Source organism: Mytilus galloprovincialis, chromosome 5 (genome assembly GCF_965363235.1).
Source record: "Mytilus galloprovincialis chromosome 5, xbMytGall1.hap1.1, whole genome shotgun sequence".
Taxonomy (NCBI): Eukaryota; Metazoa; Mollusca; class Bivalvia; order Mytilida; family Mytilidae; genus Mytilus; species Mytilus galloprovincialis.
The window spans coordinates 17,058,914-17,131,002 of NC_134842.1; the positions used below are offsets into that span (position 1 = coordinate 17,058,914).

A 72,089-nucleotide genomic window follows, 5' to 3' on the forward strand; every position below is an offset into this window, starting at 1 on the left:
ACTGTGAAGGTCAAGGTGAAATTTCATCATGACCTGACATTGACCTCAAATTGAATGTCTTGAATTACTGATCATCTTTGCAGTTTATAGTAGGTTGATATCTGTTACTTTAAAAAAGGATATACACACAATACAATACTTTTAAAAATTATCCCGTTGTAACTTTTGAACAGACGGTCGGACATTTTTGGGCTTATAATATAAAATGTAGAGCTCGTCGAGAGGAACATTTTATACGCTGTATGTATGCAGCAAAGTCTTATCGTTTTCCTAATATGTAAGCTTGAAATTGCAGCGTAATTTTGCACTCAGTGACCTTCGACCTTGACTGCATATTAAAGGTCACATGAATTTAAGATTATTGGTGAAGGTCCCAAGTCTCTACGACTTCTGGTTCTCGAAAGACAATTTTTCTAAAATTATATTCAATTTTGCAAGTGGAATAACTCCTTATAAGGGTTAATAACAACATGATTGTACATGTTCAATAACATTGCCATCTGTTCCTGTACATGTTGCCGTTTTCAAATCGAATCTATCTCTTATACTTTTTGAGAAAAATGCAAAGGAAAGAAATTGTTTCAAGGGGATATAACTCTCATAGGGGACGATGAAATCCTATTCAGCCTCACATGGTAAGACATCATGATGAGATCTACATTATGTCTGATTAAGGTCATGATATCTTTAAAACCAACGAGGGGGGCCACCATGTTGGAAGAAAAAAAAGAAAAAGAAAAAAAAACATTAGAAAAACAATAAGGTCTTTCCACATGGAGAGGAAAGACCTTTAATATATACAGACTGTTGACTCATAATTTTATATTCACGTTTTTTAAAATACACATGGATAACTTGGTTATCACGTTAACGTTCCACTAAAGTCAAAATATAGGACACTTCATAAACATCTAAACTTTGCCTGTATTTTTCAACCTATAACCTATTAAATATAAGTCCTAAACTATGGGAACATATGTTCATTTAAACATACCTTACATGATTATACACACTGTGTAAATTGTAAATCAATTTGAAATTGTTATGGCGTTGCCAAACCGATTCTTGGGGTGATCAATAAATTTCAAAAAAACCTAGAGGCCTGTAAATACTGTTAGATGAAATGCAGTACAAGTTTATGTTGATTTTTCGGAACATTTTTTGATTTTCGAGTTTTAGTTAATTGCATGTATCTAGGTACGTGACGGTACAATACAAAAACTAGACAAATATTCCATAGAAACATTTGTATGTGACAAATGTACTGCATTACATGTAACAATATTCGTCCATATATGCGACAACAACAATATCGTTGGGTTTCAAACAAAATGATAAGGGTCGATTGTGCGTTGTGATCTTAAAGTGAGGTTCTCTCTCTATCCATGAAACAGTATAGTAGGAGTCGGACTAACAAGAGACCTCATATCTAATATGAATTTAGTTTTAAAGTGAAAATATATCCTTTTTCATATGAATGATGTTGATGCTATTCATTCCTTCCTCATATACCACAAGTAGTTTTCTACGACGATGTAAAGTTTCATCAATTTATATTACATCATTAGAGAAGAATCTTGATCGCAGGCAAGGTTCTTGAATACATTGCGGAGAGTTGCGTCATTAACAATCAATTATCATACCACATCTTCCTTTTATATTGAAACACAAATATTTACACATAAAAACCTGTCAGATATAAAGTCAGAATGAGACTTTTGGATAAAAACTTAGCAGACTGTCAGCTCTCACTTTTCATATGTTGTCATAATCATGGTTTAAGCACAATTAAAACCAGATGATCTGCAGGGCGCAGCTTTATACAACCGCAGAGGTCAAACCCCCTTTATTAGTTGGGAGTAAAGTGAATATTGCATTGTATATTGTATATGTAGCATTCATTTAAATTGATTGAACTACTTTGCATAACAAAGAAAGATAACTCCAATTTTCAAAGATTTCAGAAAGCATCTGTTTCAGGTCATTCAACAACCATTCTGGTCAAAGAAAGATACTTCCAATTTATTGTCTAGAAACTACAAATATGCTTGTTTTTGGACCTTTTTTGTCCTTTATTCCTAGACTATTTGCCCCATGACCCACAAACTATATCCCAACCTTCTACTTATAGTATTAAACATTGTAGTACAATTTCAGAACAATTGAAATACTTATACACAACTTTTTGTACTGACACTAGATAAATGCTTGTTATGGGCCCATTGGGCCACTTATTCCTCAACCCGAGGGACCATAACCAGAGAAATAAATCCAAAGCTTCCTTTTGTTGTTATAAACATTGTGTTAAATATTTATTGATTTCTATTCACTAATACTAAAGTTATTATATGGAAACCATCTGTCTTCTGACACCGACGTGATACCTGAATATAGGACCACAACAATTTTTTGCAGTTGTATAAAAATGTTCGTCATGATTGTATTCTTTGCAGAATATGACTTTTGTCATTTTATTTGCTCTGAAAATTCAATCAAAGGGATTTTCTTCCTGTTTTCTCTATATTTAGCCTATTTGCACTCATTTTCAAAGGTCAAAAAATTTCTCTTGGATGGCTGGTGAACCCCAAATTTCATTTCAATTTTATAAAAGAGAGACATCAACCTGTATAGTATGAAAAAATGGGCAACTTCTGAAATTTATTTTGCTTTGAAAATTCAATCAAAGATGTTCTATGTCTGTTTTCCCTATATTTAGCCTATTTGCACTCATTTCCATAGGTCAAAAAATCTCTTGGATGGCCGGTGACTCCCAAATTTTATTTCATTTGTATAAGGAAGAGACATCAAGCTTTACCGTATAAAAAAATTAGCAATATCTGTCATCTATTTTGCTCTGAAAATTCAATCAAATATATGTTATGTCGGTTTTCCCTATATTTAGCCTATTTGCACTCATTTTCAGAGGTCAAAATATCTTTTGGATGGCTGGTGACCCCCAAATTTTATTTCAAATTCAATTTTATAAAAAAAAAGAAGAGACATCAAGCTTTACAGTATGAAATAATGAGCAATTTCTGTCATCTATTTTGCTCTGAAAATTCAATCAAATATATTTTATGTCTGTTTTTCCCTATATTTAGCCTATTTGCACTCATTTCAGAGGTCAAATTATATCCTGGATGGCCGGTGACCCCAATTTTTATTTCAATTTTATAAAATAGAGACATCAAGCTGTACAGTAGAAAAAAATGAACAACTTCTGTCATTTATTTTGCTTTGAAAATTCAATCAAAGATATTTTATGTCTGTTTTCCCTATATTTAGCCTATTTGCACTCATTTTCAGATATCAAAAAATCTCTTGGATGGCCGATGACCCCCAAATTTTATTTCAATTTTATAAAATAGAGACTTCAATCTTTACAGTGTGAAAAAAATAGCAACTTTTGTTACTTATTGTGCTTTAAAAATTCCATCAAATTGTTTGATAGTCCATTTTCCCTTTATTTCCATATAACCTATTGCACTCATTTTCAGAGGTCAAAATATCTCTTAGATGGCCGGTGACCCCCAATTTGTTTTGCATTTTTTCATTTACAATACTTCAAAGTTAAATTTCACAAAGTATAAGAAAATTCTGTAAATTTTTTTTTCTATACCTCTGAACTACCTTTTAAAATAAAAAAAACATGATTTTTAAATTTTATATTTATATTTTCATTTGAATTTTCATATTTTCAGACACTATTAATCCAAATACGTCAATAGTACTGTATCATTATCTGTGTAAGAATATAGTAGAATCAGAAGATCATGTTAAACAAATCCGATATTTGAATGCGGTCAGGAACAATATGGAAAGAATCAAGGATAGAACAATTATAACAAGCGCTAGTTTTGGGGAAGGACTTGAGATGCGAGGCAGCGACTTAGATATGATGATTGTACAAAACCGGGTTGACGTTAATGAAGAACTAAAATCCCGTTATCATCCCAAAATAACACATTTGTTAATGGAAAGAGACGATGTGAAACCTTGCTTTACTCTGCTGAGACTAGTATATAGTAGAAATCCGGACGCTATTAGATACTGTGATGAACATAATGGTAAACAATATTTTTCTAGTACATTGTATAAAAAAGATTTTTTTAATGATGAACTTGAAATTCATGGTCCGTGTGTATTAGACAAAAAAGGAGATATGGATTTTGCAGTTTGTTTCCATTGTAAAACGTGGATATCACCTGCAATACAATGGATTACTAGATCAAGTAACTCCTGGCCGAGTGATGGTGTCAAAGAAAGCATTATCAAACACGGAGTACTTTTTGTACCAATCTGAGTTAAGGGATCAGCAACAGAGGATATAGAATGGCGAGTATCGTTTACAGTTGGGGAAAAACTTCTAATTAATACATTTACACACACTCAATTACTGTGCTATGTTCTCTTGAAAATTATTTTGAAAGATGTGATAGCTATTTATTCCGAATGTAAAGATTTACTCTGTTCTTATTTCCTGAAAACAATAATGTTTTGGATATCTGAGGAACTGCCACACTCCATATGGACACCTAATAATCTTATACCATGTTTCATGAGATGTTATAAACGGTTGATTTATTGTGTTGAACACTCAGTTTGTTTGCATTACTTCATTCCAGAGAATAACATGTTTGAGAACAAAATAGAGGGTCGCAGTCGTGAAATACTTTTAGAAAAACTATATACGTTGTATAGCTATGGATGGCAATGTGCCTTGTTTTCAGATCAATTATCTAACTTGAATGTAGCAATGTGGAATTTTTAACCCGAACCTCATATATCATATCAAGATGATGTTAAAAAAATACTAAACTCAAAGTTTATGGTAACTGAAAATGTAAGCTTTAAAACTTTATCTGTGGAAAAGGTGTTTGAGAATGGAATATATCAGACCGTATGGTGTCAGCAACCTTCAATAAAAGCCGTATATAAATACTTTATGTCAATGTGTTCTAGTGGACTTGCACAGAGTATATTGCTGGACAGTGTAATCAGTAATAATAATGACCTATACAAACAGTACAAATCATGTCTTAGTACCCTGCTGCAGAATGTGTATCATGATGCTGTGTCTGGATGGTTACTGCTAGCATCGTTTTTCTATAAGACAAAACAATACAGGAAACCTTTATACATTATTAGGTATTCCATATCGAAATGTAATCCGGAAAAATTGTGTCACTATTCGACTATATCAGATTACCAATTGTTAAACCTTAATTCCTGCCAGAAGACGAGTTTTGTTAATATGGAAAAATTAATGTTTGTAGATGATATATGTTTCAAAGGTGATTCTTGGCTAGCACCAGATGAACTTCAATCAAATTTGAAATTTTTAGATTTGTTTCCAGTCACCGCATATGCTTATTTCCTTGAATTTCTTTGTCAGTATCATCTTAATAACGCCAGACAATGTCAGGATGCCATTCAAGGTTTAAAACTAGTTATAGAAGAAAATTATTTAATAACTAGGTTTAATGTGAAGAAATCCTACACTTTGTTGGAAATTGCTTTAAAGTTATTGGGTCATAATGAATCCGCATAACAAACTTTCTTACAACTAGTTGATAATCACAATAATCATGATAATCCACAGTAAATATATGTTTGTTTAAGCGTTAAATAATTCTTTATATAGAGAATAATACATGGCAAAATCAGTATCATATTTCGTATCATCCCGAGACATCAATATCAGCCCAAGGGCCTTTAGGCCCGAGGGATTATATTGGTCGAGGATGATACTGCATGTGATACGGATTTTGCCATGTATTATACGCTTTATCATATATTTCAACAGAAGAGTATTATATTATATGAACTGTTTTCTGATCCATAGTACTAGGTTAACTTTAGTTCTACTTTTGTCTTGTTTCAAATGCCTTAAAAGAACTGATCAATTACTTATCCGAAGCACCTTACAATTTGCGTGCTGTTGTTTTAAAAAAATATTTTGTTTATCATTGTGTTTATTTGTGTGTTTTGTAGTTTTATAGTTGCATTTAGTGTGCCAAAAATATGAAAACTTGACGTTCGTGACGTCACATCCAATACAGAAAAATTGACGTTGGCGACATCACATACCAAACAATGACAATTAGAAAAAAATACCTATTTTGAGGAAAAATTTTCTTGAGCAAATAAAATAAAACTGACTTTATGTATAAAAAAAAGTAGGGGTGTGATAAAGGGTAGGGGTGCGATAAAGGGTATGCGATAAAGGGTAGGGGTGTGATAAAGGGTATGCGATAAAGGGTGCGCATCAAAGTTGCGCGATATGGATTAAACAGCAGGCTATTTATCACATATGCAAAACTACTAAACATATGATAAATGGTTTTAACATTACGTAATCATGTTTCAAAATTTGACAATGTTTCATTACTTTATGTATTTGTTTCATAATTTGATGTGGTCTTTTCATTCTTTGATGTGGTCCTGTCATTCTTGGATTTGGTAATACCATTACTTAATGAAGTAAAACCACGTGACCAATTCGGAAAACATTTTTCTATTTTTAGATAGATTACCATGTTGTATGTGCCTCTAATGCGTTTGGCCATCCATGATCTAATCAATTTTTAAATTAAAGTTCGGGTTACTGTTTAAGTTGAACTTTGAGTAAGTTTTCGAATGAAAGTCATACTTATAATTAAAGTTCTAGTTAGAATGGATTTTTGAGTTGGACTTCGATTTTGAGTCACATTTAAAGGCAAAGTTCTAGTAACAACCTTGAATTAGAGTCACTTCTTGGGGTAAAGTTTGAGTAAGATTCGAATATAAGTCGTATTTAGATTTATCTAAAAGATTTCAAGTTGAAATTCGAGTTATTTTATTTGCCTTTTTGAATTTGTAATTAAGTTTTTCTATAGCGGAACAAGGGCTTTTGATCGGGCTTCAGAAAAGAGGGATCCGGGATATGCGTTCTAAAAACAATGTCGCAGTATACAAAACGGAACATAGAAGTTGAAATAAAGTAATATGTGGTGGGATTGCCAATGAGATAAAAATATCCACCAGAGTTTAAATGCAGTGGATGTAAGAAATCTTATAAAGGCAACCGTACAGCCTTCAACACTTCGTATATAAAAAAAAAGAATATGTGGTATGATTGCCAATGAGACAACTATCCACAAAAGACCAAAATGACACAAACATTAACAACCATAGGTCACCGTACGGCCTTCAACATTGGGAACTGTGGCTATAAATGTATTTGAAGTTACTGCAATCTGATGACGTAGGTATATTGTCACTGATATTAACATCTTTACACACTTTCGCTATAATCAAACACATATTCCCGGGAAGATTTTTTGTAAACATAACATATAAGAGGGATTACAGTATTATCCGAATAGCCAGGACTCTGTTTTTTAACAGAATGGTCATATTTACAAACTCAAAACCTTTATTGATATATTTGATTTTGATAAAATGTTTTTATGATCTGCAGGGCGATCAATTTCGGGAAACGGTTTAGAATAACAATATGCAATTATAATTTGGACGATTTCGTACTTAGAACTGCAATATGGAATTGTGTTGCAATCCTCTAAAATTTGATGTATTTTTTTAACAGGTAAGGAACAGAGCTTGATTAACAGATAATGTTTTCCGTTGGTTTTTTTTAAAAGTAATTAAGTCCGAAATATTTGTACTGTCGGTACAAAACTTTCTCTGATTGCGATATTTATAGGAATGGTTTGATATTTGATAACATTAATTTATCTGAAAATTTTATATTTTTATATTTGTTATATGAATTCCATAGTGCAGGCACTATAAATCCAAATATATTAATAACATTGTATGGTTATCTATGTCAAAATATAGTAGGAACAGAACATTACGTAAAAAAAATCTGATATATGAACCCTGTCAGGTACAATATAGCAAGTAACAGTGATGAAAAATTATAACAAGTGGTAGCGTTGAGGAAGTACTTGAGATGCGAGGCAGGGACTTAGATATAATGATTGCATATACACATTTAGAGGTTTTTAAAGATTTGAACACCCATTTAAGGTAGTATGGGTGTCTTCCTCCATCTTGGATTGTAAAAAACAGAGAATCAAAGGTCCAGATTTTCAATCAAGTAAGCAAAATTTGATGCAGGAATGCAGATGTTTAATTTAAATTTTCATTTATAAGAACCAATTTATAAGAAGATAACTTATAAATATTATTTTTTTTGCAAATGTTAATCATTTTTGGTTGTTTAAAAAAAAATTAAATTGGCATTTTAAGGGGAGGTAACTCTAAAACGAGGCATTTTCTGAAGGATTCTACATGGAATTTTCCTATTTTATATTTTAGCCGGAAAAAACGTACGCTGACCCTATCTTTTCTTTTGATATTCTCAAAGCATTCTCTGAAAGCTATCTTTTCCTGAAGTATTTAACAATTCTATCATTTTGTTAAGCTTCTAATCACAAAATGGTGTTTTTTCCTGTATAATCCATACAAAATGTGTCATTTTGTCTCGTCGTGTAGCTTTGGAAAATGCGCGGTGACCTATCATTTTTATAATACTTTTCAACAGATATCAATAGATACTACGTTTTGGCAAAGTTTGAACAAATTCTATCATTTTTATTTCAGACTCCCATACCACCTTAAATCCCAAAATGGTAACGGAAAGAGACTATGTAAAACCTTGTTATACTCTGGTGAGACTTGAATATAGCAGCATTCCGGAAGATTTTAACTACTGTGAAGAGCAGAGTGTTAAACAATATTTGTTAAGTGCATTGCAGAAACAATTGGTTTTGAATGATGACAGTAAGACTATTCATGGTCCGTGTATATCAGACAAAGATGGACAATTTGACTATGCTATTTGTTTACATTGTAAAACGTGCACTTCAGTGGATAACAAGATCAAGTAACTCGTGGCCGAGTCATGATGTCAAACAAAGTATTTTAAATCATGGAGTACCTTTTGTACCGATCGGAGTAGTTAAAGGATCACAAAACGAAGATATGGAACGGCGAGTATCTTTTTCAGTTGGGGAAAAACTTCTGATTAATACCTTTACACACACTCGATTAGTTTGCTATGCTCTATTTAAAATCATTTTGAAAGATGTAATATCTCCTTATTCCGAATGTAAAGATTTACTCTGTTCATATTTCCTCAAAAGAGTAAGTTTGCAGATATTTGAAGAACTGCCACAATTCATATGGAAACCTGATAATATTATACCTTGTTTCATGAGATGTAATAAACGGATAAGGTATTGTGTTCAACACTAAGTTTGTTCGCATTACTTCATTCCAGAGAATAACATGTGTAAGAACAAAATAGAGGGTCGTGCACGTAAAATACCTTTGAAAAAACTATATACACTTTTCTACCTCAGGTATAGATTACCTTAGCTGTATTTGGTAAAACTTTTAGGAATTGGTTCTCAATGCTCTTCAACTTCGTTCTTTATTTTGCCTTTTTAACTTTTTTTGATCCGAGCGTCACTGATGAGTCTTTTGTACACAAAACGCGCGTCTGGCGTATATACTAAATTTAGTCCTGGTATATATGATGAGTTTATTTGTATAGCTATGGATGCTTTCTGTTTTAAGATCAAATATCTAACGTTTGTGTATCAATGTGGAATTTCTACATCGAACCACATACTGTATATGCAGATGACGTTAAGAAAATACTAAACTCAAGTTTTTTTTGTTTTTTTTTTCAAATAATAACTTTACATCTCGTTCTGTAGACATGGAATCGATGCTCAACAATTGATTATTACAGACCGTGTTGTGCCAACAATCTTCAATAGAAGACATTTTTGCAACTTATATCACTGGACAGTACAAAGAATAATAATAAATACCGATACAAACAATACAAATCCTGTCTTAATACCTTGCTACAGAATGTGTATCATGACGCTGTAACGAGATGGCTGATGGAAGCATCGCTTTTCTATATGACAGAACAATACAGTTAAGCTTTATACATCGTAAGGTATTCTATATCGAAACGTACTCCAGATAAATTGTGCCAGTTCATGACTATGTTAGATTACCATTTCAGAAGAAGAGTTTTGTTCATCTGGCAAAAATAATGCTAGCAGATGATATATACATTTCATGAGAAATTCTTGTTTAACACCCAATGAACTTGGTAAATTAAATTTCGAATTATTCACTTTGGTCTCCATCTACTGCGTATGCTGATGTCCTCGATTTACTTTATCACTATCATCTCAATAATGTCAGACACTGTCAGACACTGTCAGGTTTCCCTTTAAGGTTCACAACTGGTTAAAGAAGAAAATTATTTAACTTATTGGTTAAAAAAAAAACCATACACTTTGTTGGGAGTAGCTTAACAGTTATTAGGTCTCAACGAATCCGCACTACAAGCATCCTTACATCTGTTGAAGTATTCCTACACCAAGCATTGAGACCACTTACAATGCAAATTTCTATATAATTGACGATTCCGCGGGGGATTTTTCTTGTAAACAAAATTGACCATCTCTGACTTTCGAACTCGTTCGAGACATTGTTAAAATAAACCTTTGATATGAATTACAAAGCCATCATTCGAGCGAGAAATGGACGATTACAAAGCAATTTTCCATATGATTGATATTATTAAGCGGTATATATCCTTTAAAAATAATTCATCGGCATTGATTTGCAAACTTGCCTAACATATTGTTAAACATTTGACAAGAATTGCACACGTGAGCGCGCTTACAAGATCGGAAAGACGGGTGCCCGGTATTTATATGTCCACATTGCGTTACACGGGGACAATAAATACAAGTATCAGTTTCATCATAGAATACAACAGATCACAGTTGCTAAATAAATTCTGATACTTGTTACATACAAACGTGAAGTGATGTTTGATTGTCATGAAATATGACTGAACAACTATCTTGATAACTTTTTATAAAATGTTAATGTTACATAAATAATATATGCATAGATCAAAAATGGACAAAAAACAAGTAAGACAAATAACTGTTTAAAGTAGACAACACTGTTAATTGGAGACTATTAATAATTATAATGGTTAAACTGCCAATTTTGTGTGACCACCTGGTTGTTACATGCTCGCATTATTGGACCTTGACCATCATGATCTAGACACAATCCACTTTTGATATGTTTGAGATATCCACTCTAAAAAACAATTAAAAACATAAAAGTAGGATTTAAAGCTTTATTATGTGTACTCTTATATATATATACCCCCCTCTTTCCCGCTGTACTAAAATATTCAGTAAACACGAAGCTAATAAGCGATGGATGTAAAAACACCATGCGCACTCCCAGTCAGACAAAATATCACAATCGGGAACAGGATACTACAAACAAGGACTACAGTTCTATCTAAAGGTCCTAGACCGTAATAACATGTCGCTTGTGCACGAGTCCATCCCCCAAACATCGTATCGGTCACGTGATGGTGTCAAATAATTATAACCACTCCTTTCTACGAAGCTAGGCATACATATTGAGATACAAATATAAGGACTGTTTGAGCTCTAAAAAACATACATAACACGCCACATTCTATGTATGGCTGCCCTAAGCCAGGAGCATGTAGTCCAGGGGTTGTCGCTTGTTGCCGTTTGTCATAATTGTTTCCGTTTTATTCGTTAAGCTTAAATAATGCTATTATATTAGTTGTTTGTATATGATACATAAACGTATTAACAATCGTATAAACCCGGTAATGCTAAAGAGTGTATGGTGACCCGAGGTAGATGCTTACATCTACGTCATTCGGTCTCTACTGGATAGTTGTCTAATCACTAATCATACTTTTATATTTAACATTTGCTCATAAACACACAAGTTTGGCATTTCGTCGTATACAACAAAGAAACTAGTTAATTCATTTTTATACTATACAATTTAAGACCTTGTAATCATCGTCATTTTGGGAAATGTATCTAAAGGACGTTTCTAAAATACGTATTTTACATTGCAGTTAGTCCTGTTAATTACAAACAAGGTAAAGCAAGTGATGCATACCATGTAGGTAATTTTTTATCTATTTTTTGCACCTCATTTTTCTCTATTCTTTCCATTTTTGTCAATTATTCTCTATTTGGTAAACCCCATCCACACCCTCATGCATCAAATCTAATGCCAGAATGACAAAGCAGAGCAAAATGCATCAACAAGGTCAATGAAATGATCAAACTATATATTTCTTTGTCATTTGGTCTCTTGTGGAGAGTTGTCTCATTGGCAATCATACCACATCTTATGATTTTTATATATAACCTTTCGCCTGATAGGTGCCTCGAGCTCTGGAAACCAGGCAAACCATGATTATACATATAGCACAGTCTTTTAACATTAAAACACAGACCTTTTTATGGTCCCATTTATCACGAGGACCTATAATACAGCCTTCTAACACCGGTCTGGTACCTTCATGCATGTCTTTCACAACCACACACTGTAAAGTTGTTCGAAGTAGCTTCTCTTTGGTCCATGAAAAACCCTTAATTTAAAGAGGAGGACGTATTTAATATATATATATATATTAAACAGTAACCTAACGACAAAAAAAATTAACTCAGAAGGTCAATGTATGGGTTTAAACAACAGGAAAGGGTCTTATAACAGTTTTAACACTTGACACATAAGTAACAAAATTATATATCCCGTAGCCATATGTGACATATATATAGATATTCCATCAATGTCAATCAAACGGACGGCATGAAAAATTTTATCCTGCATTTTTTTAGCTGTAATCTCTGTCCTGCCTTTTTATTTTTCACTCTGTTCGGTCCTGCCTTCTTTTTTTTAGTTTTCCTGACTTTTTTTTACCTAAATTGTCGTCCTGACTTTTTTTTTTCCAAGTGTCTCATCCTGACTTTTTTTTTGCTTAAAACTCCTCACCCCCCCCCTTTCCCCCCTAAATATCAAATGGTAATCCAATTATTCTCTATATTCTTAATGTTATTGTCCTATTTTCCTCTATTCGTTATAGTTCATGTCTGTAATTCTCTATTCTATAAAACCCGTTCAGAACTTCATATAAGTTAATATATTTTTTTTTGATCTGGTATTGTCAAATCAAAACGTTAAGAAAACATTACATTGGAACCAAATTATTGATAACCTGCATTTACTGCATATAATAGTTTGTTCTGATAAAACACGATTCAGGAATATCTCTGCAAGTTAAAGGATGAATTAGGAAAATATCAACATGATTACCTGAGTTTCCAGTTTGTAATGACATATTTCCAGATAAAGTGCTTCTGGTGCTGGATATAGATAACTATGATTGTCTAAACATTGATTGTTTTGTATATTCCGTGCCTACAAAAGAAGTAAGTGACACTAACTAATTATAGTTATATATTTATTTAAACAAAATCATTAATAACATTGTACACTACGCCATACAAATGTTTTTTTGTTTTTTTTTAATTTCAATTTTAAAATATGAATCAGATCATATTATAACTAATGTAATGTTTTTGACTTTTTTGTTTTACAAAATTTAATTTATTTTCTAAGAAGAACGAAAATATTTAAGGTAGATGGGGTGTCTAAATTATAGTCCATACATTTTTTTTAATAATTTGCCAAAATGTAGTTTTTATAATGCTTTTTTAAAAATAATAATAAAAAGAATGGGTTACCGTGCTTATTTTCACGCTACACGGTGTTCAAAATTGACAGATATTTTGGCCACGAGCATCACTGAAGAGACATGTATTGTCGAAATGCGCATCTGGTGCAAGAAAATTGGTACCGTTAACTTTATTCGACCATAAGTGCCTTTTTAGTGATAGAGGCAACATATATAACACAAGTCCAATTTTTTTTATAAGCGATGAAGGGCTGATAAAACAAAAAAGAACCAAAAGTAAAGTACAACCCGGTCAAGGAATCTGATCTATTCATAAGGGAGAAACATTCCTTGAATATCGCCCTGAACATTCATGAAATATTTGCCACTGAACGTTAAAACCCAACAATCAATCAATTAATTTATAATGATTTCGGAATTTTATAATATTCGGCAAATTTGAATAGAACAATACAGGTATTTTCATGCTTGGTTAGACAAGGGCACTACAGTTTGTTTGTTTGGGTTATTTATGGGGGGGAGGGGTTGCGTTCATCAATCTTTTCTGTGTAATGTTTTGCTGTTTTCGTTTGTCTTTTAATTTTTGTGTCATTGCAAAAGATTCGTATTTCTTTCTGAAGTGTTCTGATTGTTTAAAAAATTGTCTGCCATCTGGCTAATACTTACTGATCCCCAAGCAAAAACATTATCATCAAAGATGAATAATTCCGGCCAGATAGTTGTCAAAAACCAAGTAAAATTTTTACACTGTGATTTCTCCTTCAGCTTGAATCGTTCTGATAAATCCCCAGCGTCAATAGTCTAGCGATAAATAAAGAAATACTTAAGGTCAAGATACTGTAAACGGGCTGTGAATGCACAGATTTTGGCTCGTTTACAGAAATTCATGTATCAACATATTTTTTGTAAGAAAAATCCATATATGGACTTGAAATTGGAGATTTGATGATTTTCGACAAATTTAAGGTAGCACAATACAAAGATTTTTTTACTTCCAATCACTAACCTTTGAAATTCTGTAACTTTCTTATGAATGCATAGGAAATAAAAAAAGAGGTATATATAGATAGATAAAAGATTACTCTTTTAAGTGAATGAAATATTTGTATTATGCAATCATTATGTAATCAATTATTATGTAATTAACGGCAAAATCTGGGTAAGTTCACTCGAATGAATTTAGCTCTATCATCTCTTTAACTATACAGAAAATTTTAACAAAATCTTAACCAACACATCATGGGCTTCAAAAGGGTGTCTCAGATTGTCTATATGGTGTTCCATTCTCTCATAAATCTCTAATTAGTGTAAACATCCTAACCACATGGAAGAAGATAATGTTTAATTAGGTGTAAAATTTGTTCTTTACATTCTATCTGAAATCTGAGACACCATTTTGTAGATAATGGCCATAGGAACAACATATAGTAAAATCAACCCTCTAGGGATACCTATGCAGAAGCTAATTTCATTTGAAAGTGGAAATTTGGTGAAAAATATTTTAGACACAGTTAACATTCTAATTGGTTACATAATTGTTGCATAATACTAACATTGCATTAATTAGAAAGAGTAATCTGTTAGCTATTCAAAACTACCACTAATCTAAATTTTCAAGCATTATTAAGAAAGTTACAGCATTTTAAAACTTGGGAGTTGGAGTTATAAAATCTTTGTATTGTGCTACCTTAAGAACGTTTTACGCCGATTTTATGTGCTTTCTATACAAATGTTCACCAATTTTGAAAGAATTCAATTAGTTATATTTCAGAGAATAAAAACAATAATTGCATATTGTTTTCGATTTTCAGTTACAGTTCAACGAACCGACTTTGTATGCAAAGTTTTACCAAAATGTGCGGCAAAGCTCATTTACTATTCCTTGACCTTAAAGAATACAAAAAAAATCAATAAAAATGGAAGAAAGAAGTTTCATAATAAACGCAACATTTCGTGTTTCACCGAGCAATGTTAAGTAAGGACTGATTTTACCTTAACAGAATGCGGTATGTCTAATTTCAACATTAGCCTCTTTTTTGTGTTGTAAAACACAATGTAATATCTTTGTATGTAGATAAGAGTAAATAAAATAATTCTAATATGAATCGTTGATTTTTAGATCGTATATTGATTTTGTAAATATTTTGTGGATCTGTAATTTTACCGTCAACTTATACGAATTATAGAAATATATGTGCACGATTAGTTAACTATATAGCTGCAATAGTTTAAACTGTATCATACCGCCATTTCTGGGTAACTATCATAAACAAATCGTCTGTGTTTCGGTTCCATCCACACTTCTACTGCCCGTTTATAATTGTAAACCTCGACATACCTTCTACCACCGGGAAAAACTGTATGGCTGTGAACGTGGTATGTGTCCTATATGAGAGCAGGGAATGTGAATAAGACGTCCACCACACATCCAGACCTTAGTTAAAAACCAGAATGAAATTTTAAAAAAAGGTAAAGAAAATAATTAAATTTAACAGATGCAAAAAAAATTATCATTACAGTAATTGTATTTTAATCTGATATTGATCAGAATAAAAAGAAATGTATCTAATGCGAAAATGAGACGGCAATTCATCAACATGATACAACAAAAAATGCTCGGGGGGAATGGAACGCCACAGCTGCCTTATGATAAGAATAACCATGGCATTAAGGTTAGAGATATATCATGAAGAAAATGTTCTATACTTTAAATACATTTGACTATAATACTATGTCAATTCGCTATATCACTAAGATACATTTATATACTATAAAGACATTTGACTATAATACTATGTCAATTCGCTATATCACTAAGATACATGTATATACTATAAAGACATTTGACTATAATACTTTGTCAATTCGCTATATCACTAAGATACATTAATATACCATAAAGACATTTGACTATAATACAGTTTCAATTCGTTATATCACTAAGATACATGTATATACTATGAAGACATTTGACTATAATACTTTGTCAATTCGCTATATCACTAAGATACATTAATATACCATAAAGACATTTGACTATAATACTCTGTCAATTCGTTATATCACTAAGATACATTTATATACTATAAAAACATTTGACTATAATACCCCGTCAATTCGTTATATCACTAAGATACATGTATATACTGTAAAGACATTTGACTATAATACTCTGTCAATTCGTTATATCACTAAGATACATGTATATACTATAAAGACATTTGACTATAATACTCTGTCAATTCGTTATATCACTTAGATACATTTATATACTATAAAGACATTTGACTATAATACTCTGTCAATTCGTTATATCACTAAGATACATTTATATACTATAAAGACATTTGACTATAATACTCTGTCAATTCGTTATATCACTAAGATACATTTATATACTTTAAAGACATTTGACTATAATACTATGTCAATTCGCTATATCACTAAGATACATGTATATACTATAAGGTCATTTGACTATAATACCCCGTCAATTCGCTATATTACTAATATACATGTATATACTATAAAGACACTTTGATATAACATGGAGTTACCTTTTCATACTACTCTGTCATTTCACTGTGTTACGAAGATAACATTCATACCATGAAGACATCGGGATATAGCATGGAGCTACGTTTTCATACTGATACTGATTTGTCATTTTACTAAATATTTATGTGATATTGCTATGACAAAAAGATACATTTTATACTACAAAGATATCTTAATATAACATTAAGCAACTATTTCATACTAAGTTGTCACCTCAGTATATTATAACGATACATTTCTATACTATACAATCATCTCGATATAAAATAAAACAATTGTTTCATACTATTATGTCATATAACTATCTAATAAAGACATATTTTATTATCAAGCTAACAATTCTTATATCACGAAGTGTCCTCTATATACCAGCAGACTATTTGATTACACTATAAGATCATTTCATCATACGATAAGACTATTTCATCGTACCACAAGACTATTGCATTATACCATAAGACAAATCTATAAATAGCGGCAAAAAATCACCGCAAATTCATCAGCAACATCGATTGTAATAATAAAACAAGAGGCTCTCAAGAGTCTGAATCGCTCACCTTAACTTTTTTGGTTAAATCTCTCATCAATGATTATTTTGGCTTTTCAATTTATTTAAATGTTCTTTGAATCGTCCTATTTTCTTCAAAGCAAAACAAATAAAATGTTCTCCTGTGTTCTATTTTAGCCATAGGAGCTATATTTCTTGACATACAAGGAAATAAAATATAAAATTTATAATAGATACTCTGAAACTCGTTTAGCCTAAGTTTGGCTGAATTTGTTACAGCAGTTTCAAAGGTCAGAAGATTTTTTAAAGTAGGTCAACATGATGAACAAATTGTGAAAAAAGTCTTTAAAGGGCAATAACTCCTTAAGGGGTGAATTGACAATTTTGGTCAAATTGACTTATTTGTAGATCTTACTTTGCTTAACAGTTTTGCTATTAACAGTTTATCTGTTTCGATGATGATATTCAATATAATAACCAAAAACTGCAAATTTCTTTAAAATCATCAATTCAGGGGCATTATACCTGAAAAAACAGTTACCCAATTCGGCAGAAAATTTCCGTACAGGTAGACCTTGACCTAAAAAATACTTTAACTTCTTGTCTTATTTGCTCTAAATGCTGGAGTTTTTGAGATATAAGCCAAAAACTGCATTTTACCCTGTGTTCTATTTTAGCCATGACGGCTATGTTTTCTAACGAAATAGAAAATAAAACACAAACTTTATTTTATACATCCTACTGATCATTCAGTTGAAGTTTGGTTGAGTAGTTTTAGAGGAGAAGATTTTTTAAAGTTAGCAAATATGATGAACAAATTGTGAAAAATTGTCATTAAAGGACAATAACCCCTTAAGGGTCAATTGACAATTTTGGTCATATTAACTTATTTGTAGATCTTACTTTGCTAATCATTTTTGCTGTTTGCAGTTTATCTTTATCTATAATAATATTCAAGATAATGACCAAAAACTGCAAAATTTCCTTAAAATTACCAATTTAGTGGCAGCAACCCAACAATGGGTTGTTTGATTCATCTGAAAATTATAAACATTTTTACCCCATGTCAGATTTGCTCTAAACGCTTTCGTTTTTGAGATATAAGACAAAAACTGCATTTTACCTCCATGTTCTATTTTTAGCCATGGCGGCCATATTTTTTCACAAAATGGAAAATAAAACACAATCTGTATTCTAGATACCCTAAGGATCATTGAGCTAAAGTTTGGTTGTAATTGGTTCAGTAGTTTCAGAGGAGAAGATCTTTGAAATAGTTTACGACGACGACGACGACGACGACGACGACGACGACGACGGACGACGACGAACGCCAAGTGATGGCAAAAGCTCGCGTTTCCTTTTAGGAAAGGTGAGCTAAAAAGGCCGCAAAGGAAATCTTTTTTGCGGACTTCAGGGAATCGCTTTTAAGATGAATGAATTTATCGACTCTAATGTTTGAATAACCCTCAGCAATGCAGAGTTGAAAATACTTGGTGTCGACAAGATATGCGACACATACAGATTGGTACCTCTAAAAATAAAGAAACAAAAACTAGATAACATAAAAGACAAAACTAAAAAGATGGCCTTTATTCTTTTCGCCAAATTTAGAACGTAATGATCTGTAAAATGAAGTAAACAAATCCATGCTGATAGTTGATCAATCTTAACTTATCTATATTTTTTTTGCGTTTAACATAGACATCTTCGGGTCAAAGGGACCCGAGAGAGGGTGCATTTCAATACTCAATTGATAGAGGGTGCCGTTGGGTTTCCGGTACCCTACCTTTTTTGTATAATTAAGATTCTACAACTGCACAACATTTAAAATTTGCATATGTGAAAGCGTGACCTTTTTTCCATTTTGGTTTTCTTTCATGAGGTGTGTTAAAAAATTTACAACCAAAGTGACGAAGAAGGGAAAACTTATGGACAGACACACAGCCATGAACACCCCGACTTTTGGCTGTGAAAAATTACCGGGTTTTTTATTTAACAAGTAAAGTTTTTTTTCCCTACCAATTCACATAATAACTAGCAAAAAAATGGACATATTCAAGCATAAATTTAACTTTATAGTATTAAGGAAGTCTACACCCCCCCCCCTTCACACTGATCCCACCCCCAGAGTAAACATTCTGAAAACATTTATGTTTCGAAAAACATCCCGTAGCACAACCGAAAGTCTGGGTGTTCATGGCTGTGTTTCTTGTCACAAACTTTCCCTCTTCACCACTTTGGTAGTCAATTTCTTAACACACCAGATAAATCCAAACCGTGCATAATGAAAAAAAATTACACTTTCACATACGCATTTTTTCAAATGTTTTACATTTTGAAAATCTTAATTATACAAACTATATTTATTTATTGATATATTTTATTTTCAAGTAATAATAATAATACTTGTTGTACAGTGCATCATAATATAAAAAGAAGATGTGGTATGATTGTCAATGAAACAACAGTCCATTAGAGACCAAACTAACACAGAACTTAACAACTATAAGTCACCATACGACCTTCAACAATGAGCAAAGCCCATACCGCATGGTCCGCTATGAAAGGCCCCGAAATAACAATGTCAAACAGTTTAAACGAGAAAACTAACGGCCTTATTTATATATAAAAAAAAAAGAACATATACAGACGACAACCACTATAATACAGGCTCCTGACATGGGACAGGCACATACATACATAATGTGGCGGTGTTAAACATGTTAGTGAAATCACCGCCCCCCCCACCCCCCCCCCCCCACTTACATGGGACAGTGGTATAACAGTACAACATAAGATCGAACTATACAAATCAGTTGAAAAAGGCTTAACTCATCAGATGCACAAAAATACAAGTGGAGGTTGCCGGGTTCCTCTACATCCCAACAATAAAAAGACACTAGGAACAGACCTGAGAGTACTCGTAGTTATTTGACAGCTAGTGCTAGTTTAAAGCCACTAACAATTAATAAAAAAATCATGCATCTTAGATTAGATCGTAACCCTATTTGGCTTGCTGAAAATTACTTGAATATATAAATGTAATTGTTGTTATATTACAGGTAATCCCTGTCGATCTCAAGTGACCTATTCCAGCGGCTTATCTCTACCACTCATTACAAATTAAGTGGTAGAGATAAGCCGCTGGAATAGATCACTTTAGATCGACAGGGGACTTAATCGAAATTTATGGAAAGGTTGTTGATTGAATCATGGGTAGCTGAAACTAATCATATGTCGATTTAAAAAAAAATTGTTTACAAATTCAAATAACTTAAAACCTTAGTCGATATTTGTCGAATCTTTTATACCAATTTCGAGTTCGTTTCATTTCCATATAGGCGAGGATAATTGACGAACTCTTCCGGCGAAGGACATAACTCGAAAGTGGTATATGATATCAGCATGAATTGTCATAATCATGGTAGTTATTGATATATGTGTGTCATAAATGTGATATGGTTTACATTTTCATTATTCAAAATATATGAAAGGTGTGAGGCATTGGATATTTCAGCTTCTCGCCCATACCACAAAAGGAGTTAGTTCCCCCTTTCCCGAGGTGATCATACAACGATGTATGTCGTCCAAAACTACTTTTAGTAAATATGGTCTAGATGTCACTCAGACAGCATAACAACTAATTTCTGTTCAATTGTTTAAGTCATGTTGTCTTGTAATGTTTAAAAAGTTAATGTATATATATACAATTTACATTAATAATAAGTACATACCCTCCAAGACATTTCCAGATTTTCACCACCCCATATATACATGCCTTCATCGTAAGTACCTATCTCACCAAAATATTTACTGTCCACGGCATACGCAGCACCAACCATTACCGTACCACTGAAATATCAAAATCAGAAAACAATTGTAAATAAAGGTTAATGGTTTTACTCCTGGTGTTTTAATAATGCGATTTTCTTAGAAGTGGAAATTTAGGGGGGAGTGACAGGAAGATATGACTCGTATGAACTGAAAATAAACGATTTTGTTCAAGACAAGATGAAAAAGAATATGCTGCCTACAGCAACGCCGAAATTAATTGTGTACAGAATTGAGATAATGAAATAAGCCGTGCGAAATTATTAAGCCGGCCTGGATAAAAAATGAATGATCTGTCTGTAATCAAAAAATCATATAGTTGTCACTTAACTTCATACCAAAGAATGTACTTTTGATGTATTTATATTGGATAACAGCACTGGCACGATACCTCTGCTGCTGGTTGGTTTGGCTATCATTTTTATAGGGTCAATTTGGTCATATAGCTCTTCAACTGTTTCGATTCTTGTATATTGGCTAATTATGGGCCGAATACCTTAAGAGAAAAGCCCTATGAACGCATGAAATGTATAAAGTGTTATTTTCAATACTATTTTCCATTTTAGATATAGTTCTAGTTTTATTCTAATAATACTTGTTATGTTTCTTATTATTGAATATTAACATACGGTCTAGCGTCTTCCTCTGTAGCTCCAATCTGATCTTTTCTGAAGAAAGTTTCAAAAAACCCAAGTTTCCATTCAAACCCATAGCGAGGCAAATGACTCTCGTAGAAATAATATTCAAAGTTTTCTGCATTTACATAGTCAAGTACTGCCATAGCTATTGTTTTTCTGTCCTTCTTAACCTCTGTAAGCAAGGGTTGTAACCTGAAAGTCAATCAATACACTTTTAAACACAAAATAAGAATTCTTCCTAACTGAAAATAAAACATTGACTATATGCATTCAGATTTAATAGATTATACATATAGTGGGGGGTGGGGGTAGGGGTTAACGTATCATTATTTTATAATCATATTTCACTATCAGTAAATGTAACAATGCGTCCTTGGGTAGTTGAAGAGCCTCTGAACTAGTACCCATGTACGTTGATATTGACTAAGTATTTTATTATTATTGAGGTATAGCAAGTAGAGGTGTAATTAGACTAAAAAAAGGACAAGGGTTAAAAATAATCAAATTTATTCTCTGTGTGTAATTACAAATTACCAATCATGCCAGTTTCGTACTGTATATATTATTTTTACAATAATGTCACTCATTCTTAAATCCTAGAACTATCTAAAACGAAGGATCTAGGTCATATTTATAAAATAAGCAAACATTTCATTAAATACAAATAAATGACCAATACACTAAGGAAGCAACACTTTCACTGACATTTCTCCTCTTGAAAAATTACTGATTGGAGGTTTGCAGCTATGAAATTAAACTCTTTTAACTGTACCCCCATTTCAAAGCATTAACCTAAACAGTACTTCACACCATCTAATCTCACAGCGATAACTTAAACGATACTACACACCAGCAAATATCATAGCGTTAACTTAAACGGTACTATACACAACCCAAGCTTACAGCGTTAACTTTAACGGTACTTCACATCACCTACTCTCACACATCCTAACTTAAAGGGTACTACCCTAAATTAGTTCTAATCAATGTCATTGCCAGTTTTACGTTGTTGCCTTCCGGGATAAACGAATAATGCTTTACTTCTGGGATTATACGGCAGGTGAATAACAGTAAAAAGGCGATTTTAAAAGTTTCCATACCGATGTTTGTACAAGTACGTCAAACCATGAGTCGACTTAGTTGATTACCACCATGTTTAATATTAGATTTCATTCAAATGTCTAGCGACTGACATGACTATCATTTTATCAATTATGGTTTTGACGAGGTCTATACGTTATATATGGACCTGTTCATATTATAATGACTGAGGTCCATAAATACCGTATTGACTGACTGAGTGAAAGTCCTTAATCTATATATTACATATGTTAATAGTGTAAGTTTACTAGATGTTACTTTTTTTGGAAATGATATTGACTCCATGATACTATTTTAGGTAACACGGAGTCAATATCATTTAAAAATTGTAACGTCGAGTCAATATTTCAAAAGAGTGAAAAAATACAAAATATATATTGGAAAAAACGTGACAAAATAACCCAGTGAAAAACAAGAAAATAAAATCATATGTGATACCAGTCTATATTGACTTCCATGTGACTGTCATTCACCATTATAGTAAAGCTAGTGAGATACCAGTCAATTTTACATATGGTGTAGCATTCTCCTGTTTTCATTGGATATAACGATCACGCGTTTCAAAGGTTATTTTATGTATCCGAAGCCTTGTCTCTATCTTTAAGTATATTGACGCTATATTTCTAGTTATAGGTATATTGACGGTCAATATAAAAAATCTTGCTAAATTTAGATTTATGACGGCATGACGTCTCACATAAGAACCATGGAGGAAGCACCGCAGCACACGAAAGGAAAATGTGTTTATCAGAAGGAAATATCAAGAATTTTATTTTAAATGCAGTTGCTAAGAATACAAGAAAGCTAACGCAACAAGCTATGAAGTTATTCAAAGAATATTGATATTTTTATTAACATGTTAAAATTCTTGCAAAATACAATTCAAAAGTACACAGATGAACATTGAACGCCATTTTCCTAATACATTATTTACATATATAATATATAAATTAAGGAATTTCACTCAGTCAATACGTTATATATGGACCTGTTATTTCCAGGACTTCGTCCTCGGTCAATATAATCTGAGCAGGTCCATATATAACGCATTGACCTGTCAAAAGTCCATAATTAATAAGTATTTCATATCGGTTAAGAATTAGATTCTTTTATTGGATAAAAAGGGGCCATATGACATTCTTTATTCTTTAGTATCAAATTCCATCGGTCATTAACAGAACAAAACGGACCAGAAAATCGGTCTTTAACGGACTTGACTTGTACATGTTAATGACCGGTGGGTGTTGTTTTCTCTGTAAAATTACCGGTTGGGCGTGCTTTCTCTGTTTAGAGAGATGTACCTTAAATAAAACTTTTCCCTGTTTTCAGTTTTATATTAAAGAAAACTTTATATAGTATTCATATACTGAAAAATTGCACATAAATGAATGGCAGTGACTTATAGCTACATGTTTTACTACGACTGGTATTCACTCTTTACTAAAGAAATCGAGTTTGCTTTGAACATTTTTAATTAGTGAGAAGTTGCAAAAACATGGTTCTTCAATGTAATAAACATAATAGTTATTGAAGAACTGGTCATTATCGTGATACATGGACTGCTGAAGGACAGCCCATATACCACGATAATGACCATTTCTTCAATAACTTTTATGTAAATATTGACTTCCATGTGTCTGTCTTTCACCGTTATAGTAAAGCTAGTAATATACTAGTCAATATTGACTTCCATGTGACTGTCTTTCACCTTTATAGTAAAGCTAGTAATATTGTGACGAAAAATATTCAGTTACCTTAATTGTGTTCAGGAGTTCTAAGTTTATCTATTAGGAAATCGGCAAATGTTTAAATTCATTCACTCTCGTCTCTTAATGAAGTACGTTTATTACGGTTGTAATGCGGAAAACGATTTCTGAAGTTTTGGTTTTGGTACTGGTTCCAATCCTTTCAAGTCGACAAGTAAGTGCTTGATATTAAATTACTATAGGCGTTATTTTAAAACGTAACAGTCATACGGAATATATTTATTTCTGTTTAGAGATTATATGCATTTTGGTTAGAGATTATTCTAGTATATAAGTATAGTTTCTCGCAACGTTAATCAGTTAATTACTAGCAGCCATGAAGCTAACTGGAAAAGAACCTGCCTGGAAGTTTTCCGCAAGTTCTGACCAGGTGTCCGTACAGCTCACGTTGACCAAGACAAAAGCTAAGGAACTAGAGGCACCCTCTAGTAAATCCAAGCCGGCCCTGAAAAGTAAGCCACCCTTCACCAGGAGAAGAGACGCAAAGCGCTTTGACCAGTGGAAGGCAACAAAAACAGTCGAGGTACCTGCTGACAAAGTCCAACATACCACCACACAAACAGAGACAAGAGACAGCGTTGTTGGACCTGTACTTACACCAACGAAGTACAAGGGGGAACCAGTTGGGGTTGTAGTCAGTAGGGATATTGTCACCAGTCCCTACAACCCCAACAAGGCCTGCCACCGCCTAGTATTTTATACCTCCACCAATGACAGAGGCAAGCGCAGTAGGATCGACTTTGAAGATGGGTTCGACATCGACCACAAAGACTTACTGCGCACACCACCACACACATCGCCAGTCATTAATGAAGAATCCAAAAAGGCAATGAAATCAGCCATACAAGCGGCTCGACCAGATACTCCGTACCAGCAACACCAACGCAGTCGGAGTAAAATGAAGGCAAAAAGACCAACAGACTCCAGTCTTTAATATAGGTTACTTCAGTCGTCAATATCCAACAGGATAGCCGGACTTAAAAATCCACACATCATCATCACGTTAATCAGTTCGATCGTCAGAGACACCAGAGTGAAGACTTAAGCAAAGGTAATTATAACTATTTCTGAATAAGAAGTAGCTTACAAAGGACCTTTGGTTAAACTTTTATAACCAAGAGCCAATTGTACTATCTAATTAAAGGTGGTGACATATTGTCCTGTGGTATATAATTAAGGTGACAACGTGATACTGTCCCTTTGGACCAGCGACACCATGGCCCTGAAAAAGGACCAGGGGCGTACTGGAAATCATATTTCCATATCACCTTTGAATCAAAGAACTAAGGTACTGTAAGGCAAATATGTGATAGTCATATATCAACTTTTGAAGTAAGGTTAAGTCACAGCTCCAATTGAGTGTCCCTTGTGTTGTACTTCATTTTAAGATTAAGGGTTCCATTTTGTTTACTCACCGGAAGTAATCTTTTGTCACTTGTTTTTTAGGCTTTTATATCTGAGGTTGAATTAGTTTAGGAAACACGTTACTATTTGTAAGGGTAAGCCAACGATACACAACAAATCCAGGGAAGTAACCCTGGTACGGATCTACGGGTACACAAAGTACCATCTGGCGTGTAGGACCCCCTGCACGGTACAATATAGCAGTTTATATTGACCTACATGTGACTGTTTAACACCGTTATAGTAAAGCTAGTAACATACCAGTCTATATTGACTTCCATTTGACTGTCAAAGAACACAGCAACTTGTCCAGTTGAGGCTCGCCATCCGTTTACTCGAGACGTACCTGCGCCTACACGTTTAGGATTACGTACAATTGTTATCATATCTTTAGGAAAATTGTCATTGATATACTCGTCTAGTGGCCTTTTCAGTTCAACTGTAATAAATCATAATGATAAATAGTTATTCCGCATGTCTATTAATCTAGAATTACAATGAAACAGCAAACAAACGCAATCGACAATCAGCGGGTGAATCCGTTACTCTTCTATTTATATGACAGGAACGGAATCGGATGAGTTGTGACGAATGCAAAAGAAAAGACTATGTGCAGATCAACATATTATATTGAATATTATATAAACCCAATCGAGACCCAGTCAAAGCAAAGACCTCAATAATTCAATTGACCCTTGTAACAATCCTTAATGATATTTGTCGATGTGTAACTTGCCAATTTGACTGTTGTTTTAACCAAAAAGTAACCTACCCATTTGACTATTGTCGTCAACTAATATAATTTCTTGAAGTAAATGTCTAGGAGTTCTGTTAATTATGCTGTATACAGTTCGAATTAAAACCGATGGCCATTCGTCATAAAATGGAATAATGACACTTGTAGTTGGGAGATCATGTGCGTAGGTCCGGTATTTGCACCTGAAAATATAGAAAATAAAATCTTAAATTTTAACAAATACTTCCAAAATAGTTTCGAAAAACAAAGGAAATGGGGTATCCACCCATGACACAAAATCAGTACATGCACAACAACAACAATAAAACAAACAAACAAAACAAAACAAACAAACAAACAAACGAACGAAAAACCACACACATAAGCAAAGAAACAGCGCTTTTATTTCGATGGTGCAGATGGTTGATACTGCTGAGAAATGGGAAGTGATAATTCAAAAATGGAAATCATCACGTTTGTCATAGATTCTAATTTGAAGACGTCCATCTGTGTCAATATTAAAGATCAAAATATAAAGCAGACCTTCTAGTTTTTTTTATTATCCTTAATTTTACTGAAATATGCATTTTTGACCAATGACAGGACATCACCAATATATCTGAAAGTGAAAATTATAATAAAAAAAATCAAGATGTTTATTTGGTCTTTTAAGAAGGTTTTGTATGACGTTCAGTTCACATGAGTACAAAAACAAGTTGGCCAGAAAGGTGCACAATTAGGACCAATTGGATTATCTACTGTTGATATATCAATCCATCAAACTCAACACATAATTATGTTGTCGATCAAGTTGAATAGTGAAAACTATCCATTTAGTTATAAAAAACATGTGCATATCTTTTTTTAAATTGAAGTTCCTTATGACTTTAACTAATACAATAGGTTAGTTGTATCAGAATATATCTGACCCTGTCAGGTTGTCGAATTGAAGAAGTTTGCCTGTCGAGGGTAAAAACCAGAAGCCTCATGAATCGCTCTATCGTTCACATATTGATACCATTTTTTGGCGGATTCGTGATTTGTGGCAATACGATTGATTATTTTACTTCACTATTGTTTTAAGATGCAGAACATGATTGATAAAGAAATACATTAATGATGATATGAATGGGATGGGGGGAGGGGCCTTTCTATATTCTTAAAACTTTTCCCCGTTATTCTCTATTCTTTTATTTTGGGTCCATTTTTCTCTATTCCTTATAATTTTTGCCCTTTATTCTCTTTTCTGTAAATACCCATCCACATTTCCGTTCATTTAAACCCGCTGCATTTCTTTGCAGCTATCCTAAGTCAGGAACCTGATGTTCAGTGCTTGTCGTTTGTTGATGTGGTCCATGAGTGTTTTTCGTTTCTCAATTTTTAACCGGATTTTTGTGACAAAAATGTCGGTTATTGATTTGAGGATGCTCGGCGGGCGGGTGGGCGGCAATTAAATGTTGTCCGTGCATTAACTCATGAACCGTTCAACCAAAGCTTTTAAAATTTTAACATGTTGTGACAACTAAATGAAGGTCAAGTTCAAAAATGGCGATTTTGACTTTTACCGTTCAGGAGTAATGGTTCTTGAAATATTGAAAAATGGCTGTTCCAGTCGTGTCCGTGCATTTACGCATGAACTGTTCTACCAAAGCTTCCCAAATTTTAATATGTTGTTACTGATGACTAAATGGAGGTCGTGTTCAATAATGACGATTTTGACTTTTACCGTTCAGGAGTTATTGTTCTTGAAAGATCGTTAAATGGTGTTTCCATTCATTGTTGCATTTACTCACGAACGATTCAATCTAAGCTTTTCAAATTTTAATATGTTGATACTGATGACAAAATAGAGGTCAAATTTGATGTTGAAGATTTTCACTTTCACCAATCATCAGTTGTGGTTCTTGTGATATTGCCAGGACACAAATGAATGCTAATAAATTCGGTTTGCCGTCGTTGTGACAGCCTCTTGTTATATAGATTATACTGTTGGTTTTTCCCGTTTGAATGGTTTTACACTAGTCATTTTAAAAGCAAATTTACAGATCTAACATTGTTGGGTTGATGTTTAGACGAGTTGTATATATATAGCGGGACGGCTGCAGTGCAGGCGATTTGGTGTCACGATATCACAGTAGCATGGGTTCGAATCCCGGCGAGGGAAGAACCAAAAATTTGCGAAAGCAAATTTACAGATCTAACATTGTTGGGTTGATGTTTAGACGAGTTTATATACATTATGTACACAGCCATGTATCACCATCATTGATGGCGATCCGATGGATACATCTGTTGTAGGGTTGTCACTGACTCAGACGTACTTATGAATATAATTATTTTCTGTGACTGTATCTTACATTAATTTGTAGGATCATTTACTATAGATAATTTAGCTGATCTGTAACAATAACATCTTCATGCCTTATATATCATGTACTGTAGTACGCCGCTAGATTAAAACTGACGTGGAAAGGTAACACATGCCCACCGGAAGCTCTTTTTTTGAGAGCCCAGGTGGTCGTGTGGTCTAGTGGGACGGCTGCAGTGCAGGCGATTTGGTGTCACGATATCACAGTAGCATGGTTTCGAATCCCGGTGAAGGAAGAACCAAAAATTTGCGAAAGCAAATTTACAGATCTAACATTGTTGGGTTGATATTTAGACGAGTTATACGAGTAACGATACATGTACACAATAAATAAATTATATAAACGCCTAAAAAAGTGTACACAACAACTCCAAATACAAAAAAAGGTAACTATAAATGTAATTATTTATAAATATTTCGGATAACAGATATCCTTCGTCAGTCAGATTCTGATGTTAAATGAATCATCTTTGAGTCTCGTTAGATTAAACTTTTACTAAATCTTGAATTATATACAATAAAAAAAGTCAAACCGAACATCAGTAAAGACGCTTGCACCATTCTAAAAAAATGTTAACATGACATAGGTTATATGGTTTATTACAACAGAGAGCTCATATATATGCTTTAAATACAAATAATAATGTGCGATTTGAACTAGCACAATTCTAAAACTGTATCGGGAACGACAATTATGATGGTATAACATGTATACGCATGATAACGTCTGTAAAATTACCAAATAGACAGCACTGAACGATCTAAATATTTGAAATTGAGAGTAAAGTAGTTACAACAGAGTCTGAATATTTAAACATCGTGAACAAACGGCCGTAAAAATGTAATAATATTTTTTTACTAAGTATAACTAGAAGAACGTGGCTAGGTACTTATACATCCCTAAAAAAATTAAGCAATTTAAATTGGTATCTTCAACAAATGTATTTAACAAATGAAAAAGGTTAAGAAAAAGAAACAGAGACTGTAATAATAAGTAATATAACCTGAATGTGAAGCACTACACGGAGTCGAACTACATCTTTTCATTTATCCCATTTGGTGCCAAAGTTGTTAATTTTCGTATCCAAAATCTTTCCCGAGCGAGTCTATCCTCCTTAGACCAAGCAGAGTTGTGGTCAATGATTTTAATGGTCAGTCGATTGAGATCTGCCTTAGTGTGGCCAGGGGATCTCAAATGTCGACTGAGAGGAAGGTCTGGCTTGCATTGGTAGTCGCTACGATGGCCGTTCATTCGTTTGTGAAACGGCTGTTCTGACTCGCCAACATACTGTTTACCACTTTTACACTGTAAGAGATACACAACATTTGAAGACTTGCAGTTAACATTGCAAAATATGGTGTATTCTGTGCCAGTGGAGTGACTGTTAAAAGTCTGGGTATCCAGTATTTGTTTGCAAGTCAGATATCGTTTGTTTCCGCAACCCTTGCAAGATCCCATAGATGATAAGCCTGCTTGAGAGGATAAATCAGCTCTCATCAGCAAGTCTTTAAGGCTTTTGGGCCTACGGAATGCCAGTACAGGTGGTTCGGGAAAGATCTTGGATAGTTTTGAATGTTTTTCGATCTCTTTCCAATTTTCGCGGATAAGGTGAGATAAGTTGTCAAATTTTGGATGGTAATTCAACACAAAAGGCACCCTCTTGTTGACCTTTTTTTCTTTATATTGTAAAAGCTCATCTCGGCTGATGTTGTTAGCACGAGAAAAACCTTTATCAATGTCTTTTCTTTTGTAGCCCCGATGTTTAAGGTGACCGCGAAGTTCTTGTAGACGTTTTTTTGCAATATCGTTGGTGGAGCAAATCCTTTTTATTCGTATGGCCTGGCTGTAGGGAATGCTCTTGGTGCAGTGTTTGGGATGACAACTCAAAGGAGATAGATATTGATGTTTGTCTGTGGGCTTGCAATACAGATCTGTTAATATGTTTCCATCCCTCAATTGCGTTGTAGTGTCAAGAAATGTGATCTTAGAGTCAGAGATTTCATATGTGAATTTTATTGAGGGATGGGCATTGTTGGCATGATGAATGAACAGATTTAGTTCTTGTTCAGTATTGTCCCACTTCATGTCAATATCGTCGATAAATCGAAACCAAGAGAGGGGTTGAGGAAGGGATGCATTGAGAATTCTTTGTTCTAATTTCCCCATAAAAATATTGGCATAAGACGGGGCCATCTTTGTTCCCATTGCTGTTCCATTAACTTGGAGGAAGTGTTCGCCATTAAATACGAAGTTATTGCATTTCAATACCAAAGTTAGAAGCTGGATGAGACATTCAGTTGGTGGATGTAAGGTGTTACGAGAGTTCCAGACTTCCCTACAGGCTTCAATACCATCGTCATGGGGGATGTTAGTATAGAGGGAGGTAACATCAAGCGAAACAAGGATCGTTTCAGGTGGGAGAGGGTTCAGAGATTCCATTTTCTTAAGATAGTGTGTTGTGTCTTGTATATAGGATGGTAAATTTTCTACATGTGGTCTCAGATGAAAGTCAATAAATTCTGATATTTTCTCTGTAGGGTGGTCATTGGCGGAAACAATTGGTCTACCGGGATTATTAACTTTATGAATTTTAGGCAGAAGATAGAAACGCCCGGGCTTTGATTTTTCAGGTTTTAGGTATTTAAATGTGTCTTCATCAATATGCCCCTGTTCACATATGTTTTTCAGGTTTGTTGTGATCTCTTTGTTGAACTGAGGGGTGGGGTCAGTGTCTAATTTCTTATTAAATCTCTCATCAGAGAGTTGACGTTCTGCCTCTTGAATGTAGTCACATTTGTCCATGACGACAACAGCGCTACCTTTATCAGCTGGTTTAATTATAATGTCGTCTCTGTTCTTAAGTTTCCGCACAGCTTCATTTTCTTCAGACGATAGATTGCTGAATGTTTGGGAAGTGGCAGTGGACAGATGTGTTACGTCGGATTTAATTTTGTCAATTATATGTTCCAAAGTTGCACATTTACTGGGTTTCGGAATCCATGAACTTTTTTTCCTGAATCTGGGAATATCGACATCTGCTTGGTCGTCATCTGAGTCGAGATCACTTGTGTCACTTTCAGTGGTACCATTTGTGGTGTTCTTATAAAAATATTCCTTGATTCTGAGGGATCTTGCTAGCTTGTCTAGGTCATCTTCCAAAAGTATAGAATCTATTTTGCCCGGCGTGGGACAAAAAATAAGACCTTTTGACAGAACCTTAGTCTCGGTCTCCGACAAAGCAACTGTAGACAAGTTGACTACAGTGTTTGTGGAGTTCATGCAACTTTGTTTCTTTCTCTTGAATCGGCGATTCCGGGTTTTTTTTACCGGTTATGATGTTACGATTGAGAGTTAAGGTGGTCTGCTCTCTTGCAACAGTGTCCAAAAGTACGCCGTCTCGTGTAAATTTATTAATTTGTTTTTTGTGTAATTTCCGGGATTCAATGCGTAAGATGTCATGGAGGCGCTCGTTGATGTTGAGCAATTCAGGACCGGAAAGTTCTTGACATGATTTGTTGTAAATGTTGTTATAATTACGTTGTAAATTTAAATGTTTATGAGACGCTTCAGCGTGTAATAGATCCATCAATTTTACGGAACTACTGTGGAGAATATTATTCCATCTATCTATAAATCTGGTAGATTTTGCACCGGTGGTAAGGGGTGAAGCTTTCAAAATAAGCCCCATCGGAACAATACCCTGAGACAAATAAGTTTTTAAATTTGATACATGATGTTCGGTTTTAACTATTTTTAGACTCAAAGCTCTAAGCTTTTTAAAAAATGACATAGTTTGCCTGATGTTAAGGCTGTAAGAAAAATCGGATCGCGTAATAAATCACTCGATACAGACTAAGAATAAAAATATATATAAAACGTCTGTATAGTAGTCAACGATTTTCCCCACGAAGGCTGGATCGTTACGAGTAATGATACATGTACACAATAAATAAATTATATAAACGCCTAAAAAAGTGTACACAACAACTCCAAATACAAAAAAAGATAACTATAAATGTAATTATTTATAAATATTTCGGATAACAGATATCCTTCGTCAGTCAGATTCTGATGTGAAATGAATCATCTTTGAGTCTCGTTAGATTAAACTTTTACTAAATCTTGAATGATATACAATAAAAAAAAGTCGGAAATTACACAAAAAACAAATTAATAAATTTACACGAGACGGCGTACTTTTGGACACTGTTGCAAGAGAGCAGACCACCTTAACTCTCAATTTGTAACATCATAACCGGTAAAGAAACCCGGAATCGCCGATTCAAGAGAAAGAAACAAAGTTGCATGAACTCCACAAACACTGTAGTCAACTTGTCTACAGTTGCTTTGTCGGAGACCGAGACTAAGGTACTGTCAAAAGGTCTTATTTTTTGTCCCACGCCGGGCAAAATAGATTCTATACTTTTGGAAGATGACCTAGACAAGCTAGCAAGATCCCTCAGAATCAAGGAATATTTTTATAAGAACACCACAAATGGTACCACTGAAAGTGACACAAGTGATCTCGACTCAGATGACGACCAAGCAGATGTCGATATTCCCAGATTCAGGAAAAAAAGTTCATGGATTCCGAAACCCAGTAAATGTGCAACTTTGGAACATGTAATTGACAAAATTAAATCCGACGTAACACATCTGTCCACTGCCACTTCCCAAACATTCAGCAATCTATCGTCTGAAGAAAATGAAGCTGTGCGGAAACTTAAGAACAGAGACGACATTATAATTAAACCAGCTGATAAAGGTAGCGCTGTTGTCGTCATGGACAAATGTGACTACATTCAAGAGGCAGAACGTCAACTCTCTGATGAGAGATTTTATAAGAAATTAGACACTGACCCCACCCCTCAGTTCAACAAAGAGATCACAACAAACCTGAAAAACATGTGTGAACAGGGGCATATTGATGAAGACACATTTAAATACCTAAAGCCTGAAAAATCAAAGCCCGGGCGTTTCTATCTTCTGCCTAAAATTCATAAAGTTAATAATCCCGGTAGACCAATTGTTTCCGCCAATGACCACCCTACAGAGAAAATATCAGAATTTATTGACTTTCATCTGAGACCACATGTAGAAAATTTACCATCCTATATACAAGACACAACACACTATCTTAAGAAAATGGAATCTCTGAACCCTCTCCCACCTGAAACGATCCTTGTTTCGCTTGATGTTACCTCCCTCTATACTAACATCCCCCATGACGATGGTATTGTAGCCTGTAGGGAAGTCTGGAACTCTCGTAACACCTTACATCCACCAACTGAATGTCTCATCCAGCTTCTAACTTTGGTATTGAAATGCAATAACTTCGTATTTAATGGCGAACACTTCCTCCAAGTTAATGGAACAGCAATGGGAACAAAGATGGCCCCGTCTTATGCCAATATTTTTATGGGGAAATTAGAACAAAGAATTCTCACTGCATCTCTTCATCAACCCCTCTCTTGGTTCCGATTTATCGACGATATTGACATGAAGTGGGACAATACTGAACAAGAACTAAATCTGTTCATTCATCATGCCAACAATGCCCATCCCTCAATAAAATTCACATATGAAATCTCTGACTCTAAGATCACATTTCTTGGAACTACAACGCAATTGAGGGATGGAAACATATTAACAGATCTGTATTGCAAGCCCACAGACAAACATCAATATCTATCTCCTTTGAGTTGTCATCCCAAACACTGCACCAAGAGCATTCCCTACAGCCAGGCCATACGAATAAAAAGGATTTGCTCCACCAACGATATTGCAAAAAACGTCTACAAGAACTTCGCGGTCACCTTAAACATCGGGGCTACAAAAGAAAAGACATTGATAAAGGTTTTTCTCGTGCTAACAACATCAGCCGAGATGAGCTTTTACAATATAAAGAAAAAAAGGTCGACAAGAGGGTGCCTTTTGTGTTGAATTACCATCAAAAATTTGACAACTTATCTCACCTTATCCGCGAAAATTGGAAAGAGATCGAAAAACATTCAAAACTATCCAAGATCTTTCCCGAACCACCTGTACTGGCATTCCGTAGGCCCAAAAGCCTTAAAGACTTGCTGGTGAGAGCTGATTTATCCTCTCAAGCAGGCTTATCATCTATGGGATCTTGCAAGGGTTGCGGAAACAAACGATGTCTGACTTGCAAACAAATACTGGATACCCAGACTTTTAACAGTCACTCCACTGGCACAGAATACACCATATTTTGCAATGTTAACTGCAAGACTTCAAATGTTGTGTATCTCTTACAGTGTAAATGTGGTAAACAGTATGTTGGCGAGTCAGAACAGCCGTTTCACAAACGAATGAACGGCCATCGTAGCGACTACCAATGCAAGCCAGACCTTCCTCTCAGTCGACATTTGAGATCCCCTGACCACACTAAGGCAGATCTCAATCGACTGACCATTAAAATCATTGACCACAAATCTGCTTGGTCTAAGGAGGATAGACTCGCTCGGGAAAGATTTTGGATACGAAAATTAACAACTTTGGCACCAAATGGGATAAATGAAAAGATGTAGTTCGACTCCGTGTAGTGCTTCACATTCAGGTTATATTACTTATTATTACAGTCTCTGTTTCTTTTTCTTAACCTTTTTCATTTGTTAAATACATTTGTTGAAGATACCAATTTAAATTGCTTAATTTTTTTAGGGATGTATAAGTACCTAGCCACGTTCTTCTAGTTATACTTAGTAAAAAAATATTATTACATTTTTACGGCCGTTTGTTCACGATGTTTAAATATTCAGACTCTGTTGTAACTACTTTACTCTCAATTTCAAATATTTAGATCGTTCAGTGCTGTCTATTTGGTAATTTTACAGACGTTATCATGCGTATACATGTTATACCATCATAATTGTCGTTCCCGATACAGTTTTAGAATTGTGCTAGTTCAAATCGCACATTATTATTTGTATTTAAAGCATATATATGAGCTCTCTGTTGTAATAAATCATATAACCTATGTCATGTTAACATTTTTTTAGAATGGTGCAAGCGTCTTTACTGATGTTCGGTTTGACTTTTTTTTTATTGTATATCATTCAAGATTTAGTAAAAGTTTAATCTAACGAGACTCAAAGATGATTCATTTCACATCAGAATCTGACTGACGAAGGATATCTGTTATCCGAAATATTTATAAATAATTACATTTATAGTTACCTTTTTTTGTATTTGGAGTTGTTGTGTACACTTTTTTAGGCGTTTATATAATTTATTTATTGTGTACATGTATCGTTACTCGTAACGATCCAGCGCCCTCGTGGGGAAAATCGTTGACTACTATACAGACGTTTTAAAACTTGTGACACAAGAAGAAGGCCATTTGTTGAGCCGAAATATTTGTCAACACGATTTTATAACAACAATTTCGTTTAATAACACCTTATATCAGTACCGTTGTGCAAATCTTTAGACTGATATAATTTTTTTCCTTATCTGCATAGTATCGCCTATTCTAGACGATCCGGTACATAGTAAATTTGCTGGTTGGTCCTTTTTATAGACTTTTATATATATATATGTCTGAGTCAGTGACAACCCTACAACAGATGTATCCATCGGATCGCCATATATATACAGACATACTTATGAATATAATTATTTTCTGTGACCGTATCTTACATTAATTTGTAGGATCCTTTACATGAAAATACGGATTTTTTGTGGTATTAAAATTTGCTGTTACAAAATATTAGAAATTATTTTAAATTAAGGAATGTATCTCCCTCATGCAAAGCTCTGATTCCTTTCACTGATTTGGCTATACTGTTTGGACCTTTTGGATTATAGCTCTTCATCTTTTATATAAGCTTTGAATTTCAAATATTTTGGCCACGAGCATCACTGAAGAGACATGTATTGTCGAAATGCGCATCTGGTGCAAGAGAATTTGTACCGTTAATTTTATTACTATAGATAATTTAGCTGATCTGTAACATGTATTGTAGTACGCCGCTAGATTAACACTGACGTGGAAAGGTAACACATGGCCGCTAGATTAACACTGACGAGGAAAGGTAACACATGGCCAGCGAAAGCTCTTTTTTTTAGAGCCCAGGTGGTCGTGTGTTCTAGCGGGACGGCTGCAGTGCAGGCGACTTGGTGTCACGATATCACAGTAGCATGGGTTCGAATCCCGGCGAGGGAAAAACCAAATATTTGCAAAAGCAAATTTACAGATCTAACATTGTTGAGTTGATGTTTAGACCAGTTGTATATATATATATATATATATACATATATACGAGTCTAAATTGAAAACTACGTTCAAACCTATGACTGCGTTGGATAAAAACCGCAATTTTTATACGTGTGCATGTCAAACAAATTTCGTTGTAGAAGGGTCTAAAAACAGCACAAACAACATTTTCCAAAAGACCAAAAGAGTGAAAAAGTATATTTAAACAAAACGCATTTGACTAACAGGTCGAACAACTGATGTTCTTTAACCCTGCTGACTGCCATTGGCGATTGCCAAATAAAATTGATCACAAGATGTAACAAAATGGATTCTCATATAAATTTAATACGTCACAGAAAGAAAAAAAAAATTGTTAACTTGTGGTCAGGATGTTGTGCCACAAACATTCGGTGTCAATATTTCTTTAGTAGACCATATCCGGATTTCGACAATAAATGTCTCTTCAGTGATGTTAGGGATCGAAACGGTATTTGGAAGGCCATATAAAAAGTACCCTCATTTTTAGAGAAAGTACCCTCATTTTTAGATTAACTCTTGAATTTTAAGAGTCAATATATAGGATGAACGGATCATATAAACCGGAGGGAAAATATGATACATGCCCACACATAAAATATAAACGAGTCTAAATTGGAAACTACGTTCAAACCTATGACTGCGTTGGATAAAAACCGCAATTTTTATACGTGTGCATGTCAAACAAATTTCGTTGTAGAAGGGTCTAAAAACAGCACAAACAACATTTTCCAAAAGACCAAAAGAGTGAAAAAGTATATTTAAACAAAACGCATTTGACTAACAGGTCGAACAACTGATGTTCTTTAACCCTGCTGACTGCCATTGGCGATTGCCAAATAAAATTGATCACAAGATGTAACAAAATGGATTCTCATATAAATTTAATACGTCACAGAAAGAAAAAAAAATTGTTAACTTGTGGACAGGATGTTGTGCCACAAACATTCGGTGTCAATATTTCTTTAGTACACCATATCCGGATTTCGACAATAAATGTCTCTTCAGTGATGTTAGGGATCGAAACGGTATTTGGAAGGCCACATAAAAAGTACCCTCATTTTTAGAGAAAGTACCCTCATTTTAAGATTAACTCTTGAATTTTAAGAGTCAATATATAGGATGAACGGATCATATAAACCGGAGGGAAAATATGATACATACCCAAACAAAAAATATAAACGAGTCTAAATTGAAAACTACGTTCAAACCTATGACTGCGTTGGATAAAAACCGCAATTTGTATACGTGTGCATGTCAAACAAATTTCGTTGAAGAAGGGTCTAAAAACAGCACAAACAACATTTTCCAAAAGACTAAAAGAGTGAAAAAGTATATTTAAACAAAACGCATTTGACTAACAGGTCGAACAACTGATGTTCTTTAACCCTGCTGACTGCCATTGGCGATTGCCAAATAAAATTGATCACAAGATGTAACAAAATGGATTCTCATATAAATTTAATACGTCACAGAAAGAAAAACATTTTGTTAACTTGTGGACAGGATGTTGTGCCACAAACATTCGGTGTCAATATTTCTTTAGTACACACTATCCGGATTTCGACAATAAATGTCTCTTCAGTGATGTTAGGGATCGAAACGGTATTTGGAAGGCCATATAAAAAGTACCCTCATTTTTAGAGAAAGTACCCTCATTTTTAGATTAACTCTTGAATTTTAAGAGTCAATATATAGGATGAACGGATCATATAAACCGGAGGGAAAATATGATACATGCCCAAACAAAAAATATAAACGAGTCTAAATTGAAAACTACGTTCAAACCTATGACTGCATTGGATAAAAACCGCAATTTTTATACGTGTGCATGTCAAACAAATTTCGTTGTAGAAGGGTCTAAAAACAGCACAAACAACATTTTCCAAAAGATATATATATATATATATATATATATAAACGAGTCTAAATTGAAAACTACGTTCAAACCTATGACTGCGTTGGTATAGCCATTCTTAAAATTTGAGGAATTTGTAAGATTGAAAGATTGTTCGAAAATTGCTTTTGAAATAATGTATCTTCATCTCCACCATGGCCTTGATATACATAATTAATACCATCATCTACTTTTTTTAAAATTGATAATATGTGGATTACGCTATTTTTTAGATTTCTCTCATGATTATCAACAAATATAATAGGTAGGTACTGTGAAAGAGTCCATACAGGATGAAGATCGGAGATGGTGACAATCTATCAGCACGAGTCATTGGATTTAACGTCCCTAATCTGACATGACGTGGCTGCGAACGTGTATATCCAGCACAGCAAAACGGACGCACAACTTTGGAAAGGGTTTCACTGACGGCCAGAAAAAGAACAAAGAACAAGAAGGACCATATTTCTATTCACCAGTCACATTGAGGGATTTCCCTAATCAATTAAGTCTTACCTTGGAGGTCTTGAATCCGGAACGAGTCTATTCAAAGGAATCAAATCACTAGCTAGAATATTAATTCTGTATTTAGGTAACAACTCCTTTACTTTTTTCTTTTCTTCACCGACAAACGTAATCCCTCGCCCGTTTTCTCCGTTATTCATATAATCATTACTTCCATATTTATCTATTAGAATATTTCCCGTTTCAATATCCCTAGATTTCCTAAATTCTTCAGCAGATATTAGAACCTTTTTAATTTTTTCTTTATTTGAATTCTGATTCGAAGAATAATAGTTTTGAATAAACTCTGATTTCGTTATGGTACGTAAATCTTGCTCTCTCAAGTTCAATTCCATTTTGAAAAACAAAAATAAACATATTACAACTGTCAACGAAATTATACAAATTCCTACAGCACGACCTTTTAATTTCATTTTAGAACTGTTTGCGAATCTTTAAATTGAAACTTTTAAAAGTAGTGTTTTGATAGTTATAATGAAACTTAATGTTAATGGTTTGTTATATTTGGCAAGCTGTCACTCGATTTCTATCGGTACAAAAATAAAACAAAGTGAAATAAATTTATAGAATCAATGTAGAATTAAAAAAAGTAAGAAGTATAATTTATTATTTTGACGACATCAATACGTTAACTTAAGATATTAAAAAAAACAGACTTTGATGTGTTTTTATTTGAAAAGCTGTTGTTGAAGGCCGTGTGGTGACCCACAGTTATTAATTTCTGTGTTATTTGGTCTCTTGTGGAGCGTTGTTTGATTTGAAATTATACCCCATCTTCTTATTTTATATATATAAAAGCAGGGGCCGATTCAGTAGTTTCGATTGGGTGGTGGGACGCGTACAAGTACTGTGGATTCATTTATTTTCGTGTGTATCAATTTTCGGGGTTTGAGGAAAACTTACATATTCGTGGATATTTAATTTCGTGGTTTGGGCAAAGTCTCCACTCATTCCTTTACAAAATTTGTATTTCGTTGAACATTTGAATTCGTGCTTCTCCTGTACAAACGAAATCCACGAAAATTTGTATCCAACGAATATTAATGAATCCACAGTACATTATTTCACTTTTGGAATCAATCTAAAGCATTCGATCGCTAATTGCACAATTAGAATTCTGTGGTTAAGAAAATCAAATAAAATAGTCTAATATTAAAATAGTAACACGTTAATTGTTAAAACAAAGGTTAATCCTTAATCACGATAAAACGTTAAATAAAGGGTTGTCATAATTATAGCAACAACACTTTGTCAAATTACTAGATCTTCTCGAAGGACAATCCAACAGCATTTTTTATAAACTGTTAAATCTGACATATTTTAATTAAGTAATATCAGTACATTTCCCCCAGTTTTATTAATGGTCCTTGTATATCTTAAAGATACAATACTGAAAGTAACTTTTCAAAAAAAATAAATAAGATAAAGTATGTTGAGAGCTGTATAGCAAATAATTTAGCAAATGTATTTGCCCACATCCTTTTCTTCGCATTTACCTATTTGTCTGTATTGTTTTTGCAGACCGATGTCACACGAGACAGGGGTCACTGGACGTTTGTGCTTTTATAACTGTAACAAGATAGGACATTTGCGCTCCAAACATTACGGGAACAGCTAATATTCCCCCTAATCTAAAGCGCTTCGATCAAAAATTATTGCCGTCTTTGTCCTATTCGAATAGAAACAGTTCTTTAATTTCTATTTATTTTACCACGGGTGGACCTTTAAGTTAACCTGTATAAAGGATCAGAAAATATTCATATTTAGGTCATGTAAAGGACCTGTCCATCTAAATAACACAGGTGGTATGCGAAACTATAGGATAAATCGTACACGGACATCTAAGAAACCAGAACAATAAACGAAGAAGAGCGAACTAGAACATCTTCACAAGAATAAGGTTATCGGAGGAACCAGAGCGTGACAAGAAGCAGATCATGGCAGATATAGATTATGGCGGAAAGCAGATCATGGCAGGAAGCAGATCTTGTAAAGAACCTTGCTTTCTTAACCAGAAAATATATAGGACTAGAGCATGTGTTGGAACAGAACATCTAAGGAATCAGAACATCTAACGAACAAAGGCAAAACACAACATTCACAATTAATATCACACGAAGAACTAGACCATGTGAAGAACACTAGAACGTCCATTAAAATAAGATCATGAAATCAACCAGATCAAGTGATGAATCATACCAAATACAGAATGAGATCATGAAAATAAAACATATCATGTAAACCACCAGTACATTTAGAGAACCAGAGCATGCGACGAACAATGTTTTCGAAAGAAGATCATATAATGAACCAGACTGAATGAAAGATGCAGACCATGTTAGCTGAAAATAACAATATATCAATTGTGTGCGTCCGAAGCGCTATTCTGGATATATTTTCATGAGGAACGCTCAAAGCCAAATAAAAATGAAAGCATGATGTAAAGAACTAGGTCATGTATAACGAGATAATCTAAAGAACAGAATCAACTTATTCCTATGAAGAAAAGGATCTTGTAACAAACCAGGTCATCAAAGAGTCTGAACATATAACGAACTATAAGGTCATGTATTTATCTGACTGTTCAAGACGTCTTAGCACTAAATCCATTTGATGTTGGATGTGTACTGATTGAAATTTTAGTCTTAAATACATGATTTTATTATTAGTTGTTATTGGCCTTGAACTAGCCGTCAGTAACTGCGAGTACTCTCAGATATGTTCTTAGTGCCGTTTTTGTTCAGAGGGATGAGGGATGAATATATACCCTGCCATGTCTTGGTTGTGTTTTTGTTTATTTTTTTCTTTGTATAGATCTGATGAATTTAGCCTTTTTCAACACATTTTTATAGTTGGTTCTTATGTTGTGCTGTTACACCACTGTTCTAGGATAGGGTTGGATTGAGCACTCTCAAACATGCTTAACCCCGCCACATTCTGTATGTGCCTGACCCTGTCAAACGCCTGTAGTTCAGTGGTTGTCGTTGGTTTTTGTCTGTCATATTTTATTGGTAAACTATTTTGTTATAAATTAGGACGTTAGTTTTCTCAATTGAATTGTGTTATATTTTTCTGTTCGGGGCCTTACAGCCTAGCCGAATATACGGTATTGGGGTTTCACATTGTAAAAGGCCGTACGGTTGCCTATCATTACTTCCAACAACTTCATTTGAACTTTGGTTGATAATTGCCTCATTGGCAATCCTACCACATCTCCTTATTGTTATATAGATCATGCAAAGAACACGATCATTTGAAGAACAAGGTCATTTTTAAATCAAAGTGATTTTAAGAAACAAAATCATCTCAATCAGAGCATCAAGATAATCTTAGGAACAATAGTCATCTAAATTGCAGAAGTTTTTAGCAAACCAGACATATAAATAATCAGTTCATCCAAAGAACCACATCATATATTGAACTATAATATTTTTAGTGCGAAGTAGGTAATTAGATTGAGTCACACTCTTCCTATATGTTCATCAATTAGTTTTCTCGAATAAAGAGAAGGTGATATTTAATAATAATCAATGTCTTGGCTTGCCTGTTATGAAATGAAAAGAAATGTCAACAAGATTTATAAAAATCATAAATTTTGCTATAGTTAAAACATCAATAGAGTATTTAATATTTAGTACCACATACGCAAGAAAAACTCAGGTTGAATAAGATAGATCAGAAGATAAAGACTGCACTAACATTTTTGTTAAGAAACCAATAATTGTGTCTTTAAACCCTTTAATTGTAGGACTTTATTTTTACGATAAACTTCCTGTTTTGCAATTTGCTATTAGATTATGGATTTTAGTAAACAATAACATCATCAGCTTGATGTTATTTTCGTCGATCTATGATCGAACATTTGATTTATTTGCGTAGCTCTATTTTATTAACAAATTAACATATGACAACTTTAAATGTCGAAAGCAAGGGCTGGATTAGGTAGTTTATCTTCCTCTTTCCGATATAATCAATAAGTTTTACGAATGATTGATTTTAAAACATTATATTTGTATTAACAATCAAATTTCGAAAAACAACAAATCTCTTCCAAAGTTAAGCATTGCATTAAACGAATGTTATTTAGTTGACATTCTCTGATTTGTTATGTGAAAGTAACACAAAGTTTCCCAGGAGTGTCTTTTTGATAAATCTGTAAATTATTTGATGGATTACATGTTCAAGCCAATATCTCAACAGTACGTAATCTTTTAAATAAGAAGTTATTTGAAAAAAAAAATAAAACCTCGATAAGACTTGAAACTTTTCGATTTAGACTTTCTTGAAGTTGTTAAAATAAAATGAACTATTCAGACTACATTCATTCACTAGTTATTGTATTGTGTACAAACACTATAATGTAGAACCACATCGTTCATTATAAACAATGTAAACGGAGGAGCTGTAAATCAACCCTAAAGAGGAATTAACTAACGAATTGTTTTCGATGTCCCCTTCTCGCTAGTTGGTACAAATTGTTTGCATCGAGGGTATCGGTGACAGAACAGACAATACACACTTGCATACCTATGCACACCTTTATTGGATACAGTACATCGATGGTATCGGTGACAGAACAAACAATACACACGTGCATACCTATGCATACCTTTATTGGATATAGTACATCGATGGTATCAGTGACAGAACAGTCACACGTGCATACCCATGCACACCTTTATTAGATAGAGTACATCGATGGTATCGGTGACAAAACAGACAATACACACGTGCATACCTATGCACACATTTATTGGATAGAGTACATTACCTAATTATCATGAGTTTCATTTTCAAAATTTGAAGACATCAATGAATAAAGAAACAACACATAATAATAAATTGAACAAATGAAATAAAGCTTAGGAAGCAAACTACATGCCCTATATTTTGTACCTCCAGTGTTATATTTATGGATGATTTCATCAGCAACATGTTACATCTATACACATCATAAACTTTAAACAACAGAAGAATCAGGTTTTTAAGTCAACTGTTAAAATTATTTTATAACATACGAACACATTGGTAATGGTATATATTGATGTAAAAATCCATTTATGGGGATTCGTGATTTGTGGCAAAAAGATTAATTATTTTACTTCACTTTTGTTTTTAGATGCAGAACATGATGGATAAAGAAATACATTTATGAGGGTCTGGATGGGGGGCATTTCTTTATTCTTAAAGCTTTTTTTCCCGTTATTCTCTATTCTTTTATTTTCGGGTCCATTTTTCTCTATTCCTTATTATTTTTGCCCTTTATTTTCTATTCTGTAAATCCCCATCTACACTTCCATGCATTTAAACCCGCTGCATTTGTTTGCACCTGCCCTTAGTCAGGAACCTGATGTTTAGTGGTTGTCGTTTGTTGATGTGGTTTATAAGTGTTTCTCGTTTCTCGTTTTTTATATAATTTAGAACGTTAGTTTTCCCGTTTCAATGGTTTTACACTAGTCATTTTTGGGGCCCTCTATAGCTTTCTGTTCGGTGTGAGCCAAGACTCCGTGTTGAAGACCGTGCTTTGACCTATAAATGTTTACTTTTACAAATTGTGATTTGGATGGAGAGTTGTCTCATTTATTGTACTTTTTCAATTTTTGTTGTGTCTCGCTTCAAAAATAAAAAATGTCAGGACAATGAGCAGAATTTTAAGTTTGACATAATGAAGGAGTGATATATTGCTAGTTTTCCAAGTCTTTTTAAGACATTTAATTGTCTGGATGCTTCTTTTAGCAGATGTTTGACATATGTGTGTTAAAATAAACTTCCCATAACTCTAGCATGGATGACAAAAATACGTTCAATATCGAAAAGGAACTTTCTTTGGTCAATCATTATGTTACGTTACAATTCATGAGAATTAGTAAAGCACATTTGAGTTATCGTACAAAGATTTGACGGTCGGGTGGACGGAAAGCCAGACTTTGACGAAAGCTGGACTTTGGTATACCCTAATACGGGACGTCTTTGACGGCAAATAAAAACCTGATTATTTCTCTAGAATTAAAAAAAAACACAACCGGACTATAACATTGGATGTGACCTTGGTTATTGCCATCTATTTTGATATATTAGGAATGATGATCTAATGTCACTCTGTTAAATGGATTCGGTAAAGCAATGATGAGCAACATACGATTATTTTCATTGTTAAAATAGTCATATGCGATTGGGATTCCCTAGTTACATATTCCTTTACAATGACGACAAAGGGAAATGGCATCAGGAAATTGTGTACTTTATGACAATTGAAAACATATAAAGATACGAATATGAATACTACCTTGTATTGGGTTCATGTTACTAAGCTTTATTTATAGTCGGCATGTTACATAACAAAAACCTATAAGCTCTCTGAGCTTATATAACCGACAAATACATAAATTTACATAATAATCATACATAATAACTAATATTAAAAAATAAAAGACATAGAACATACATTCCATGCAAATTTTGGCTGAACTCATTTAAATACTATATATTATATACATGCATGAGCACTAAGCTGAAAGCAACATAAAAACTAGAGTACAGCAATCTCAAATTATAAAAAGCTAAGCAAACAAACGCAAAAGTTTCCATTCCATGAGTTTATAAGTTTCTTGAAATGGGTAAAAGTTGTTTCGGTTCTAAAGTGGTTTGGAAACTCATTCCATAGTTTGGCAGCAGAATATCTGAAAGATTTCAAGCCATACCTTATAGTATTTATAGCAGGTATTTCAGCTAAAATATTTATATCTGAAAGAATATGTGGTTTTTTTTTAATATTTATAAGATCATGGAGGTATACTGGATTTTCATGATTGACTGTTATAAAAACCTCTATTGCCATGGTTGTTAGGCGTCTTACTTTAAGTGATGCCATTATTCTACCTCCATGATAAAAATGTTGTTGTCCCCGCAGATAAAGCCAAACAACATCGTGTTTGTGTGAAAAACTCATTACATCAACTGCTTGATAAACGAATAAGGTATTGAAAATTCACTTGGAAACTAAACATATACCCTAACGACACTTTCCTAAGAGGAAATCCTGGATAATCATAGGTCTGTTCTATGTTCCGTTGGAATGTCAACCAGAGATGAAGAACTGGATCGTCCATCACTTTATTGGATACCAAAACTACATAAGTGTCATTACAAACAACGGTATATTGTTTGGTCTTCCAAGTGCTCCACGAAACATCTTTCTAAATCATTAATATCTATTTTCTCAGCAATCAAAGACGGGCTTCAAAGTTATTGTGAAACTGTCTATTCTAGAGGTGGCGTGCATAAGATGTGGATACTTTGTTACGTTCGGAGGACGTGTTTTTCAACAGACTGTCGGCATTCCAATGGGAACCAAGTGTGCTCCTCTTCTTTTCGACTTGTTTCTTTATTATTATGAGGCTGACTTCATACAGGAACTTCTTAGGAGGAAAGATAAGAAGTTAGCACTATTCTTTAACTCTTCTTTCCGCTATTTAGATGATATTTTTCACTAAATAATTGAAAATTTGGTTACTATTTTGGACGTATCTATCCCATCGAACTAGAGATAAAAGATACAACAGATACAGTCGGCCTCATATCTTGACTTTCATCTAGAAATTGACCATGAAGGTCGATTAAAAACAAAACTTTTTGACATAAGAGATGATTTCTTTTTTCAAATTGTCAACTTTCCATTTCTAAGTAGCAACATTCCAGCAGCACCTGCATACGGGGTATATATCTCCCAATTGATAATATATTACCGTGCTTGTATTTCCTATCATGATTTTCTTGATAGAGGGTTGCTGCTCACAAAGAAGCTATTAAACCTAGAGTTCCAAATGATGCAGTTGAAATCATCCCTCTGTGAATTTTACTGACGCCATCACGAGTTGGTTGACCGTTATGGAATAATTAGTTATCAAAGGTACCAGGATTATAATTTAGTACGCCAGACACGCGTTTCGTCTACATAAGACTCATCAGTGACGCTCATATCAAAATATTTATAAAGCCAATCAAATACAAAGTTTCACAAATGATATCGGATATGTTTCTTACGTCGTAAGTACAATCTCCTCCCCTTTCATGAATGTGACGTCCGAATTAGACTATTTATCGGATTTCTTATAACATGAGCCACACGATGGGTGCCAGATGTGGAGCAGGATCTGCTTTCCCTTTCAGAGCACCTGAGATCACCCGTAGTTTTTGATGGGTGTTCGTGTTGCTTATTTTTTAGTTTTCTATGTTTTGTCATGTGTACTATTGTTTTTTGTTTGTTTTTTGGCCATGGTGTTGTCTGTTTATTTTCGATTTAGGAGTTTGACTGTCCCTCTGGTATCTTTCGTCCCTCTTTCACATCAGAAAGTGTCTGTACAAAGTCCGGAATATGACAGTTGTTATCCATTCGTTTGATGTGTTTGAGCTTATGATTTTGCCATTTGATTAGGACACACATCTAAAAATTGACAATGAGGGTCGGTTGAAATCCTATTTCTAAGACAAAAGAGATGATTTCAGCTTCACAATTGTGACCTTTATTTTTAAACAAAGAGTAACTGGTGCAGTTGAAATCATCATTTAGTAAGTTTAATGGACGCCATCACGATTGGTTGATCTCTATGCAATATCCGTTTCACAGAATATATCGGATATTGTATGTTGTCACTGCAATCACGTTCCCTTTTCACGAACATAATTTAGCACTGTATTTAACACGATCCGTTAACATTAGACATGAGAAGGACAATACCACCATAAACCAGAAACAAGGTATCATGACACAGTTTATGCTGAAGTTTCAGTTCTTTTCTTGTACGATAAAAGTTAAAATGCTGTTCGATGGAATAAACAAGAATTCAGTAGAAATGGTGTCTAAGTTACATGTAGTCACTTTAAAAGACCAATTCACTCAAGATATAAACCCGTAGTTTCCATGCAACGAGATACCTGTTACTAAAAAATATTGGTTATGCCACGAAAATAAAAATATATATTGTGAAAATCATAACTGATACCGCACAACCTAGCATCATGAGAGTGCGTACTAGTGTGTGTATCCATTTAAAGGACTGGTTTAATACATCTGAAAACAATTATACTTACATTTTTTCTTTTGATTTTCGGTATTGCAGATACTATTTATCAAAACATATCAACCGCACTGTATAGGCCGGTGACCAAAGTCGGAATTATGAAATTTTAATCATCAAAAATGGTATACGGCTATATCATATATCATTGGATTCGGAAATAAGTGTACTGTGAAATATTCTTGTCGTCAAAAGAAAGTATGCAGCAGTTTTTTTGGAAATCATGATCAAAGGTCACAAGTCATTTTCAAGGAAAACCTAAATTGCATATCTAATTCCAATTTAAATACCCTTTTTATTGTAGAAATATTGAAAAATTGAATCTATTTTCTTCCTTATTCAATTTTCATCAAAACAGTGAAAACATATCATTAAATGAGATTTCTGAACACACGTATGCGACTTTACAAAAAGGGGGGGGGGGTAGTTTATAGTTTTAAATTATATAGTTTTTTCAAGTAATAAGAACAACGTCCGTTAAAAACGAAATTTATAGAAAATTATGAACGAATATTTATTTTTTCAATGAAAGTGAAAACGTAAGTTTTTGCCATATATGTGAACTCGGTATTTGCAAACAGACAACAAAAAATATTTCAAAACATACTTTTAATTGAGTTTGTACAATATTATGACAATTTCTATAAAAAAAATGTGTATTGATAGGAATAAAGACCATTTTAAGATAAAGTAACAACTTTAAAAATATATGTTTTATGATAGAACAGCCTTTTATCTGTTTGAAAATGGAGAAACTTTCGGTTATTCAATCCCAAACTAAGCGACGCAAGATAATATTTGTTAACTTGCAGACGATACCACTCTGTTCCTACATTCTAAACAGGACGTTACAATTGCATTAAATTTAATTAAAACATTTGGTAACTTTTCTGGCCTTAAACTTAATAGAACTGAAACTGAAGGAATATGGCTTGGCAAATTAAAGCACTGCAAAGAAAAAATATGAGAATATTAATTGGAGTAATAAACCTATCAAAAGTTTAAGAATTTATTTTGGACACAACAGATTAGAATGTCAAAATCTTAATATTGAAAAACAAATATTGAAATATGAAAAAATAATAGCTAACTGGAAGAAAAGAAAACTAAGTATATTAGGAAGAATAGTAGTAACTAAATCTTTAATTCTACCAAACTTAACATATATAGCATCAAATACTGTAATACCAAAAGTTTCGCTACAAAAATTTAAAACCCTCATATACAATTTTATATGGAATGGTAAAAGAGACAAAATTAAAAGATCAACTCTTTCAACAGAGTACAAAAAAGGGGGACTTAAAATGATAGACATCAATAATTTTATAAAATCCATACACATAGGCTGGATAACAAAATTATTTAATACTGAAACAGACAATTGGACAGTTATACCAAGATATTATTTAAATTAAAGAACCTTAGTGAGCACGCTCACATACCCCACGTCCCCACATTGTCATTGGAGAAATTAAATAAGTGTAAGGAAAAAAATTGTATAAGAAAAAATATTGAATAATAATTTCCTGTCAATATGCACATCTACATGCATAGTTTGTCCTTATTATCTACAAAGTTTCATGAAATTCTGTTGTGTGGTTTGAGAGGAGTTGAGATGAGAAACTGTTGCAGTAGTACACTAAAGTAAATAAGTTCAAAGGGACGTAACTCCTAGAAAAAAAATTGAATCGCAATTTCCCGTCGATATGCACAACTACATAGTATGTCCTTATTAACTGAAAAGGTTTCATGAAATTCTGTTGAGTAGTTTCAGTGGAGTTGCGATGACAAACTGTTGCAGTAGTACATTAAAGTAAATAAGTTCAAAGGGGCGTTACTCCTAGAAAAAAATTGAAACGCAATTTCCCGTCGATATGCACAACTACATAGTATGTCCTTATTATCTGAAAAGGTTTCATGAAATTCTGTTGTGTGGTTTGAGAGGAGTTGTGATGACAAACTGTTGCAGTAGTACACTAAAGTAAATAAGTTCAAAGGGACGTAACTCCTAGAAAAAAAATTGAATCGCAATTTCCCGTCGATATGCACAACTACATAGTATGTCCTTATTAACTGAAAAGGTTTCATGAAATTCTGTTGAGTAGTTTCAGTGGAGTTGCGATGACAAACTGTTGCAGTAGTACATTAAAGTAAATAAGTTCAAAGGGGCGTTACTCCTAGAAAAAAATTGAAACGCAATTTCCCGTCGATATGCACAACTACATAGTATGTCCTTATTATCTGAAAAGGTTTCATGAAATTCTGTTGTGTGGTTTGAGAGGAGTTGCGATGACAAACTGTTGCAGTAGTACACTAAAGTAAATAAGGTCAAAGGGGCGTAACTCCTAGAAAAAAAATTGAATCGCAATTTCCTGTCGATATGCACAACTACATAGTATGTCCTTTTTATCTGAAAAGGTTTCGTGAAATTCTGTTGAGTGGTTTGAGAGGAGTTGCGATGACAAGAAACAGGACTGACGGACGGACGGACGGACGGACAGACAGACTGACGGACTGACAGACGGACGGACGGACGGGTCAAAAACAGTATACCCTCCGCAACTCGTTGCGTGGGGTATAATAAATTTGGTAGTAACTTGATCATATTTCTAATGCATCTGAAAAATATAAATGATCTGGATAAATCAATTTTCAAGAGAGTTCCAGAATTTTACCAAGAATTAATTAAAACTTGTATTAGTGTTAAAGGAGGTGGGTCATCATACCCACATGCCTTTCTACAAATAAGAAAACAATTTATATGGGGAAATAACTTTATCAGACTAGATGGAAAATGTTTATTTTTTGAAGAGTGGGTAAAAAGCAATTTGTATTTCATAAATGATATCATAGATGATAAAGGTCGAATTTCAGAAACATATATACTTTCTAAACTAAAAAATAAACAAGATTGGATCAGGCAGATATCTTGCATTAAAAAAGCTTTACCAAATCAATGGCTTACCATTATAAATCAAGATAATTCAATTAAAACTAAAGTTAATATTCATAATACTATAAATTGTCTAAAAATCATGTTTAATCAAGAATTCAAATCAATTCTAAAATGAGTACAAAACAAATTTATAACATTATTATAAATGGAAAGAAACCGGACAAACCTATAGGAATTATAATGTGGGGAAAAATGTTTGCCAAAAACCTGTATTTCAAACTAGAAAATTGTTTCAACTTCATTTTTAACTACTTACCTGACAATAAATTGAAAATGTTTAGATGAAAATTAATTCACTTTATACTTTCATGCAATGATTTATTAGTAAAATGGAAAATACTCACAAATAATAAATGTAATCATTGCAGCATAAAAGAAGATTATGAACATTTTTATCTTTCTTGCAGTTACAACAGTAATTTTTTATCAAAAATATCCAACCTTCTTAAATTTATAGGTTTCAATGAAAGCATTCTTAATATAGAAAATCTTATAGTAGGATATAAAATAAATGATGAAGCTTACTATGAAATAAACTTCCTTTTGACTGTAATATTTTTTTCTATCTACAAATCATATTACACCTCTGACTCAAAGAGAACAAAAATAGATATCTTTAAAATATTCAAGGCAGAAATAAAATGTATAGTTTAAATCAATAATTTAATTAAAAGAAAAACCAGTAAATTGCTTATAAAAACCCTAAACTACATAAATGATCATAAATAATAACAAGGATTTGTATAACTATTCCTGAGGTCACATGACCCGAGTATTAAGTCACATGACTTGAGCATGTCAGGTGACAATAATGTACTTTAACACCTAGCACATTTAAAAAAAAAAGATAATAATATATCATTCAATATTGTATAATACACACTTTTTTGTCTTCTTTTTTACTTTATATTTTATGTGTCTATCTTTGACAACTATGTGTTGTACACTCTGATGTCGTATACTGTATAATCATGTGTACCCGAGTAGTTTAGATATATCAGTCTAAAATACAACAGGTTTCAAATAAGTTAACAGTCACACTTTTATTATGATTCAAAACATCACGAAAATTAAGATCAACTTACCTTTTGAATAGACAAACTGTCTAAGTATTGGGAATAAAATTTATCCAAATCACAAAGATGATGATGGCAAAACGATGCACATTTATCTAATATTAAAAAACACTATCGGACGGAAGTGAAATTCTCCGGTAAACATGAAATCATTTAAAATATTGTAATATTGTAATGTAACATCAATTTACTTTTATTAGATATTCTCCCTGGATACCTAATAACTAATATATCAGGGATACTTAGTACAATGCTGTACACTAAGTAAATTGTTAACAGCAATAGAGTGCAATAAAGTATATTATCCACGTTAAAAAAAAAAAGATAATATTTGTTTTCCTATTCAAGATAGTTTAACATAGCACCAAATATATTTAACTTTAATCAGGTATACAGACCTCAAATGACTTTTGTAATGTTGGAACGTTTTTACGATGTTCTGACCCTTGGCTGGAATACATATGTTCGTAAGTGGAAGGTTTAGCAAATCTTAAATGTTAGTATTGGTCCATAGTGTTTGATACGGGGCGCCGAATGGGACTCTTGTGATTTTGTACTCAAAATTCAATTTTTTACGGACAAAAGTGACTTTTGTTCAACAAAAATGAGTTTAGTTTAACAAAATTTGTATCCTACTACAAATTTAAAATTTTGTCATACAAAATTATCTATCAGCGGACAAAAGTCACTTTTGTCATGACAAAATTCATTTTCGTTACACAGACTTGACTTTTGTTACCTAATTTGAAAATTGGGCGACAAAAGTCAATTTTGTATTCAAATTAGTATAGTTTGGTTTCTGTGAACTAATTTGCATACAAAATCGACTTTTGTTACACAAAATTGACTTCTGTCTCAACAAAATTGACAAAATTGACTTTTGTGAGACAAAATTGACCAATGTGATCAACAAAATTGACAAAATTGACTTTTGTGAGACAAAATTGACCAATGTGTGACAAAATTGACAAAATTGACAAAATTGACAAAATTGACTTCTGTCTCAACAAAATTGACAAAATTGAATTTTGTCGTCACAAAAATGAATTTTGTCATAACAAAATTGACTTTTGTCTCAACAAAATTGACAAAATTGACTTTTGTCTCAACAAAATTGCCAAAATTGATTTTTGTCTCAACAAATTTGACAAAATTGACATTTGTCTCAACAAAATTGATTTTTGTCTCAACAAAATTAACTTTTGTCTCAAAAAAATTGACTTTTGTCTCAACAAAATTGACAAAATTGAATTATGTCTCAACAAAATTGACAAAATTGAATTATGTCTCATCAAAATTGACAAAATTGAATTTTGTCTCACAAAAGTCAATTTTGTCCCACAAAAGTCAATTTTGTCTCACAAAAGTTCATTTTGTCTCACAAAAGTCAATTTTGTCTCACAAAATCTTACCTCACACAATTGACTTTTGTGATTTAATTTCCATATCAGGTAACAAAAGTCAATTTTGTATGCAAATATGTTTATATTTACATACCTTTTAGACAAAATTGACCTTTGTCATGACAAATATGAATTTTGTCTACAAAAATGAATTTTGTCATGACAAAAATGAATTTTGTCTACACAAATGAATTTTGTCATCACAAAATTGAAGTTCTCACAAAACAAGTCTGTAGCACATAGTTTTGTAAAACAAAAATGATTTTGTTATGACAGAATTGAATTTTGTACAAAACCACAAGAGTCCCATTCGGCGCCCCGTATTTGAAGAACCCGACAAAATTCTCAAGCCACGAGTCCTATAAAAATATTGCGAATATGAATGTTAAACTTCGGATTTTAAACGTGTTGTACATTGTAAAAAGTAAAATCACAAAAATACTGCACTTAGATGAAAATCAATTCGGAAAGTCCATAATCACATGGCAAAATCAAATAACAAAACTTATCAAAAACGAATGGACAAGAACTGTCATATTCCTGACTTGGTACAGGCATTTTCAAATGTAGAAAATGGTGGATTAAACCTGGTTTCATAGCGCTAACCCTTTCACTTTGATGACAGTCTCATCAAATTCCGTTATATTTACATTGATGCGTTAACTAAACAGACACAATGGAGTAATGGTCAAATGTGTGTGTACTACATATAGCGATTTTTATCCAGCATCATTGGACATCAATTTCTAAACATTTCGTCATTGCAAAATACGCTTTTGCAAATTAATAAGGGACAAACATGTCTGAAAAGTCGAAGCTCCTCTAGGACAAATGTCAAAAGAACTCTGTATTGAAAAAAAACATCTTGTCCTGCTGCTGCTTGCAACTCAAAATATCTCTAAACAAAAGTCAAGAAAAAAAACATCTCTGATCGACAGTTTACCCTAGCCAAGATAACATAACTGTATTCTGCGGAATATTTCCGATTGTCGAGGTCGTTATGTCCTACAGTCTGGTCTGTATAATTTATTTAATATCTGAACTAGGGTTAACATTTATATCGGACTGCTGGTGGTAAAATAAACCTTACTTCTGTGAATGTTCTTGTCATTCAGAATATAGTTTGACCCCCAAGTAAAGATTTGTAGTTGCTGTATGACAAATAAGCATTAGACAAGACAGCCTATACCTTTATGTTCTGTTTTAGAGAATGAAATTCCCTGTCTTTGGTTGTAGTTTCTTTTACAATAGATGCAAGCATATGAAAGAGAGACGAAATATACCAGAGAGACATTTTAGTCATCAGGCGGAAACAAAATGACAACGCCATGACCAAATAAAAGGAAACACCCACAGGCAAACAATAATAAACATAGCACGACCTTTGATAGCCGTGACTTCTATTTTCTGACTTGAGCCGGCTGCTATTGTATCTGTTAGTCTCAAAGAAACATTAGAGGTAATAGTAGTTTACCGATGTTTATGTTTTTAAACAAAATCAATGAAAATTCCATAAATTTCAAAAAAGGGTTCAGTTCGGTTGTGTCAACATGTAACCCGTGTCATGCGAATCAAAAGTTTCAATATGTTTCAATCAGGAATGGAACACAAATTAATTGCAAATTTTCTGATGCTCAGTATCTAAAAATCTTAAACTGCAAAAACATGTTGCTAGTGAGTTTGGTCACGACAGAGCTTAAAGGTAACATTATGAGTGATACGGTGATATAAAAAATGTTTTGTGTCTATTTCAGTCACCAGTAAATCTTCATGATTAAGTTCATGTCGTTCTTAGACTTTTCCCATACGGTTTTTATATTATCGTCTTCTAATATGTTTGAATATCCCTTTGAAATCTGCTGCCTTTTTAATAAGCAAGGGTACACCACTGTTCATAAAGTTTGTATTGAATCAACATGCACGAGTGGAAGGCATCATTTCAGATATGTGCATATTATGCAATGGAGCAGCGGAGTGTAGTACATTGTGACATGTGGAATTGACAATTGGACAGTTAAAATCGCACTCCAAAGTTTTTCATAGATTTTTGTTTGTAGTCGTCAATCTGTCTCAGTATCAAAGAAAATGTCAAGATATGAAGCAAATATTCTAGATTCTGTAGTATCCCTTATAACAACCTACATGGGAAATACAATTACTGATCGACTGATGTCTTGGTAAAAGAGAAAAAATAAATCTTCAATATATCTGAATTTGAAATCAAAGAACTAATTTAAGCAAAATAGGTTTCTTTAGGTCTTTGAAAAGGTTCTGCATTTCAAATTTCAGTGCGAATTGTAAATACCATTATGTTATGTAGACGTATCCATCATTTGTATCCAATTTTATTATAAACAATTTTCAAACGAATAGAATGAACCATAGATGTCCATCTAGGAATGAATTAAAGTCACAATCGTCCGCGCAATTTTTTGTCGGGTAAATTTCATCATTCCACCAATGCACTGTGTCAAAATAACTCGATTTACTGTAAGTGGTAAATTAAAAAATCGATATTCCACTTCCGCATTTAAGGAAATAACACTATTTAAGGGATGGAATTGAATGTTAGCATCTTTGAAAACGTTAAAGCCAAGTTTCAACGGACTTTCTAGTTTTGTTATCTTTTGGGAACTTTGTCGGATCCCTATTTCTTAAATAAACAACTGAAACACTTCTTTTGCCTCATTTATAATAAAATCATATTAACACAACATAAAAAAAGAATTACGGACACCCAAATAATTCAACGAAACAATAAAACAGAAACAGAAACCAGTAATATTAAGTACAAAATATTTCAACAAAACTATGTATTCAGTCCAATCATGGACGGGACAAAACTATCCAGAATTGTTTAAAGTAAAATATTGAATTGCAGAGATTTTTCTTCTACTTTGCATAATAAAACAAAAAGTACAACACAATTCAGAATGTACAGAATAATAAAGTTACATGTTCAGACAGTGGAATACGATTTAAATTGTCATGCTAATGAAAAAATCACATGGCGTAGGGCATAGAGGATCAAATAGTCAACACGGGAATATACCGAGCGTGTAACAATCAATCTTTCTATCATTTTTGTTTCATTGCAATGAAGTTATTAGTTATCAAATGTACCAGGCTTATAATTTAATACGACAGATGCGCGGCTCGTTTTAAGTAACCAAGATAATTCTCATTTTTACAACCATGATTACTATTGAAAATATAATGATACTAGGCTGACTTCTTATGTCAAATTCGATGTATAAAATTTTAAAATATGACAGACGAAGCCGTGTCTCTTATTTCTTTAATTTTAAGTTCTGGAGGATATATCAATGGGACCAAATCAGATAAGTTTGGATTGTTAATGGAAAGAACATCATCGATGTGTCTGAATGTGAATTGAAATCATTTCACTTCTATGATCTTTTTGTTTTGACAAGTGTCTGAAGGAACTCAAAATACAGATAACATATTCCTCTGTGAAGCATATTTTACCTTTTTATGCGCTATTTACAAAATATGTTGTATGTTATCATAAGTAATAAATTCATAGCGTTCGCTACCATTTTTATGTTGATAAGCTTTATCGATTATTTTCCAATTTCACATTGGGAATGGTGGTACACATGGTTGAGAAATAAACAGTTTTGATAGAATTAATTTCAGAAAAAGATCGAGATTTTTAATTTTCTAGAAGTTCTTCCAACAAAAATCGAATCCTCAAATGATTAACACCACTAAGCAAATAAACAGTTTTACACTATTTTTGAAGACCCCTTTTCACTGCGTTCAGAACTTTGTTAATCTAATGGAAAACTACCTTGTCGAATATACAAATGAGCCGACAATGTTCTGTTTGTCTGAATTTTGTGAAGCTTAGGTATTAAATAAAACAAGGTACATCCTCCTTTGATTAATTAGTCAAAGCAAATATGAGTTATCAGACGATATGTTAACAGACGAATAGACGAACAGGCTGATAACCGGACTTTGGTATACCATAATACGTACATCTTTTTAAGCGTTCTAAAACTCAATCAATTCACACGAACAATATCAATCCAACACTAACAGATATTTTATATTATTGCATAGCAATATAATATTTCACACGTAAAGTAACAAAAAGTTAGCGTGCAATAAATTCTAATATTGCACTAGTGCAGTAAATATTAAAAATTAATGACGTCATTAACGACAACATCTTAGTTTCAACCAATTTTTACTTTAAAATATTATATTGCTATACAATAACAAGGATGTTGCATGAATATTGGGGAAAATTGTCCCTCGTAGAACATATATTGCACTCGCAAGCTCGTGCAATATAAAATTCTACTTGGGACAATATTCCCCAATATTCACGCAATAACCCTACATTACACTATAAAATGGATGAACAGAGGATGTACCCTAATTGATTGTCTTAAATATTTCATATATTATGGGAAAATATCTCATGTTAATCTGTAATATGAATCCGATACAGCAATGACAAATGATATCAGACTGTTTTGATTAAACTGGACATGGGCGAAGGAGATTACCTTGTAACATATTCCTTAACAATGATAAGAAAGGGAAATGTAAACAGAAAATTGTGTAATTGACCAGGTTTTGAATAGATACTAGTATGAATACTGCCGTGTATTGTATATATGTTATCAAAGTTTTTAAATGGAAACTAAAGATTAGGTTTTTCGGAAAATACATTTCGCATCTGATATAATTCTCATATAAAAAAGAGGAGATGAGGCATGATTGACAATGAAAGTTTCAAACTACCTGGTATGGATTGTATATTATTATAGTTTTTAAATTGGAAAGTAAGACTTCTATTTCTTCAGAAAATACATTTTGCACCGATTATACTCCTCAACAGGTTAACCCGATGGAAGGTAAGCAAACACATTCAGTACATAAAAGTAACATTTTATTGATAAGATGATGTTGATGTAAAAAAACATACACACAAAAGGGGTGTTGATATTTAAACAGTCCATTTTGTGAGGAGGTCTTTTAATGTCAACAATAACTCAATCATTGAACTTTTAACGGCTTAGACCGTCCAAAACAAAACAAAAAGAACACAGCAAACAACGTTCAGAGACCCGATTCGCCTGAATTGATTGTGTTTAAATGTATTCAACTATAGAACTTATGCAAATAATTGCTACATAATTGCATTGGAAACGGACCGATTAAATGACAGTATTTATAGTGTTAAATTATCTTTTTTTTTTAATTTTTAGCATTAAAATTACACAATAGGATTTTAGTAGTTGTATAAAATTTAGGGATGAATTTATATTTTTCTAAATCCAAATGTTTAAATTAACAATTTTCTATTTTATAAATGAGTCAATCAAAACCTTATACATATCTCATTAACAACTGACCAAAGAATGTTCTGCACACAAAAACGTCAAATATACGTTTGATGTTTTCAATCTGTCAGTGAAAATGGAATATATAAGTTAAGACCAGACAATATGGAAACAGTGAGTAAACTCTTGCAACAATTAGTTATACAACAGATTGTTTCTAAACTTCTAATCTAAAAGACCTAAATGTTTACGGTCCTTAACTATATTCAGGTAAATGTTCATTTTGGTTTAGGATCTGTCATTGGCATACACCTCTTTAAAATGAAAAATAAAACATAGGTGTTATCTGTTTAAAAAGAACTATGCCTGAACAAATCTTCAATGCATAAAACGCTTTAAAGTGACATGGGTGTCTTCCTCCATCTTGGATTGTAAAAAACAGAGAATCAAAGTTCCATATTTTCTTTCAAGCTAGCAAAATTTGATACAGGAATGCAGATATTTAATTTGAACCTTCATTTAAGAGAACCAATTTATAAGATAATAACTTTTAAATATTAATAATTTTGCAACTATTGATTTTTTAATTTTTTTTTTTTTTTTTTTTAATTGATATTTTAAGGGGAGGTTACTCTAAAACAGTGCATTTTCTGAAGGATTCTACATGAGTTTTTCCTACTTTGTATTTAAGGCGAAAAAAACGTACGGTGACCCTAATTTTTCTTTTGATATTCTCAAAACATTGTCTGAAATCTCTCTTTTCCTTAAGTATTTAACAATCCTATTATTTTGTTAAGTTTCTAATCACAAAATTGTGTTTTTTCCTGTATAATCTATACAAAATGTGTCATTTATCACGTCCTGTAGCTTACAAAAATGCGCGGTGACCTATCATTTTTATTATATTTTTGAACATATATCAATAGATACTACATTTTGGCAAAGTATGAACCATTCTATCATTTTTATTTTAGACTCCCATACTACCTAAATAGCCTTAATCTTACATATTAAGCATGAAATGGGTTTTAGTGGCTCGAACAAAGCGTGTATAGATGCGATATTTTTAAATGGTCGATCACCTTTTTTAATTTGAATTCAATATATCTATAATACTAAAATTACGAGGTCCAATTTGTCAGCCGTCATCACGTAAAAACGACGAATCAAAGAATTCAACTTTATATATAACTAATATAGTACAAAGATGTAGATTAAAAATTAAACCACTCCAGGCCCTTTTGTTTTCCACGTAATTAATATTGCCAATAATTAAGAAGTTCCGGGTCGAGTCCGATACCGATACCAATAGTATATTCGCCTGAATTACCGAACTCCAAGAACCACATCAAATGACAAAAAAAAAATAATCTTACTCGCAATACAAACGAAACTGAATTGGTAAGAAATGTCCTAACAAGTATTTAGAAAATGCTGTATTTAAACTTTTTTTTGCAAGCTACCTAAACACGATTAAGGGCATATCCTACAGTTTCAGGGGAGGTAATAACAAACGTAAACGTCGTCTTTTGTTTCCCGTAATTTAACGTTGTTTCCACGACGTCATAACGGAATCACCATTGGAATTGCTATGGTAGCAATACACAGTTAGAAGTTTAGTTTCGCATTATGGCCCCTGTGAATTTTTTAAATATGAAAGTTTTTGTACAATAAAATGATTTTTAGATAAATGAAGAATAATATAGCCTTCTTAGTGGGTTTATATGAACATTTAGATTAATTTTAACATGTTTTATAGGCCATTTCAGTGATTGACAGTCCGTATTTTCCTATCCGTACCGTTCATCGGTCCATAAATTATTGTAGTGTTTATCAACAAAGATTTTGCGCTCGATCTTTTCAATTCAATTTTATGGAAAAACGAGCAGAAAGGCATATGATTTTTTTTGGACCACTTGATAGATATAAACCTATGGATTCAGGAAAGGTATCACTGTAATTCATTGAAATTTTCCTTTAGACCAAATTTTGGAGACTTTTGTGACATGTTCACCCCCCTTTTTTGCTATATTTTGTATCTTAGAAATGCAGATTGTTGTCATGGTTACACCCAAAAGGGATTATATTTCACCCTTATGACCATTAGAAATCAAATCTATGGAAGATTCTCTTTCTACAAGTATATACATGCATAACACACATATAAAGCTTTCTTTATTAGACAGGAGGGGAAAGAGGTTGTTTAAAAATTATGAGTGTCAATTTTAAGTTTTTTTCCTAACTGTGTATTGCTACTTTATGGCATTTGACAAAGCAAATTATTACCTTTTTTTTAGACAAACATACCACAAAACTATTGATATTTAGGTTATAGATACAATTATAAGGGAGAAACAACCTTTAGTATGACAATATATGTTAGTTTTGTTGTTTATTGTCCTTAGCAACCAATATAGACATTTTGACACAAAGACTTGGTTCCGTTATTAATTGATACTTTATTGGCTACCCCTTGGAAAAAAAGATTGCGCCTTATGTAGAAACCTTAGAAGGGAACGCTTTATGTTTTTTCATGCGACTAAATCAAATTTATTATTTTAGCAAGTATAAAGTCACAATTTAGCATGAATTAAGCCCAATTTTTTCCCAACTGTTAAAAATAAATTGAAGTCTTGACTAAATTTTAACCAAGGCCTTGGTATGGTAATACACAACAAAATTGACATTCTAGAGCTTTAAAATAGCTTTAACTTGTAACAGTTGTCTACTGTTATGGTTAATTTAGGTTTTTTAAACAAGAAAAGACAGGCTTAGAAGGTATAGTTTTAGAAAATTGACATCATTACATAAAATCTTATATAGAACACCACCTGGATCGTGCAGTGTCCTATAACAATATATTGAATATATATATGATGACTGAAAAACGAAAGTTTAATTTTCATATATATTTAGTCTGCATAAAATATATGTCAATATTTTCTGTGTTAATGAACAGAGATCAAGGACAATCGTATGTTAATCATAGGCGGACCCTAGGGGATGTGTGGGACGGTCCCCTTTCTGTGGGAAAGTTGATTATATAGGTAATCACTGAAGCATGACTTGAGCTCTCCCCCTTAGAACAGTCAGTGCCCTCCCTCTTTATGAGGTTCTAGATCCGCCACTGTTGATTCTTACTTTGCAGTTGCATTGTAAAGAGCTAGTATGTATACTGTGTTCTGATCTATACGTAACTTACATAACACTTTTGAATGTGTATGCAATAAAATTGAGAATGGAAATGGGGAATGTGTCAAAGAGACAACAACCCGACCAAATAAAAAACAACAACAGAAGGTCACCTACAGGTCTTCAATGTAGCGAGAAATTCCCGCACTCGGAGGCGTCCTTCAGCTGGCCCCTAAACAAATATATACTAGTTCAGTGATAATGAACGCCATACTAATTTCCAAATTGTACACAAGAAACTAAAATTAAAATAATAAAAGACTAACAAAGGCCAGAGGCTCCTGACTTGGGACATGCGCAAAAATGCGGCGGGGTTAAACATGTTTGTGAGATCTCAACCCTCCCCCTATATCTCTAACCATTGTAGAAAAGTAAACGCATAACAACACGCACATTAAAATTCAGTTCAAGAAAAGTCCAAGTCTGATGTCAGAAGATGTAACCAAAAAAAATAAAAATAAATGACAATCATACATAAATAACAGCAGACTACTAGGAGTTAACTGACATGCCAGCTCCAGACTTCAATTAAACTGACTGAAAGATTATGATTTCATCATATGAACATCAGGCACAATCCTTCCCGTTAGGGGTTTAGTATTACACAATCATAATATATATGAGAAGAACATAACCCGTGTCATGCCAACAACTGTTTTTAGAATAAATGTGTTTAGTTCCGATGCAAAGACCTTATCAGTGATTCAATATTAACGCCAAAATATGCAATCTTTCATGACTTGACAACAGTATCGTAATTATATCCCTTCTTAATAAGTCTATTCAAAGGTGTTATTAGTTTCTGGGGTGAATAATGACACCGTTGTGCTTTATAAAGAATATTTCCATAAAAAAATGGATGTGAAATACCTGAACGTAGAAGAAGTCTGCATGTTGAGCTATATTTACGAATGATGTCCTTATACCGATGATAAAATTTAGTAAATGTTTTGACTAGTTTGTGATATCGAAAACCCTGGTGTAATAACTTTTCAGTAATACATAAATTTCTCTCGTTAAAATCTAAAACATTGTTACATACACGAGCAAATCTTACAAGTTGAGATATATAAACACCGTAAGATGGTGACAAGGGAACGTCACCATCTAAATGAAAAATCATCCCTTTATCATAAATTTTAGTATTCAGCTTTCCGTTAGTGATATAGATATCAAGATCGAGGAAAGGGCAGTGGTCATTGTTAGTATTAGCTTTATTTAAAGGTAGTCTATAGTATAGGTTTTTAAATTAGAAATTACCTGGTGAATTTATAAAAGACAGCATGATAACCTATTAATAATACTAATCAGGCTATCAAACAAATATGAAAACTTTACCTGTTATCATAGTTTTTAAGGTAAAACGAAAGTAGATTTGTGACCGGAAAAAACGATTTGCACCACTCACAGTCCCACTCACACCACATCTTGTTTAATATCTATTTTCCAGATGGCAGGTAAACAATTACAACAAATATCTTTAATATATATTCTTAAGCAGCCTTACACCTGCAATAAGATAGTTTTTAATTGATATAAGCACATTACTTACATTTCACATAGATAACAATTAAAAATTACTGCACCACAACCATGAAAACATAATCATTAAATATATGTGAAATAGAGTCCGAATGTACCAAATGGGTATTCAAACTCAACATGCAAACGAACTTACGAAACAAGAACCGAAATTGATCAAAAGGCAAACCACAACATAGAACACTCAAGACTATGTGACCAAAACAAAAATGTGAGAAAACGGAAACGAAAGTAAAAAGCGTGTGTATTTGAAGGCTGTCCAAAGTGAAGTATATTCTTTGCATATATATAAAAACAAATATAGAATATGTACAGACTGTCGACTAAGAAATTTATATTCACGTTTTTATAAATACACATGGATAACTTGGTTATCACCATAACGTTCCACTAAAGGCAAAATATAGGACACCTCATAAACATCTAAACTATGCCTTTGTTTTTCAACCTATAACCTATAATCTATAAGCCTTAATCTATGGAAACATATGTTCATTTCAACATACTTAAAATAATTATACCCACTGTGTAAATTGTAAATCAACTTGAAATTGTTATGGTGTTGCTAAACCCATTCTTGGGGTGATCAATAAATTTTCAAAAAAATCTGGAGGCCTGCAAATACTGTTACATGGAATGCAGTACAAGCTAATGTTGATTTTTCGGAACATGTATTGATTTTCGAGTTTCAGTTAATTTCATGTATATATGTACGTGAAGGTACAATACAAAAATTGGACAAATATTCCATAGAAACATATGTATGTGACAAATGTACTGCATTACATGTAACAATATTCGTCCATATATGCGACAACAACAATATCGTTGGGTTTCAAACAAAATGAGTAAGGTGGATTGTGCGTTGTGATCTTAAAGTAATGTTATCACACTATCCATGAAACTGTATAGGAGGAGTCGGACTAACAAGATACCTCATATTTCTAATATATGAATTTAGTTTTAAAATGAAAATATATCCTTTGTCACAAGAATAATTTTAATGCTATTCATTCCTTCCTCATATAATACACGTAGTGATCTACGACGTAGTCAAATTTCAACAATGTATAAAATAAAATATCCTAATCAACACGAAAGAAACTGCTAAGCAGAATCCTGTCCATGTTCTATAACTAAAAATCTATAAAACAAACCTTATGAAAACAAAAATATAAAGATATTGCATCACGACAAATACAACTACTGACCACCAAACCGGTAAATAACCACTCTAACATGTTCAAACTCCCTTCATCAAATAATTGCAAAATCTCTCAAACTCTCTCCACATACTGTACACATTTAATATACACTAAGACATGTAAGAGTCGGTTTTTTTCTTGTTTTTTGTTTTCTTTTTTAATTTTATATTTATATTGTTCATTTAAATTTTCACATTTTCAGACACTATAAAGACAAATACATCAATAGCACTGTATCATTATCTGTGTAAAAATATAGTAGGATCAGAAAATCATGTTAAACAAATCAGATATATGAACGCGGTCAGGGACAATATGAAAAGTGACAAGGATATAACAATTATAACAAGTGGTAGCTTTGGGGAAGGACTTGAGATGCGAGGCAGTGACTTAGATTTGATGAAAGTACAACACTGGTTTGATGTTTGTGAAGAATTAAAATCCCATTATCATCCCCTAATAGCACATTTGTTAATGGAAAGAGACGATGTAAAACCCTGCTATACTCTGCTGAGACTAGTATATAGTAGAAGTCCGGAAGTTTTTAGAGTCTGTGATGAACAGAATGGTAAACAATATCTTTCTAGTGCATTGTATAAACAAAGTTTTTTAAATGATGAAGCTAGTATAATTCATGGTCCGTGTATATCAGACAAAGAAGGAGAAATTGACATTGCAGGTTGTTTACATTGTAAAACGTGGATATCACCTGCAGTTCAGTGGGTATCAAGATCAAGTAACGCATGGCCAAGTTATGAAGTAAAACAAAGTATTATAGATCACGGGGTACTTTTTGTACCAATTGGAGCTAAGGGATCACAAAAAGAAAATCTAGAATGGCGAGTTTCTTTTTCAGTCGGAGAAAAATTTCTAATTAATACATTTACACACACTCAATTACTGTGCTATGCTCTCTTAAAAATTGTTTTGAAAGATGTCATAGCGATTCATTCCGAATGTAAAGATTTACTCTGTTCTTATTTCCTTAAAACTATTATGTTTTGGATATCTGAAGAACTTTCACAATCCATATGGAAACTTGGAAATCTTATACCTTGTTTTATGCGATGTTTCAGTAGGCTGATTTATTGTGTTGAACATTCAGTTTGTTTGCATTACTTCATTCTTGAGAATAACATGTTCGAGAACAAAATAGAGGGTCGCGGTCGTCAAATACTTTTAGAAAAACTATCTACGTTGCATAGCTATGGATGGCAATGCGTCTTATTTTCAGATCAAATATCTAACTTTCATGCATCAATGCGGAATTCTACCATCGAAGCTCATTTATTATATGGAAATGATGTTGTTAAAATGCTTAACTCCCCGTTGATGATTATGTCAAATATTCAGTTTACAAGTCGTTCTGACAACACAACTTTGATATTCATTAACGGAATACTACAGACCATATGGTGTCAGCAATCACCTATAAAACGCGCATATAAATACTACATATCAATGTATTCAAGTGGAATATGTCAGACCTTGCGCTGTCAGCAACCTTCAATAAAAGAGGCATATAAATATTTTATTTCGATGTGCTCTAGTAGAATTGCACATTGTATATCACTGGACAGTACACTCAGTAACAATAAAAACCTAAACAAACAGTACAAATCCTGTCTTAGTACCTTGCTACAGAATGTGTATCATGACGCTGTGTCTGGATTGTTACTGATAGTGTGGTAAAGTGTTATTTTAGGATATATGTATTTTATATATAAGTAATACTGTAGTATTATATTATTGCATGGTTAAACTATACGGAGTGTATATTTCAGGTTCGCTCAGGTGTGACTTTTATCAGGTGTTTCAATTGTGTTTTATTGGTATTGATTAGTGGTCAATTCTTTGGCGGGAACTTTACATTTTCTACATGGTCACTTTGTGTAATGGACACCATTTTCATTGTCTAGTAAATTGTAATATTATATTCTATTTGGAGTTTGGTTTTCCTATTTATAAGGTCAGTTATTCTTCTTATACTAATATATTAATTATCTATCCTTATAATTATATGTATGCATGATTTACGAATGTTATGAATAAATGCATGTTTGAATGATGTGTAGATGTGATATGCAAGTGTAACAATAGAAAACTTAAAAGAACTTTAAATCTCTTTAATAATTATGCTTTTATGGTTAAAACAGTAAATTATATAAAACAGCTAAATTTCAGTAAATGGATTAAACTATTGAATTTTATGGAATGAATGTTTTATAATAATTTCAGATATTAAATAAAGTCATAAATTGATAAAGATAATAACTATCTTATTTTGATATGCAGATTAGGTTAGTTATGAATTTAATATTTGTACTGCAGGTATATTCCATATTGATGACCCACCATGTCGGCATCAACCTGATGTGATCGTACTTTAATTGTATTCAAGCCTTCACAAATACCTGTGAGGTAGGTTATGTTATGTTGAATCTATGTGCGTTTTGCTTATTGTATTGTCTGCTTTAGAAAGTGCTTTATGCTTTGTTTGCACGTATGTTCTTGCTTTGCATGTATATGTTATTTTTAAATATGCTTATTTAAATTTGGTATTTAACAGTTCATTTCATTACTGTTATAATGTATTACTAATGCATCGACATATGCATTATGATTAGATTTGGTATTTAGATGAGACAATAGAATTGGAGATCACTATTTCCGACTTAATGAAATTATATAGTATTCTTTTATTATTTAAATGCTTGGAAAAGTAAACAGTTTCCTTGTTCATAATTGTTAACATAATGTTTTAAACCTTTTATATAGTTACTTAATTATATTACATCCATTAATATAATGTATTGTTATTACAGGGTATTTATTTTGGATTACAATATATAACGAAATAAAGAATCCATAACTTTATATTGTCTTGGTGTAATCATTTGCCACGAAACAAGACTACATGTTTGGCGCCCAACGTAATATTTCGTCACAGATCAAATCAGTTGATGTCACCTGTGTTCTACCTGTGTGCGCGTCATCGATAATTCTACGTCACAGATCTACCTACGTATATTGACTGACCAGTAACATTTATTTAGCTTCCGGTGTCAACATTCAGCACGTTCAGAAATTGGATTCATGTGGATATCAACTTGGATTGTGAATTCATTAATGGGTCAGTACTGTGCATTGTATGTTTATATATGTTGTATTGTTTGTCATATGTATTGTATAAACCGATCATAATTATTTGTTCATTTGGAAATTGCCATTAGAAACTTTAATTGTGTTTGAAAAAAAAACTTTGTCAAAATTTTCATTCATGTTTTAGTTTACATTGAAAAAAAAAAAAAAAAACACTTGATATTTTATATTGAATAGATAGACAATCGTTATTTGGTATTGAGCATACAGTTTACATGTAAATTAAGTGTGATATAGACATTATTCATACATAGTTTTGTAATTAGACTTGAACATTTTGTGTTTGTTGAGACCCCATACACTTGTATCCCTACCCCCGGGAAAGGTCATAGAGGTCAACCGGAAGTACTAGATATTGACATTTTTGTTTACATTAGCAACTACATATCAGTAGTTAGCAGTTAGATACACTGATTTAAAATTTACTTTTGATTTTTGTTCATACACACATACACTTAGTTGTACATTGAAAATATTTTACAAATTTATTTGTCTTATTTGGACTTAGTAAAATTACCAGTGAGATATCAACATACACTGATTGATTGATAGTTACACATAAACACACATAGTCCATTCCACCTTGACTTAGCATTTCACATTGTACTTTACATTGTTTATATTTGTACATTGTCATGTTCATTGTTTATGTGTATTGCATTTGACATTGTTCTTTGTTGTTTACATTGTCATATATGTATGTGTATTGTGTGCATGTGTATTGTGAAATTGATTTGTTTGTGTACAATTGTCATTGATATTTGTTACATTTAACATTTGATGAAATAGTTAAACTTTTCTAGAAACTAAATTTTGAATTAAAAGTTTAAACTTTAAAAGTTTAATTGAGATCAGTGAGCTTGTGTAGTACAATTAACACTTGATTATTTAACCTTCATACTTACCATCCTTACTTATCCACTATACCTAGGAAAGGCACTTATACTATATTTAACTTTCTATTACTCTTTCTTGGACTTAGTCTTTAGTGGAGAGAGTTATTTAGGTTGGTTTAGGTTAGCTTGGTTTAGTTTGTTGTTAGTTTAGTTGTACTTTGATTTGAGTAGATTGGAACAGTGATACAGTATAGTTATCTTGTGATTATATTGTCCTAGTTGTATCATATATATAGTTGTCTGTATATTCATTTGTATATATTTAACTTGCATATTTATTTACATATTTTTTTTTTCTCTTTGATTTGATATCATACTTGTTTGACATGGGTTTGTAGACGTACAAGCTTTACAACTCATATACAAGTTCAGGTTTTGCATATAGTTGGTAAGTCATTGTGGTTATATATATATTTCTTATATTGATTTGTGTTATTCTCTTTAGTATTGTTTATATATTTTGATTATCTTGAATTGCTTTTCATTTATTAATACATTGATTTTCTTTGTAGTTATTAATATCTTTATTTTCTTTTTGATTTTCAGATATACTATTTTGGTTTAGAGTCTATACTGTGTGATTTTGATTGACTTATACTTTATTTAGTTTCAGACACATATATTTATTTACTTGTATTTATTGTCTATTGCTATTTACATTTGACTTTGGATTAATTTATACATTTTCTTTTCAGACAATTTGAATTTGATTTTTTTTTACATTCTTTACTTAAGCACTTATTAGTGTATTTACTTAAGCACTTACCAGTGAAACTTATTTAGTCACTTCTTAGTGAAATTTATTTAGTCACTTCTTAGTGAAAATTATCTTAACAACTTAACACCTTATTAGATATAGAGTGTGCAGATGGACAGCAACTGCCATATGAAGGATACATAGAAACAGAACTTCAGATACCACTCCAGACTGAAAGATACCCATGCATTATATTGGTGATTCCAGACAGTACATACAACACCCAAGTACCACTACTCATTGGAACCAATATCCTACAACACATCATGAAGTTATTGCAACTACAACATGGCAACAGGTATTTACAAACATCAAAACTCAGCACTTCATGGTACCTTACCTTTAGAACTATCACACTCAGAGAAAAGGAACTTCAACGTCACAATAACACATTGGCTGTTATCAAGAATGCTATTGGGAAGCCAGTTACCATCAAGCCAAATTCAACGGTTCAGATACCAGGTTATATCGACAAAGAACTACCATATAGTACAACACCAGCTATGCTTCTTCCATCAACTTTACAACCCAACTACAATGATCTTGAAGTAGAACCATCACTTATAGAATTCAAGTACAGAAGTAACGGAAAGATAGACGTACAACTTGCCAATGTAACATCACGCACCATTACCATTCAACCAAGAGCAGTATTATGCGAAATACAACCAGTCTGTATTGAACATCAAACAGAAGATACTGAAGCAAAGATACCCATTATTGATCAAGTGGAAATCAACACCATTGACTTAACAGAAGAGCAGTTGAAGATAGGGAAAGATTTTATTAAGTCATACGAAGACATCTTTGCTAAGAATGATCAAGATATTGGCAACACTACAGTGAAACATCGAATAGATTTGTTAGAGGAACATCCGTTTAAACAACGATACAGGCGTATACCACCAGCCATGTATGATGAAGTGAAGGCACATCTCAAACAGTTGTTAGGAAATGGAACTATTAGACCATCACATAGTCCTTATGCTTCAAACGTAGTTCTGGTAAGAAAGAAGAATGGAAAGCTACGCCTATGTACGGATTATCGTCAGCTGAACAGAATTACGAAAAAAGACAGTTATGCGTTGCCTAGGATTGAAGACCTTTTCGATGCTCTTGCAGGCAGCTCATACTTCACATGCGTTGATATGAAGAGCGGGTATCACCAAGTGGAGATTCTAGAACAGCATAAGGAAAGAACCGCCTTCACAGTGGGTCCACTCGGGTTCTACGAATACAACAGAATGCCGTTTGGTTTGACTAATTCACCAGCAACCTACCAAAGAATGATGGAGGAATGTTTGTCAGATTTACA

At 33.0% G+C, this 72,089-nt stretch overlaps 1 pseudogene; it reads right to left on the reverse strand.

Moving 5' to 3' along the window:
- Positions 1-11,028: 11,028 nt before the first annotated feature.
- LOC143077013 (polypeptide N-acetylgalactosaminyltransferase 1-like) lies at positions 11,029-40,522 on the reverse strand (annotated as a pseudogene).
- Positions 40,523-72,089: the final 31,567 nt, after the last annotated feature.